This window comes from Hyla sarda, chromosome 11 (genome assembly GCF_029499605.1).
Source record: "Hyla sarda isolate aHylSar1 chromosome 11, aHylSar1.hap1, whole genome shotgun sequence".
NCBI lineage: Eukaryota > Metazoa > Chordata > Amphibia > Anura > Hylidae > Hyla > Hyla sarda.
Window position 1 is genome coordinate 76,248,600 of NC_079199.1, and position 61,997 is coordinate 76,310,596.

General features: G+C 43.2%; 1 protein-coding gene, 3 non-coding genes and 3 pseudogenes across 4 annotated transcripts; all 7 read left to right on the forward strand.

Moving 5' to 3' along the window:
• Positions 1-17,301: 17,301 nt before the first annotated feature.
• Positions 17,302-17,486, forward strand: LOC130296164 (U2 spliceosomal RNA). Its single transcript, XR_008849151.1, has one exon. It is a non-coding gene; the product is annotated as a U2 spliceosomal RNA (small nuclear RNA).
• A 10,722-nt stretch (positions 17,487-28,208) lies between these two features.
• LOC130296138 (U2 spliceosomal RNA) lies at positions 28,209-28,394 on the forward strand. Its single transcript, XR_008849129.1, has one exon. It is a non-coding gene; the product is annotated as a U2 spliceosomal RNA (small nuclear RNA).
• A 6,880-nt stretch (positions 28,395-35,274) lies between these two features.
• LOC130296133 (U2 spliceosomal RNA) lies at positions 35,275-35,477 on the forward strand (annotated as a pseudogene).
• Positions 35,478-37,066: 1,589 nt separating this feature from the next.
• LOC130295449 (zinc finger CCHC domain-containing protein 3-like) lies at positions 37,067-39,044 on the forward strand. Its single transcript, XM_056546232.1, has 2 exons — positions 37,067-37,251; positions 37,691-39,044. The coding sequence occupies exon 2, from the start codon at positions 37,707-37,709 to the stop codon at positions 38,826-38,828; it is 1,122 nt and encodes a 373-aa protein (XP_056402207.1). The 5' UTR covers positions 37,067-37,251; positions 37,691-37,706; the 3' UTR covers positions 38,829-39,044.
• A 118-nt stretch (positions 39,045-39,162) lies between these two features.
• On the forward strand, positions 39,163-39,322 carry LOC130296036 (U2 spliceosomal RNA; annotated as a pseudogene).
• Positions 39,323-44,167: 4,845 nt separating this feature from the next.
• Positions 44,168-44,359, forward strand: LOC130296143 (U2 spliceosomal RNA). Its single transcript, XR_008849134.1, has one exon. It is a non-coding gene; the product is annotated as a U2 spliceosomal RNA (small nuclear RNA).
• Positions 44,360-51,498: 7,139 nt separating this feature from the next.
• On the forward strand, positions 51,499-51,674 carry LOC130296083 (U2 spliceosomal RNA; annotated as a pseudogene).
• The last annotated feature ends 10,323 nt before the right edge of the window (positions 51,675-61,997 follow it).

Genomic DNA, 61,997 nt, shown 5'->3' on the forward strand with positions numbered 1-61,997 from the left:
GATTCCTTGAAAAAGGGCCACTGTATGCTACTGGGGGACTTTAATATGACTATGTGGCCTAGTGTAGACTCCACTTCAGCCACCTCTCAAAAAGAGCCCACTGGATTTTTTAACTGTGTTTCCCAAAATGATCTCTATGATGTGTGGCGTATCTTCCATCCTACAGAGCGAGACTTCACCTTATTCTCACATGTACACAAGACTTATACTCGTATAGACTATGCCCTTGTCTCGCGCTCTTTACTCCCCTTGGTGTCTGAGGCTCAAATTATGCCTATAGAATGGTCGGACCATTCCCCCATTAGTGTGACTATTAGAGAGGCTTTCGTTTCCCGACCGACTTATGTGTGGAGGCTCAATCCTCTGATCCTACATGACCCTGAATACTCTGAGGCCACCAGATTAGCTGTGGATGCTTACTTTAGAATTAATGACACAGGGGATGTTTCTGACCCCACACTCTGGTGTGCGTTTAAAGCGACCATTAGAGGTCACTTTATTAGTCAAACTGCACATGATCGGAAGGTTCGCCAGACTAAGACATTAGAACTACAGCAACAGCTAGCAGACTTGCACAGGCGCAATAAGGCCTCTCATTCTCCAGAGGTGGCTGAAGAAATCTCACTGATTAGTGCTAGACTACACTCCCTTTCCCTGCACAATTATGAGATGGCGCTGCTTAGGTTTAAGATGACATGGTACTGGCAGGGTAATAGATCCAGTTCCTTGCTGGCTAAACAACTCAAAAAACGCCAGGATAAGGGGAGAATTCCGTTTCTTACTAAGGGTGATGGATCTAGAGTTGCAGATCCGGAGGGAATTGCTAATTGCTTTGCGGAGTTCTATAGTAAACTATACAACCTTAGGGACAACACTGATACTGCACAGCCTGACCGTACTGCTATTTCTACCTTTTTGTCCTCTGTGTCTCTTCCCTCTCTGTCTCAGGAACAGGCCTCTGCCTTGTGTTCTCCTTTTACTACTGATGAGATCCTTGATTGCATCCGCTCTCTCAGGTCCTCGAAGTCACCTGGTCCTGACGGCATCACTAATGAATTCTATAAGAGATTCGGCCCATCGGTGGCCACTTTCTTAGCCAGAGCCTTCAATGATATTGTAGAAAGCGGTTCACCTCCTGAGGAGATGCTGGAAGCTCTGGTTGTTACCATACCTAAACCAGGTAAACCGCTGGATATTACTGCAAATTATAGGCCAATATCTCTTCTGAATAGTGATGTCAAATTGTACGCCCTGGCTCTTGCCTCTAGGTTGAATAGAGTGTTGCCGGAACTAATACACAAGGACCAGGTCGGCTTCGTCAGGGGTCGACAGACGGTGGATGGTACGAGACGTTTCCTCGATATTATCACTGCAGCTCACTCTGGTCGGACGCCTTCCCTGCTCCTTTCCCTGGATGCGGAGAAGGCTTTCGATCGGGTACATTGGGAGTATCTGAGATGTGTGCTGCGCAAATTTGGCTTTCCCCCACTCTTAGAGTCAGCGATAATGGCTTTATATACTTGCCCGTCTGCCAGAATTTATACCATGGGCACTCTTTCTGATAGATTTTCCCTTAGCAATGGAACTAGGCAGGGGTGCCCCCTGTCCCCTCTCATTTTCACTTTAGTTATGGAGCCGTTTGCGCAGGCTATTCGAGCCTCCCCTGACATAGGGGGTGTTCGGATAGGGAATACAGACCATAGAATCGGCTTATTTGCTGATGACGTGGTTATCTGCCTCTACAGTCCCCGAAGTTCCTTGGGCCCGGTGATGGAAATCATACATGCCTTTGGCTTGGTTAGCTACTATAAAATTAACCCTACTAAATCATGTATTCTACCGTTACATATCCCCCCTGATGTGCAAGGATGGCTGCAATCTAGATTTCCCTTTAAATGGGTAGATGACCAGATTCCCTATTTGGGCATTGTCCTAACCGCATTGCCTGAAAAGACGATTGCTACTAATTTTGCTGTTCTGAAATCCCAACTAACTAAAGAACTTGATAACTACTCTTTGCTTCCGGTGTCCTGGGCTGGCCGTATTGCTGCTGCTAAGATGATGTTGCTTCCTAAGATCCTATATTTCTTTAGATGCCTGCCAGTGATCATACCTGCTTACTATCTTTCACAGATACAAAAACTGCTCATGAGATTCATCTGGGCGGGGAAGCATTCAAGGGTGAGTGCACATTTATTATACCGTCCGGTCCACAGGGGAGGTATGGGTGTTCCCAACCTTAAATTGTACTATCATGCAGTGCTACTTGACCAGATTAAAAAATGGTGGTGGCAAATTGAGTCCCCACTGTGGGTAGACATGGAGGCTGCTATCCTCAATGTCTCCACTCTTCACAACTTTCTCTGGGCACTACGCTTTAACCCCACTTTTGCTCTTTCCTCTATCTTTTCTACTATTGCGGCTGCTGTCAGGCTGTGGGGTAAATCGACACATGTCCGGAACCTGTGCCCTCCTAGAGTGAAAGATATTCCACTGACCGCTATAGGAGATTATCTCTCAGATATAGATTTCAGGCCCTGGACTGCTGCGGGTATTGTCAATGTAGCAATGATTAGTAATGTGAATGGCCTGCTGCCCTTCTCCAATATTGTACAATTGTTTTCGGTTCCGCAAAGGGACTTCTATAAGTACCTCAGGCTTAGACATTTTCTTCAGTCTCTCGCCTGGGATGATTCATTGCCTTGCACTATATATGAGAAACATTTTATGAATGATCAATCCTTTGTGAGAGGCATTTCCCTGCCCTATGTGGCGTTGACTGAAGTGGAGGGTAGTGATGCATGTACGTTTACGTCCAGGTGGGAGGAGGACTTGGCACAGAGTTTTTCGTCCGAGCAGTGGAGCTTTGTGTTCGATTTACATAAGAAACATTCTAAATGTATTAGTCATTTTGAAGCCTCTAGGAAGCTTTTATACCGTTGGTACTATACACCCGTGCGCCTGGCTAAAATATACCCCAACACTTCCCCAGTCTGTTGGCGCTGTAATACTGAACAGGGTACTCTTCTCCATGTTTGGTGGACTTGTTCCCTTATTAGGCCTCTCTGGTCTGAAATTAAAAGACTGCTGGACGAATTAATTGACTGCCCCTTCCCATGGGGACCAGAGAGTGCGCTTCTGTTCTTGTCCCTGGAAGTGGTGCCCCCATCCTTTATGACTCTAATATACCATATATTAACGGTAGTGCGGACCTCTATTGCTCGGAATTGGAGGTCAGCTGTTGTGCCGAGTCTTCCTGCCATTATGACAGAGGTCCATCGTAACTTTGTATTGGAGGGCTTGATAGCGAAAAGATGTGGAGCTTCTGATAGCCGTATTGCCATGTTTCCCAAATGGGCTGAAAGCTCAGGGACGGCTTTTCGAGACGTGGACTAACTACGTTCGAATTATGCTTTGTATTGTGATGCATGTATTAGGATTATGATTGTATTGGAGATGTCTTATCTCTTATTACATGCTTTGATGAGGACCCTGCTGTTGTTGTTACTTTATGTTCGCTCCTATGTTGGGAGCTAGTTTGTAACATTTTGAAAAATCAATAAAGAAAGTTTAAAAAAAAAAACACATTTCTTCAGACAGGCCTACAGTAGTCTCTAATTGGCCTCAACATATCCTCAACATATCCCCACACCTCTTGTTTGAATAGTTATTGTGTAATTTTATGTCTGATACTTGTCTTTGTTTGTACCCCATAATTGTAAGCGCTGTGGAATCTGTATGCGCTATATAAATAAATAAAATAAATAAATAAATCTATAACATAGTGATTTTTTGTCTATTTAAATCCAAGGGCCTATTGTGGTCTATGGCGATATTGTGGTAAACTTGTAAGAAAGCTGAACAGCAGTGTCCTGTTAGTAATGTGTATGGGAGACCCTGGTGTGGGTTCAATTCCTCTGTTGATATAGAGGGAGATTTATCAAAACTTGTCCAGAGGAAAAGTTTCTGAGTTGCCCATTGCAACCAATCAGATTGCTTCTTTCATTTTTCAGAGGCCTTTTAAAAAATGAAAGAAGCAATCCAATTGGTTGCTATGGGCAACTGCACAACTCTTCCTCTACACTGGTTTTGATGAATCTCCCCCATAGAGTTCTGTGATTATACTCATATTAGTTTGAACTTTTGTGAACTAGGTCAATTGAATACAACACATTACCTTCTTTTTCAATTAACCTAGTTGCCCATTTATGGTATCCAATCAACCTAGTTTCCACGGTTCAAAGTATCAATTGACCTATATCTGTCAAACCTAATTAAAGAATAATCACACAACTTGAGCTGAACCCAGTAATTGAACCCACACCAGGGTCTCCCATACATATTACTACCAGTACCCTGCTGTTTAGTTTCCTACTTCATTTGACACAGGATCTCCATAGACCACAATGGGCCATTGAATTCAATGGGCAAAAAATCTCAATGTTATAGATCTAGCCCATTCATTCCTATACACCAACAATAGACCATGGAGGCTGACTTCATACTCAGCCTCCAATGGTATTCTGACTCACCAAAATGATAATGTTTAATGGGTTAATTTATTCCTAAATTTCTGTACTTTCCTATTTTGTCTGTAGCTTGATGCATTGGACAAACATTTTAGCAGGAACTGGTGGGTTTGGATAAAACAGTCCCCCATAGGGCTACTGTAAGTGGTCCCCAAAATTTTTTGTGACACCCCTATGTCCATTTAATATATTGTTCAAGAGGATTACATTTTTTTATTGTATACAATTTTTTATCTTTTTGTATTCATTTTTAGAAACGAAAAGCTCTTCTGGAAAGACTAAGAAAAAAGGCAGAACTACATGGCGAGCTACATGAGCACTCTTTCCAAAACGATCCAGAGTGGCCAAGCATTAATGACATCCCAGGTGACATAGTTACATAGTTACATAGTTACATAGTTAGTACGGTCGAAAAAAGACATATGTCCATCAAGTTCAACCAGGGAATTAAGGGGTAGGGGTGTGGCGCGATATTGGGGAAGGGATGGGATTTTATATTTCTTCATAAGCATTAATGTTATTTTGTTCCAGGAATGTATCTAATCCTGTTTTAAAGCTCTTAATTGTTCCTGCTGTGACCAGTTCCTGAGGTAGACCGTTCCATAAATTCACAGTCCTCACGGTAAAGAAGGCGTGTCGCCCCTTGAGACTAAACTTTTTCTTCTCCAGATGGAGGGAGTGCCCCCTCGTCCTTTGGGGGGTTTAACCTGGAACAGTTTTTCTCCATATTTTTTGTATGGGCCATTAATATACTTATATACGTTTATCATATCCCCCCTTAAACGTCTCTTCTCAAGACTAAACAATTGTAACTCCTTTAATCGCTCCTCATAGCTAAGATGATCCATGCCCCATATTAGTTTCGTCGCGCGTCTCTGCACCCTTTCCAACTCCGCAGTGTCCCTTTTATGGACAGGTGCCCAAAACTGAACAGCATATTCCAGGTGAGGCCGTACCAATGCTTTATAAAGGGGGAGTATTATGTCCCTGTCCCTTGAGTCCATGCCTCTTTTGATACATGACAATATCCTGCCGGCTTTGGAAGCAGCAGCCTGACATTGCATGCTATTCTGTAGTCTGTGATCTACAAGTACACCCAGATCCTTCTCTACCAGTGACTCTGCCAGTTTAATCCCCCCTAAGACATACGACGCATGCAGGTTATTAGTACCCAGATGCATAACTTTACATTTATCCACATTGAACCACATTGAACTATAATGATCCAAGAATTGGGAATACACATTGGTGCAAGTGCCAAAATTGCAAAATTATGCCAACAAGAGATGAGAGCATCTGCTGCCAGGAGGAGGATATTCTTAATCCCCACTTTGATAAAGGACTAACTTGTATTCTACAACACGAGGAGTTAGTCAACTTGAGATTTAAAGAAAAAAGTTCAGTGGATGGATAAGTGCCAAAGAATTGTTAAAAAATCGCAATAGGTAATAATATTGTATTGTATATACATTTTTATATCTTTTTTAGAAACATTTTTTTTTAATGTTTTTAAATATTACACTCTTTTTTTGACCTTTTCATAAAACTTGAAAAATTAAAAATGTGCATATCAGCATTTCTCTGTGTTTACATGAACATAATTGCAGTTGCTATTACAATTCATTTTATTTTTTATTTATTTTTTTGTGTGCAAATAATTTACCAATCTCAAAGTACATTTACACAAACTTTAGCGTATACGGCTGGGGGAGATAAAACCGGGGGATCACGTATCCCTGCAATATGCAACCATATGTTAATTCCTTTCTATGAGCCGACCGGAGTGAAATGCCGATTATGGTTGGCTCATTTTTGCCCTGTATGCGCTTTTTCCACAGACCTAAAGCCATAGTCGACCATGGTTTTACTTCACCTTTTTAGGTACGGTTGAAAGTGCATACGGGACAAAAATGAGCCAACCTCACTGAGGATCACTCCGGTCGGCTCATTGAAATGATTTACCATACGGCAGGGATACGGTAGCACATGGTTTTAGCTCCACCACAGCCTTATGAACTCATGTAAGTGTAACAACATGATGTAGGTCTTTATAAGTCTTCCCCCACGATTGTGAAATTTGAATCTAAATCCACATATCTGTAAATTATTCATAATTTTTACACTATTTTAATCTTATTTTATTTGTAGGGTTATTCGCAAGTCCGCTTATAGATCCTACTCTTGTTTTGCGCATGGAATCCTTGGGCCTAAACGACGAAAGCCAATACCATCATGTGTCGTCAATTTTATTAGGTCTGAATTTCCAGATCCTGACGGGCAATATATTGGATTCCACTGGCCTGATGAATACCCAGCAAGTGACATGGCTGCTGATGTTTGATTCACTATGACACTTACTTTCTGCACTTTTCATGTTACTACAGTTTTACATTGCACTTTTTTTTATGTTTATTTATCTTGTTATTTATATTATATTAATTAGTTATTTAAATTTTTATGGTGGTTATTTTATTTTGTCTATTTTAATCTGTCTACACCAGTCATTTCTCAAACGTGGTCCCTCGGCACACTGCTATTCCATTTGACACTTCCCATTGTTGGAGTTTATTTTTCCGTTAATTTTTTTATTTTTTTATTTCCAGCCCTGGCATGCTCGCTGATGACTGATGGCGCAGGGTGGAAGGGAAGCTTGCGTGCGAACTGCGCACAGTGTCCCACTCCCCCTTGCGGCCCAGTGAGGCAAAAATGGAGCCATGGTGAAGAAGCTGTAATACCTGCGGTGCCACCGTCACTGCGGTGTCACCCAGGTCCACCCTCTACCCACCCCAACTGTCAACCCCCCCGTCCACACCCGTGTCACCATGTTCATCCTCCTGTCCTCACTGTAACACATGTTCCCCCTCCCCATCAATCATGTCTACCCCCTATTCACATCTGTCACCCATGTACACTCCTCTACACCCCTGTTACCCAATTACACTCCTCTGTTACCCATGTACACTCCTCTACACCCCTCTATAAACCATGTACACTCCTCTACACCCCTCTATAAACCATGTACACTCCTCTACACCCCTCTATAAACCATGTACACTCCTCTACACCCCTCTGTCACCCATGTACACTCCTCTACACCCCTGTTACCCAATTACACTCCTCTGTTACCCATGTACACTCATCTACACCCCTCTATAAACCATATACACTCCTCTACACCCCTCTGTCACCCATGTACACCCCTCTGTTACCCATGTACACTCATCTACACCCCTCTGTTGCCCACGTAAAATAATTGCGGATCCTAATGTGTTTGTTTTGCATGTTTAACAGTGAAGAATTGTGTGTGGAATAAATAGTCAAGATGGCAACAATTCAAAGTAGAGAAGATATTATTTGTCAGTTGCTATATAAAGCAGAAATTTAAAATACATACCAACTGAAAAATAGATAATCCATACTCCTTGTAGCTCGGCCAGCTGCAGCACCTGGCGTATGAGATAACCCCCGGTTTTCTATAAAATTTTACCTTGTTTAAAGGTAGTCTTATATGGCATATAAAAAAAATATTAATTCCTTAGAAACTGAATATTTTTGATTTACGTTTTTTTTTTAACAATTGATGATTAAAATTTATTTTCTGTAATGAAAACATTTCACAAAAACAAGTAGTAATAATATTTTTTAATAAACAACACTATAATAATAAACCATTAATAAAAAAAAGTATTTTTTACTCATGAAAATATACATGAATATGCATGTTAAACAATATAGCACATAAACAAGTATATAGCACATAACAAACAAGTAAAAAATTAAAATCTTGAGTGGTGTTTTTCAACCATTGATTGTTTGTCTGGTTTTTCAATTGGTGCTATATTAGAAGGCATTGTTGACCGGCGAGAGGTCCAGTCTATGGAAATGTTTCCATCGGCAAGTCCCATTACATCCTGCATGATTTTCGAGACAAATTCCTGAGTGGTTGGCTCATACACTGATCGTACAAACCACTCTTTCCGGGCTTTTGAATAGGCAAGATTGTACCTCGGTGTGCCTAAAGGTCCACTAGTTTCAGTCTCTCTTGTAACAACTGCTTGCACTCTATTCACATTATAATTATGGTCAAGAGCAGCAAGCTGTGTTCGAGCATACACCCCGTCTGTACTAAAATGAAGTCTTTTAGGCCTGTATTTTGTTAGTGAACCATGAAACACTTCCAGATCTCCAGTGTGACAAAAGTTGCTAAGATGTCTAAGGTCTTTTTGTAGTCTTGTATCCATGACAATTTTTCAAAGTTCAACATAACAGGCACTTTGTTTTTTTAACCATTTTCGGGTGGACTGAATGTCCTCAGGGAGTTGGTCATGATGACAAGATGATTCCTGACCATTATCATCCTTCCAAAAATGAACATTGGTGACATGGTACAAGACAGAGTTCCATCTGTTTACAAGTTCATCTGGATTGCATTCACAAGTATTAGAACTCCACCATAAATGATTTTTAATTGGTCCTATCCATTCTGCTAAATCTTGGCAGTTTTTTTTTTTTTGCTGACGGCAAGTAGCTTTTTTCCAATAGATTTAGCTAAGTGCCAGACATCAAACTGGTGACCAATTGTTTTATATTCCTCACGCAGCATTTTTCTGATGGATACGTGCCGGTCAGTGCAAATGATGTCTATGTCCACTTTATTTTGCAGTAGAAATTCCATGGCATTCTTGCACGCAATTTTTTCAAGGGCAACAGAGGATAAACCAATATTTGTTGAATGTTGAAATTCTATATTTTGTTAGTTTCTACATCCATCAATGTGTATATACAATATTTTGCACTGTGCCCAGGTGAATCACATTGTCCATCTCCAGCAACACATACTGCATGTTGTGATATTTTTTCCATTTCTAATTTTTGATTAATTGTCCAAGAATTTTCAATTGCAGGAAATATATATATTTTTTGGATACGGTAGTAAGTAGCCTGGCTAATTCCCAAAATATTAAATATTTTTAGGAACTGTTGGATTTGGATGTAAGTGTTTCCACTAGTAATGATAGCAGTAGCTAACTGTAAATTTCCAATTGGTTTCTTTCCCAATCGGGGCTGGCTCTGCCATATGCGTTTTAAATGTTTGGCCTCGCATTCAGCAAAGACTGAAATATATGATCCCTTTGTTTTTTTATACACTCTTAGTATTTTTTTGTTGCAGGGTGGATTAGAGGTACAAGGCATCTTGTATAGTAATGTGTCCAAACAGCTTTCATAAACTATGAATTTTCTTTCTTCATGATGTGGTACATTTACATTTACAAATTTTTCACTCAGCACATGCTGACTGTCCTCTTCTTCGTAGTCTTCATCATCTGAATGAACTGAGTCTCCCTCATCATTACTTGAACTACTTTCATTTGTTGAGACTGGAGTTGTGATTGTTGATAAACTTTTATCTACTTCTAAAACAGATATAGGGGCATGCAGAGTAGATTCCTCCACAATAACAGTGACTTCAGGGTCTTCAGTAGGTTGTATAGGTGAAATTGTCAATTCGGATAAAAGCGTGGCAGGTAGTAGTTCGTGTCTAGCTCTACAACTTTCTTGAAACTCAGGTACACTGTTAAGAGTTGCTGATCCAGTTGGTCCTATATTTTTTTTCGGAGTCGAAAATATTACACTGGCACCTTGCAATGGCTCCGAAGGCAGGTTTCCAAATACCAAGCTTTGTCTTGATTTTTTTTTTCTCAAGTTTTTTTTTTAACCAGTCTTCTGCATTGTATTTTTATAGAGAAAGTTGTAGGTTTTACTTGTATACACTGATTTCCGGTTCCCCAATTCCTGTCAAATATAGTTGCTGCTTCCTTTTTCGTTATCTCTGAGGCTTGTGGCTCCGTTTCAGTTGGGTTAACATGAGGTACAATATTTCGGCAGGTTGGGCACATTTCCCCTGGCTTTAAACCATTGGTTGAAGCTACGTCTTCATCCAATCTTTTCCTCTTTTGAGGATTCAGGATTTCAGCCTCAACTGCCTCGGCAGCTTGAACTTGTATATCCCGTGTAGGAACGGCAAAGGGGGTGAGCCTCTGTTTTCCTGTATTTGGATTAAAGGTATAGTCAGTAGTTTTAAAATGGGCTGAGCAGAGCCGATAATTGTTCGTTTTAGAGAGATGAATGTGGTCAACCAGTTCATCAATTTTGGGAAACTCTTGATCTGTAGCCAATAGCCATGCCATGATACGATCCCTCTCTCTTGGGAAGGAATGCATGATGATATTATGGTCGCCTTTTACGCTCCTTGACTTGCAACCGTTGACAATGCAGCCCGGCATTTTCTAAAGAAGAAAATTGAATAATGGATTTTAAAATAAATACTAAATATGTCTATATAAAAAAATTAAAATTACATTATGTTTCTATTTTCTAGGAGAACATTTGAAAAATAATATTTATTGAAAAAGCACCATTCAAATAATAAATACAAGATTAATATGTTAGTTCACTAGTACAGTAATGTAACTCCTTCCAAAATTTTACAAAGCTTTCTAACTAATGTAAATTTTTTTACTTGGCCTGTACTTATTACTGTTTATCCAAAATATGGTTACTCCGGTTGTTGCAAAACTTCCTTGGCTGTCATGTATGTGTACCCTCTGTATGTCTGAGATTGCTGGGAGTTTTACTTTTGCAACAGCTTGTGGCACACTGATTGTGAAACACTGCTTTAGTGTGTCCTGTTTTAACTCAAATATTTTTACAAGATGAACACAAATCTTTTCAAATTATTATCGTTTGAGTTGAATCATGGCTTGTGTTTCTTTTGAGCCTTTGTGATAGTGCGGGAGCATTACATTATCGAACTGAGGCATAAGATAGTATCCACTATAATCTAAGAATGGTGCAGAATCACGTGGAATAAAATAGTGTCCATTAGTGGAAGATGTTCCCTATTGTGAATAGAGGCTAAAAAAATCTTTATAAATTATAGAGTAGTGTCATGTACTAAATGAAGATTGTAATTAACTATAAAACCCTTAAATACAGTAGAATATCTGAGAGCCTTTTAGTAATCTACTAAAACCACCCCCCCATATGATTTTAACCACTGTGCCATATTATTTCACCTTGATCCGCCACTATGTCTACTTCTAATTTTCACCCTACTATTTCATTGCCCCTTTATTACCTCTGTGTGGCATGAAGAGGAAATACATTTATGTATCTAAAGGTTGTTGGGTTGCCCAAAGCAATCAATCATATAGCTTTTTTGATGAAAGAAGCGATCTGAACGGTTGCCATGGGACACTCTTCAGCTTCACATCAGGACAAGTTGTTCTAAAATCACCCACACTATATTTATGTATTACATAACTTTATGTAAAATTTTTATGCAAACCTAAAAAGTGGCTCTGATAAGTAGTAGACAATAAAGCAAAAGAAAAGAGCTGTTGATGAGTCTTCTGAAAAAAATCAAAAAAGGATAATGTCACATTGACACACAGAACTAAACATCATTTTATTACTTAGATTTTTGATCTATGTTGCCCAGCTTTTAAAAAATTTAACACATAGACACCATAGGTGAACTAAGCCTAAATAGACAAAATTTATAACACAACAAATGACAACTTATCACAAGTTAACCCTACTAATCGCTTTTGAAAATGGGGATGTGGCTTCCATAAATGTGTGTAGCCTAGGACTGCACACACCAATACCAAAATATTATACACATAGTAGTGCACGCAATTACGAAGCCATTACCGTCTCACTTGAGAACTGAGAGCACGCTCCACTGATCACAACATCACCGCTGTCCAGCCAAATCGTGGCATTGGTCCCTGAACCTAGTCCAATAACACCACCATCTGCATTTTCCAGCAAGAGGCACATACTGGCAAACCTTCATTCCGCTTGAAACTTGGTTAATATTGTAACAGCACTGCAAGGGTAAAAGAGTTCCACAGCGGAGGACTCAAGTAAAGCAGTGCGCCCCTGAATAACTCAGTACTCACCCCCACCCCACTAAATATCACTCATACAGCAGGGCTGTGACGACAGGGTATATTGGGCAGAAAATAGAGGGACTCCAGCACAGCTACTAAACTCATTTTAACGTTTTATTTAGACTACATTGGCACAGTGACGTCCGTGCCAGCTACATGTAATGCTAAGACATTGATTATAACAAAAAAATTTTTTTATGTACATTTAGTTTATATTACATAATACAATTATGTATGTATTATTAAATGCCAACCTGTATAGCTGTTCTGTAGAGTAGTCGACAATAAACACAAATAAGATAGCTGTAGATGAGTCTTCTGAAAAATGAAAAGGAAAATGTCAATTTGACATACAGACCAATACATCATTTTCCTAATTATGGTTTTGATCTATGTATCACAACTTGTTCCAAATTGAATGCATAGACACCTTATGGTGAACATTAGAGATGAGCGAACTTACAGTAAATTCGATTCGTCACAAACTTCTCGGCTCGGCAGTTGATGACTTTTCCTGCGTAAATTAGTTCAGCCTTCAGGTGCTCCGGTGGGCTGGAAAAGGTGGATACAGTCCTAGGAAAGAGTCTCCTAGGACTGTATCCACCTTTTCCAGACCACTGGAGCACCTGAAAGCTGAACTAATTTATGCAGGAAAAGTCATCAACTGCCGAGCCGAGAAGTTTGTGACGAATCGAATTTACTGTAAGTTCGCTCATCTCTAGTGAACATAGGTTAAAGCATAAATATTGACACAATTGACGCCACAACAGATGACCACTTATTATAAGTAGTATAGCATCTGGTGTCCATTTTTTCAAGACAGTGGACAGGGTAACGAATAAAGATGTGTTACCCTGTCAGGTGCCCTCTCAGATGTCCAACCATCCTGCCTCAAAATTGATGTCCTGCAAAGTTTCCCTCTGGCGTGATTTGCGGGTAAAATCATGCAAGAACTGATACCAATCTTTTCTTTTTGACAGTTCACATTCATCAATCTAAATTTAACCTCCTGAGCGGTATTCCCGAGCGTGACTCGGTGTTAATTTTCCCTGCCAGAATCGGTAACGCTCGGGGTAGAATTACAGAGTTCCTGGCCGGGCTGCACGATATATCGCAAAAGCAATGCGATATAGCGATGCGGCCCCCTGGGAAAACTTGCGATTATCTGCTCTGGTTGGCTCGCGTTGCGGGGGTCGGCCAGAGCAGGTAAAGAAAAATACTAAAAGTCAGTGTTTCCCTACCAGGGGGCCTCCAGCTGTTGCAAAACTACAACTCTCAGCATGCCCGAACAGCCAAAGGCTGTCCGGGCATGCTGGGAGTAGTAGTTTCACAACAGCTGGAGGTACCCTGTCAGAAAAACACTGAGCTAAATGTAAAAGGAAAAAGTAGTAAAATAAAAAAACCTTTTGCTCACCTAGTCCCGGTCCCTGAAGATGTTGTTCCCCTCCGTGCGCTCTGGTCCCTGCTCTATTCATCTTACAGGACCTTTCACTTTTCAGCCAATCACAGGCCGCAGTGGTGTAAAGCCTGTGATTGGCTGAAGGGGAAAGGGCTTGTTCTGCAGCAAATACACTAGGTTTGAAAACTGCCCGGCAAGCCCAGTGTATCCTGCTGCAGAACAAGGTGACAAGGGGGGGATAGGAAGAATGTGACAAAGGGGGGAATGTGACAGAGGGGGGGATGTGACAAGGGGGGGGGGGGGAATGTGACATGAAGGGGGGGGGGGGGAAACGTGACAGGGGGAATGTGACAAGGGGGGGGGGGGGAATGTGACAAGAGGGGGGAATGTGACAGGAGAGGGGGAATGTGACAAGGGGGGGGAATGTGACAAGAGGGGGGAATGTGACAGGGGAGGGGGAATGTGACATGAAGGGGGGGATGTGACAAGGGGGGTTTGACAGGGGGAGGGGAATGTAACATGAAGGGGGAGAATGTGACAAGGGGGGGGGAATGTGACAAGTGGGGGAATGTGACAGGGGGGGAATGTGACAGGGGGGGATGTGACAAGGGGGGGAATGTGACAAGGGGGGAATGTGACAAGGGGGGAAGAATGTGACGGGGGGATGTGACAAGGGAGAGGGGGAATGTGACAAGGGAGGGGGAATGTGATGGGGGAGATGTGAAATGGGCGGGGGGAAGATGTGAGATTCAGTGCAAAAAATTGTACCGCTTTTGGTACAAATTTCCAGAAAGAATCATACCACCAGGGAGGTTAATGCCAGATGGGTGGACATGATGGAGGGCTTATGACAGGGTAACACAACTTTCTGCTTTCACCTGTCCGTTGGCAAGAAACAATGGACGCATGAGTCAATACAATTTATGCCAAGTTTTCATAAGTTATTCAATCAGTTGTGTCAATATTTAGGGTGAGACCACCTATGCAGGATACCTGATATATGTGAACCACACCATATAGCGCCACCTCTACCCTGTTAATATGTATTTTGAATACCATGTTACACAATTAAATTATTATGTTTTATTTTCAGATTCATTAATTGTGAGGAATACAATTTTGCATTCTGTTGCCTATGTAGCTGGCTCTCCTTTATTTTGGTATAAAAACAATAAAATGGAGGGGAGTGCTTATTTCTCTAAAATTTTATAATTTTTTTTTAATTAATTTATATTATACGGTTTAGTAATGGAACCAATCATATAGATGTAGTCCATTACAAACGCAGGGATTAGCGTTTGTGCCAAAAAATAAATAACCAGGAAGCGGTAACCTCCAATTATTACCAAGTTCACAATCTAAAACGAGGTACCGGGAAGAGCCGGTACCAACAGGCCCAGAGCGTCCAAAATGGTGATCCTGGGCCTAGTTGTTAACAGGCTGGTGTTTTTTAGTCTGGGGAGGGCCAGTAACAATGGTCCTCGTCCACTCTGGTAATGTCAGGCTCTTGCTGTTTGTTTGCTATCTGGCAGAGACTGAAAAAATGGTGACACACACGTTGTTTGTCAAAAATAATTACCAAGATGGGAAAAAAAAAAAAAAACGTGTGCAGTTCACCATATTTTCATTCTCAGCCAGATACCAACCAAACAGCAACAGCCTGACGTTACCAGGGTGGGTGAGGACCATTGTTACTGGCCCTCCCCAGCCTAAATACTGCCAGCCTGTTACCACCTAGGCCCAGGAGCGCCATTTTTGATTCTCCAGCCCTGTTGATACCGGCTCTTCCTAGCACCCCTGTGGCGGTGGGTAACAGGGTAATAATGGGGGGGGGGGGGGGATAGCGCTAGCTGGTTTTGGCGCTAAAGCTAAGCCCTGACTTAGTAATGGATTCTGTCTACAAGACAGTTTCCACTACTAAGCCTTATAATGTAAATTTATTACACAAAAATAAAAAATTACAACACGTTTTATAAAAATTTTATTGAAAGAAGCACTACCACACAAGCTGTCAAAATATTTTTTTGAATTTACAACAAAATAAACGTAGTCCATCAGACAGAGTTGTAGCCCTTCACACGTATCTGAAATAAAAACTAAAAAAAAAGTTACTACATGCATGGCACTCACCCCTGTGGAGAACGTTTTTTTAATGTGGATGCTCCAACTTTTGATAAAAAACAACCCCCATTTCCTGTGTGGGAATGATGGGAGTTGTAATTTAAAAAACATGTTGAGCCTAAAGATTTGCAACAGCAGAAGGCAACCCTTATCATGGGAGTTGTTGTTTAGAAACAGTTATTCATGTGTCTACTAAAATTACTGATGATGAATATAATGAAGTATATGTTTATTGGTCTCAAGAATGTTTTTATCATGTCAGTAAGCAATACATACACACACACATATATATATCTCTATGTATATATATATATATATATGGGTATATATATATGGGTGTGTATGTGTTAGCACACTTTTTAAGGATAGTTACTGGTCATATTTTATCCGTTTTAATACAGGTTTTTTTATGAGGAGGAATAGGTGGTTTAAAACTGTTTTAAGCTGTCCTTATGCTTTTAATCTTCCCCAACAATACAAGATTTTAGAGAAAATTTTCAACCTGTACAACTTTAACGGAAAAAGTATGAATGAAATAACTAATAGCAAAAAACTGTTAAAATATATTAAAGAAAGTGGTTTTATTGCCCATGTGAATAATTTTAATGGAGAGAAATGCAGGAAAATATGGAAAATGGCAAATATGATTTATATTTTTAATTCACAGAAAGATCTGGCCTGGAGCTGCATACACGAGTGTCTTCCATGCCGGGCATTCCAGCACCGAAGAAGGATGGCCAACACTGCAGTATGCCCGAGGGAGGGCTGCCAGGAACCCGAGACCGTGTACCACCTTTTCTGGACTTGTTTTTATGCAAAAAGGATATGGACTAAAATACTCCCTCTGGTGAAGAAGATAACAGAAATAAAGGACTTAAACTCTGCAGCTGTTTTTTATGGATGTCTGGAATGCCCAATACGGACTCAAGAGATAATGGCATGGAAGATCATAAACTGTGTTAAAGCAGCTCTATGGAATGCCAGAAACATTTTACTTTTTAAACATGAGATTTTATCTGTGAATGATGTGTTAGCTCTTTGTTTTAGTGATATGTACCAGTACTTTTTATTAGACAAGAAATATTATCCTTTATTAGCTAGAAAATTGTATTTTTATGAATGGAACGCCCTTTTGTAAAGCCACCAAGTGCCCATTTTAAGTGTATTATGATTGTATTTATGTGAACTTTTATTGTTATATGTGATTTTATTATCAAAATTTGTTTTTATTGAAAAAATTATATTTAAAAATCGTAATGCACTTTGTAAAATTTTATGAATTCTAAATAAAAAGATACCCCTCAGGGGTAGCCAAGTAAAAAAAAATCTGTTCTTATCAGTTTAATATCTGATACATCCCCTATCTGGGGACCATATATTAAATGGATTTTTGAGAACGGGGGCCGATTTCGAAGCTTGCTTCCGTCGCCCTATGCATTGACCCGATATGGAAGTATCTTCGGGTACAGTGCACCACCCCCTTACAGGGTTAAAAAGAAAGATTCCTACTTTCATTGCTACCTGCTTGCTGGCTAGCCAGCTAGCCAGCCCTGTGGGCCTTGCTGCTGCTGCAGCCAAAAAACAAAAGGTGTTGCTGCTGCTGCTTCTGCTTCTGCTTGTGTCTGGCCGCTGTTGGAGCGTCCAGGCACAGGACTTCTGCTGCTGCTGACTAAATGGCCTCCTTAATTGGATCATCTGAGCAGCCAGCACACCTGTGCAGGTAGGTAGGGCATGACATGATAGGCAGCTGCCTTATAGCGGGTGGGTGCTGAATGTTCCTAATTGACAAAATAAGATTAATGCTTATGAAGAAATATAAAATCTCATCCCTTCCCCAATATCGCGCCACACCCCTACCCCTTAATTCCCTGGTTGAACTTGATGGACATATGTCTTTTTTCGACCGTACTAGCTATGTAACTATGTAACTATGTAACATAACACTGGGGGTCTCCTGGCTGTTCACACAGGTGTGTCATTGCTGTACATTGACCATGCATTGCTTCTGTGGTATTGCAAAGGCAAAGACAAATGCTTCCAGCCATCCATTGCACTAATGGATTGGTCATCAGCTGGCTGTTTATGTCCCGCATCAATATAGACCAAAGTACAGAGGGTTAGGCTATGCTATTGTGCACCTACCTAATGCATCAGAAGGTGCGAGGCCCTTGCTAAATTCTGTGCACAGACTTTGAGATCTATGCTTTAGACTGTATCTAAACCTGCTCCAACATGGACTGACATTCTGGCCTACTTTCAGCCGATGCGACTTGTCTGTCGCTGAACAGTCGCTTTTTATGTATTCAGCACCTATGTATAATGTTGTAAAAATGCTCTAGAAGCTAAAGTCGCAGAAATGTCACACATATTTGGCCTGCAACTTTCTGTGCGACAAATTCAGACAGGAAAAATCAGTATAAATCCTCAGAAAATTATCCCCCAGTGTCTCCATCTGCTGGCGGTATTGAATAAGCATTGCTGCACTGATAGGGTATGCATTAGATGAAAAAAAAGAAGAAAAAGAAGAATAATACGCCCAGAAAAGAGGCGAAAAGGAGAAAAACGTAAAAAAACGTGAAAAAAAAGTAAGAGGAAGAGAAGGGAAAAAAAGGTGGAAATGGGTTTAAAAGTGATTTCGGCGGAGAAATATATATATATATATATATATATATATATATATATACGCGCACACACACACATATATATATAAACGTATTCTCCGTTGAGATATTGCAGCCGCTGCTGTGTCCAGGCCCAGGAGCTTTAGCACTGTGCTGTGATGTCACTCAATACCACTGACATCACTAGGTGTAAACAACATCTCACCTTAGCTGTGTATGTGACTATGGAGCTGGTTGGTGATGTCGTCTATTATGGCCTTCATAGAAGCAACAGGAGATTGTTGCATCCATCTAGAACCCTTAGAACTACAGTGCTATGATGTCACTCACTTCCACAGGCCTTGCAGAGTGTAAACAACAACAACCCAGCTTTGTTGTGTATGTAACCATAGGGATTGTGATGTCGCCTAGAACCTTCACAGCAGCGACAGCTTTATGAGGAGCATCAGCACTGCTCTGCCTGAGCAGAACCATCACCGCCATAGGTTGTCAAATAACCCGGATTTAACCCACACAAGTAAGTCCAATAGGGTGCAGGCATGTCCTCTATGCTTACAGCTTCCCGTGGGTGTTGGTTTGATACCGTTTGGGGACAGCCAAGGAGGCATCTGCAGGCAACAAAGGTAGGTGTGTGCTTGTGTGTGTGTTTCCTATGCAGATCCTAAGCCCAGTGTCACATGCAAGTAGGAGGAGTAAGAAGGGTTCCTGGCAAATCCGGGTTATGGATTGCATTTAAAAAGGCCCCGTGGGAGTGCAATGGGCCCCTGTCTTGCTGCTTAGCAATAATGGTATGGGTTTAGGTTCTGCTGTGTGTACTGGTGGTTGACTGCCCCCCAGCCCAGAGTGTGCATGGGAAATTGTCTGGCAGCCTCCCTGACAGCAAGCAATGATAGTGCCCATGAAGGGGACCTTGTTGGGCCCGCCCCTTTCACGGTCATCGCTTCTCGGCCTTTTGGCTAAGATCGGGGTTTATTGCCTCGGTCGGCGCTGAGGGTGCGAGTGAACTGCGCCGCGACTAGCTGCGTAGGTGATCAAGACTGTGGTACTCGTTACCGACAGATTTGGAAAGATGGCTGGATCCAACATGTCTGCAGTGGAGAAGACCGTACGCATCAAGGTGCTAACCACGGATCGTCTAAGAAACAGCATTGAATACATCGGCCATACCATTGTGGAGCGACTGGCAGGATTTTCCTTGAGCGACCTCTTTTGTGTCCAGGAGAACAAGCGCCAAGGTATTTATGACGTGTCCTTCTTATATGATGCTGACTGCCAGAACTTTTATGAGTGCTTAAAACGGAACAGTGGAAGTGAGGTTTTGCGGGATGTGTCCTTTTATCCCCTTTTTGAAATGGGGACAAAGACTTTGTTTATCCACATGTACAATCCGTTTGTTGATGTCTCTATGATTAAGAACTTCTTGAGCATCTATTGTGAGTCTATTGCTGGTGGTACTAAGCAGACAAGCAGCATTGGTGTATTTAATGGCACGTATAAGTTCTTTGTGAAGTTGCGGCTTGATGGAGATTGCATTGGAGGCGTTAAGCACCCTCCGGCGAACTTTACCATTGCTGGTTTCAGAGGTTATCTCTATTACTACGGACAGCCATCTTTCTGTAGAAATTGTCTATTGTTTGGACATGTGAAGGAGGCCTGCCCTGGCAGTAAGAAATGCAGGAACTGTAAGCAACCGGGGCATGAGGCGGGTGCATGTCCACACCCGAGGACCTGTGACCTATGTGGGGAAGCTGGCCATGTGTACAAGAACTGTCCAGTGTTGAAGAGGAGGGAGGAGGAGAGGAGAATGGAAGAGGAAATGGTGGAGAGGAGGAGGGCAGCTGCAGCTGCGGCTGCAGTGGTTCCTGCAAGAGAGAGCGTTATTATTGGAGAGGTACAGAGTCCTGTGGTGGTAGAGGAGCAAGTGAAGGTGGTGGAGGAGCAAGTGGTGGTGGAGGAGGAGCAAATGGCGGTGCAAGTGGAAGAAGGGGAGATTGAGGATGCTCCCAGTCCCCCGGCTGAGGAGTCGCCGCAAATTGAAGAGTGGTCTTCTTCTGAGGGTGAAGACCGTGAGGAGAGACATAGAGAGAGAGAGGATGACTTTGATCTTTTTCGTCCCCCCAAGAAGACGGCCAGGAAGCTTTCTGGTGGACAGATGGAGTCGACGCTGGTGGCTACGGACAATCGGTATCAACCGCTATCTGAGAGCGACATGGATGCGTGCTCTGCGGGAGAAGCTTCTCCCACACCGCTGAGGAAAGCTACCTAAATAACTTTCTTCTTTTCTGTCAAATTCTTCCTTAGGGTTGTTAAGATGGTGGTATGTCTTTTTTAGTCGGTTCTATAAACGTTAGAGTCTTTAGAAGTAAAGTCAGAAGGACAGTAATTTTGGAGGACTTGGCAGGGAAAAAAGCGGACATTATTTGTTTGCAGGAATGTGGGCTAAATGATATTCCGGGGAAGGGAGAATGGGCTTATGGTCCTGCTGTTTGGTCGGTGTCTGGGCATAATAGGAATGATGGGGTAGGGGTGCTTTTTAAGAGCTTTAAGTTTGAAGTTTGTAGTTATGTGGTAATAGAGGAGGGGAGGTGTATCATGGTGGAGGTTAAGGTGCAGGGGGTTAAATTTAGGTTGATAAATGTGTATGCGCCGGTAAGGAGGGAGGAGCGGGTGGGGTTGTTGGAGGTAATTAAGAGGTTTCTGCCGGGTAAAATACCTTTGGTGTGGCTGGGGGATTTCAACTGTGAAATTGAGGGGAATGTGGATGTATCTGGGAATATTCTTAACCCCTTCAGGACGGAGCCCATTTTGGCCTTAAGGACCGAAGCGTTTTTTGCACATCTGACCACTGTCACTTTAAACATTAATAACTCTGGGATGCTTTTAGTTATCATTCTGATTCCGAGATTGTTTTTTCGTGACATATTCTACTTTAACATAGTGGTAAATTTTTGTCGATACTTGCATCCTTTCTTGGTGAAAAATCCGTAAATTTGATGAAAAATTTGAAAATTTAGCATTTTTCTAACTTTGAAGCTCTCTGCTTGTAAGGAAAATGGATATTACGAATACATTTTTTTTTGGTTCACATATACAATATGTCTACTTTATCTTTGCATCATAAAATTGACGTGTTTTTACTTTTGGAAGACACCAGAGGGCTTCAACGGTCAGCAGCAATTTTCCGATTTTTCACAAAATTTTCAAACTCAGTATTTTTCAGGGACCAGTTCAGGTTTGAAGTGGATTTGAAGGGTCTTCATATTAGAAATACCCCATAAATGACCCCATTATAAAAACTACACCCCCCAAAGTATTCAAAATGACATTCAGTCAGCGTTTTAACCCTTTAGGTGTTTCACACGAATAGCAGCAAAGTGAAGGAGAAAATTCACAATCTTCATTTTTTACACTCACATGTTCTTGTAGACCCAATTTTTGAATTTTTACAAGGGGTAAAAGGACAAAATTTTTACTTATTTTTGTAGCCCAATTTCTCTCGAGTAAGCACATACCTCATATGTCTATGTAAAGTGTTCGGCGGGCGCAGTAGAGGGCTCAGAAGGGAAGGAGCGACAAGGGGATTTTGGAGAGTACGTTTTTCTGAAATGGTTTTTGGGGGGCATGTTACCTTTAGGAAGCCCTTATGGTGCCAGAACAGCAAAAAATACCCACATGGCATACCATTTTGGAAACTAGACCCCTCGGGGAATGTAACATGGGATAAAGTGAACCTTAATACCCCACAGGTGTTTCACGACTTTTGCAAATGTAAAAAAAAAAAAAAAAAAATTTTACCTAAAATGCTTGTTTTCCCAAAAAATTTTTATTTTTAAAAAGGGTAATAGCAGAAAATACCCCTAAAAATTTGAAGCCCAATTTCTCCCGATTCAGAAAACACCCCATATGGGGGTGAAAAGTGCTCTGCTGGCGCACTACAGGTCTCAGAAGAGAAGGAGTCACATTTGGCTTTTTGAACGCTAATTTTTCTCTGGGGGCATGCCGCATTTAGGAAGCCCCTATGGTGCCAGGACAGCAAAAAAAAAAACACATGGCATACCATTTTGGAAACTAGACCCCTCGGGGAACGTAACAAGGGGTTAAGTGAACCTTTATACCCCACAGGTGTTTCACGACTTTTGCATATGTAAAAAAAAAAATTTTTTTTTTACCTAAAATGCTTGTTTTCCCAAAAATTTAACATTTTTAAAAAGGGTAAAAGCAGAAAATACCCCCCCAAATTTGTAACACAATTTCTCCCGAGTACGGCGATACCCCATATGTGACCCTAAACTGTTGCCTTGAAATACGACAGGGCTCCAAAGTGAGAGCGCCATGCGCATTTGAGGCCTAAATTAGGGATTGCATAGGGGTGGACATAGGGGTATTCTACGCCAGTGATTCCCAAACAGGGTGCCTCCAGCTGTTGCAAAACTCCCAGCATGCCTGGACAGTCAACGGCTGTCCGACAATACTGGGAGTTGTTTTGCAACAGCTGGAGGCTCCGTTCTGGAAACAGTGGCGTACCAGACGTTTTTCATTTTTATTGGGGAGGGGAGGGGGGCTGTATAGGGGTATGTGTATATGTAGTGTTTTTTACTTTTTATTTTATTTTTTGTGTTAGTGTAGTGTAGTGTTTTTAGGGTACAGTCACACGGGCGGGGGGTTCACAGTAGTTTCTCGCTGGCAATTTGAGCTGCAGCAGAAAGTTTGCGGCAGCTCAAATTTGCAGCCAGATACTTACTGTAATTCTCCGCCCATGTGAGTGTACCCTGTACATTCACATTGGGGGGGGCATCCAGCTGTTGCATAACTACAACTCCCAGCATGCCCGTTGGCTGTCGGTGACTGCTGAGAGTTGCAGTTTTGCAACAACTGTAGACACACTGGTTATGTATCACTGAGTTTGTGACCTAACTCAGTGTTTCACAACCAGTGTGCCTCCAGCTGTTGCAAAACTACAACTCCCAGCATGTACGGTGCATGGTGTACGGTGACTGCTGGGAGTTGTAGTTTGCAACAGCTGGAGGCACACCGGTCGTGAAACACTGAGTTAGGTAAAAAAAAACTCTGAGTTTCACAACCAGTGTGCCTTCAGCTGTTGCAAAACTACAACTCTCAGCAGTCACCGACAGCCAACGGGCATGCTGGGAGTTGTAGTTATGCAACCAGCAGATGCACCACTACAACTCCCAGCATGCACTTTAGCTGTTTGTGCAAGCTGGGAGTTGTAGTTATACAACAGCTGAAGGTACACTTTTCCATAGAAAGAATGTGCCTCCAGCTGTTGCAAAACCATAAGTCCCAGCATGCCCATAAGGGCATGCTGGGAGTTGTGGTGGTCTGCCTCCTGCTGTTGCATAACTACAGCTCCCAGCATGCCCTTTTTGCATGCTGGGAGCTGTTGCTAAGCAACAGCAGGAGGCTGTCACTCACCTCCAACGATCCTCGCCGCACAGGTCAGTCCCTCGTCGTCTCCGCCGCCGCAGCTGCTCCTGGGGCCCCGATCCCAACAGGGGCGCCGGGGATCGGGGTCCCCAGCACCCGGGGTGCACATCCCGCACGCGCTCACGTCCTCCGGAAGAGGGGCGGAGCGGGTGCGGGAGTGACACCCGCAGCAGGCGCCCTGATTGGTCGGCCGGTAATCCGGCCGACGAATCAGGGCGATCGTGAGGTGGCACCAGTGCCACCTCACCCCTGCAGGCTCTGGCTGTTCGGGGCCGTCAGAGACGGCCCCGAACAGCCAGTAATTCCGGGTCATCGGGTCACTGGAGACCCGATTGACCCGGAATCGCCGCAGATCGCTGGACTGAATTGTCCAGCGATCTGCGGCGATCGCCGACATGGGGGGGCATAATGACCCCCCTGGGCGATATGCCGGGATGCCTGCTGAACGATTTCAGCAGGCATCCGGCTCCGGTCCCCAACCGGCTAGCGGTGGGGGCCGGAATTCCCACGGGCGTATGGATACGCCCTCGGTCCTTAAGGACTCGGGATTCAGGGCGTATCCATACGCCCTATGTCCTGAAGAGGTTAAAAGTATGGTGTGTGACTTTAAGTTAAAGGATGTGGCTGAAGCGTGTGGAGTGTGTCCTTTGTTAGATACATATTATTCTGATAGTGGAAGTCATAGTTCCAGACTTGATATGTGTTTTGTGTCTAAGGGTGTGTTATGTAAGAATTATATGCAAGAAAAAGTAGGATATTCAGATCATGAGTATGTGTGTTGTGAGTTAGTATTGGATGCAGATTGTGTGAGTGGGAGGGGTGTATGGAAATTAAATGTTAAATTGTTGGAAGTGGAAGGAGTGTATGATAGATATGTTAATAAGTATAGGGGTTGGTGTAAGAAAAAGAATGATTTTCCTGATATATTGTGTTGGTGGGAATGGGTTAAGGGTCAAACAAAAGTTTTCTTTAAAAGAGAGGGATATAAGCGGAATGCTGGGAGGAAGAAGAAGTATGAATGGTTGAATAAAAGATTGGTGTTTCTCAATAAGTTAAAGAAGTATGGCTGGAGTGTGGGTGAGCAGATTGAGGTTGTGAAGAGTGATCTAAAAAATTGGTTGAATGAGAAAGGTAAAGAGTTAATGTATCAAGTTAATGTCCGGGCAGTATATCTGCACACATTCACTTATTTATTTATTTTTATGTCTCACTGTGTCACTTTTTGCGTGTTGTGTGTTCACAGGATTTGTCAGGATGCGGTAGCCCTTCTGGGTGTCCCTCCTGGCGGTCTAGGGGAGGTGTGTGTGGCCATTAGGTTCCGCACCTCCCTGCAAACACCCCGGGTACTCCTGCTTGGCAGGGTACCTACCGTAATCGGCTCTGCGGGCAGATACCTTGGCTAACGCCAAGGGGGATGCCGGGAGCATTTGTGGTCCCCTAGTAGCTTCGGCGAAAAGGGACATCGAACCTGGAACCTCGCAGGTACCTTTTGGTCCGGAGGCGAAGGGTAAGGTTTGTTGGGGGGCCTCTCTCCTATCGGAGAAGGGCTAGCGATAGACCGCATCCTTTGTGCACGTTTTTTTAGTGTAACACGTTTGCACTTTTTCTTGCACTTTGGGTGAATCGAAAGCACGTTCCTCGGCTTTAGATAAAAAAAATAAAAAAATCAAGCAAAACTTGATAAGTTAGAGAAAGATGAGAAATATTCGAGATATTTCTTTAAAAAAGTTATTGGGAAGAGAGAGGATATGGTAAGAGTGTATGATGATGATGGCTGTCTGGTTAAAGGTAAAGCTGTGTTGGGAGTGGTTAAAAATTTTTATGAAGACTTGTATGCGGTAAAAGATTGTGAAGAGGACTTGCAGGATGAAGTGTTGAGAGTGCTTGATAAGAGGGTGGATGGTAGTGAATATGGGACTCTGATGAGAGAGATTGGAGAGGAGGAAGTGAAGAGGACTGTGGATAGTATGTCAAGAAATAAAACGCCTGGAGAGGATGGGTTGCCTGTTGAATTTCATGCTTGGATTTGGGATGTTGTGAAGGATGATTTGGTGGAAGTGTATAGGTATATGTGGAGGAATGAGAGAATGGTGGAAAGTATGAAGAGTGGAGTGGTTGTGTTGATTTATAAGAAAGGTGATGTGAATGATGTGAGGAATTGGAGGCCGATAACTTTGTTGAATGTAGATTATAAGGTGTTTGCTAAAATAATTACAAATAGGATGAGAGATGTGGTTGAGCAGGTGATTGGAGAAGAACAAGTGTGTGGAGTGCCTGGGAGAAGAATAAATGAAAATTTGTGTTTGTTGAGAGATTTGTTATGGGATAGTATGAGTAGGAAACAGGAGGTTAGAGTGATGTCGATAGATTTTGAAAAGGCGTTTGATCGTCTGTCACATAGGTTTTTGTTTAGAGTATTAGTGAGAATGGGATTCCCGGGTGATTTTGTAAATGTTGTAAGGATGCTGTATGATGGAGTATATAGTAAGGTTTTGATAAATGGTTGGATGTCTGAGAAGGTGAAAGTATGTTCTGGTGTAAGGCAGGGTTGTCCGTTGTCCCCTATGGCTTTTATATGTGCTATGGAGCCATTATTAGAGATGTTGCGGCGGGATAAGTGTGTTAGAGGGTTAAAAATTCCAGGGAGTGGTGGGAGAGAAGTCAAAGTTTTGGCCTACATGGATGATGTGTGTATTTTGGGAGAGTCTGTGGCTGTTATGAGAAGGGCAAAGTTACTAGTTGGATTGTTTTGTGGAGCGTCTGGGTTTAAGGTGAATTGGGACAAAAGTGAGTATAAATGTTTTGGTAGTATGCAAGGAAGTGAGGATGTGGGTATGAAGAATATTGAAGGTGGTATTCAGGTTTTAGGTGTTAAAATGGATGAAAGATTGGATGGGAGAGAAAGTTGGGATGATGTAGAGAAGAGAGTGTCCAAAAAATTGAGTCTTTGGAGGTTGAGAGATTTGTCTATGGTTGGGAAAGTGCTGGTTGTGAAAAGTGTAATATTGCCTATTTTATTGTATGTGGCAATAGTGTTTCCGCCAAGTTATATGGTTTTAAGGAAGTTAAAAAGAATTTTGTTTGTGTTTTTTTGGGGTACAAAAGTGGAAAGAGTGAGGAGAGAAGTTGTGATGAAGGATGGTAGTAAGGGTGGAATGGGATTTCCAAATCTAGATGTGTATTTGGGGGTGAATGTGGTGTTTGCGGTTAGAAGGATGATGAGAGGAGAAAAGAATTTTGCATGTATGTTGAGATATTTAGGTGGGCGTGTGTTATGCAAATTAGGTTGGCTGGAGAGAGATTTGAGAGTGCCTTATGCGTTTGTGTGCCCGAGTTGGTATTTGTATGTGGAAAAGTTTTTGGAGAGTTATAGGTTGATTGGTGTGAGAAAGGAGTTGTTTGAAAGTAAGAAGAATGTGTTTGGGTATGTCGCCGCAAGTGAGGTGGAGTGTCCGATTAATATGGTAAGAGGCCAGGATGTGTCTAAGGTGTGGAAGAGTTTAATGACAGATGGAATATCAAATAGACAGAGAGAGATAGGATGGCAGTGTTTGCATGGAGCCCTACCAGTAAGAGAGTTCCAAAGGAATAGAGGTATTGGAAGGAGTGAAATATGTCCGAGGGAAGATTGTAGTGGGGTTGAAAGTGTGATGCATGTGATTTGGAATTGTGACATGGCTCAGAATGTATGGAGAGGGATAGGTCCGTTGTATAAGGAGTTGACTGGGATAAATAGGTTGTCATATGAGGTTGTGATGTTTGGTCTTAGTATGATTGGAAGAAAGAATGAAAGGGTGTTGTTTGTGTTGTTGGCGATTGTGAAGGAAGTCTTGTGGGATGTTAGAAATTTATATGTGTTTAAGAGAAAAGATGTGACTGTGGAAGGAAGTTTAAGAATGATTCTGGATAGGTTGTACACCGTTTATTTACGTGATAAAAAGAAATTAGGTGAAATAGATGCAGAGGGGATATGGAAATTTTTGAAGTGGAGACATGTTGTAAGGGTGTAATGGTGATGGTATTTGAATTTGTTTTGAATTTGCTTTGAACAAATAAAGAATTACCTAATGATGAGTTAGACTTTACCATGAGTCAAAAATGACGCGTTATCTAAGTGGTGTTTAGTCTAAACCTGAAGGTTTATAAAAAAAAAAAATAAAAAAAAAAATCTGTTCTTATCAGTTTAATATCTGATACGTCCCCTATCTGGGGACCATATATTAAATGGATTTTTGAGAACGGGGGCCGATTTCGAAGCTTGCTTCCGTCGCCCTATGCATTGACCCGATATGGCAGTATCTTCGGGTACAGTGCACCACCCCCTTACAGGGTTAAAAAGAAAGATTCCTACTTTCATTGCTACCTGCTTGCTGGCTAGCCAGCTAGCCAGCCCTGTGGGCCTTGCTGCTGCTGCAGCCAAAAAACAAAAGGTGGTGCTGCTGCTGCTGCTTCTGCTTCTGCTTGTGTCTGGCCGCTGTTGGAGCGTCCAGGCACAGGACTTCTGCTGCTGCTGACTAAATGGCCTCCTTAATTGGATCATCTGAGCAGCCAGCACACCTGTGCAGGTAGGTAGGGCATGACATGATAGGCAGCTGCCTTATAGCGGGTGGGTGCTGAATGTTCCTAATTGACAAAATAAGATTAATGCTTATGAAGAAATATAAAATCTCATCCCTTCCCCAATATCGCGCCACACCCCTACCCCTTAATTCCCTGGTTGAACTTGATGGACATATGTCTTTTTTCGACCGTACTAACTATGTAACTATGTAACTATGTAACATAACATGGGGGGTCTCCTGGCTGTTCACACAGGTGTGTCATTGCAGTACATTGACCATGCATTGCTTCTGTGGTATTGCAAAGGCAAAGACAAATGCTTCCAGCCATCCATTGCACTAATGGATTGGTCATCAGCTGGCTGTCTATGTCCCGCATCAATATAGACCAAAGTACAGAGGGTTAGGCTATGCTATTGTGCACCTACCTAATGCATCAGAAGGTGCGAGGCCCTTGCTAAATTCTGTGCACAGACTTTGAGATCTATGCTTTAGACTGTATCTAAACCTGCTCCAACATGGACTGACATTCTGGCCTACTTTCAGCCGATGCGACTTGTCTGTCGCTGAACAGTCGCTTTTTATGTATTCAGCACCTATGTATAATGTTGTAAAAATGCTCTAGAAGCTAAAGTCGCAGAAATGTCACACATATTTGGCCTGCAACTTTCTGTGCGTCAAATTCAGACAGGAAAAATCAGTATAAATCCTCAGAAAATTATCCCCAGTGTCTCCATCTGCTGGCGGTATTGAATAAGCATTGCTGCACTGATAGGGTATGCATTAGACGAAAAAAAAGAAGAAAAAGAAGAAGAATACGCCCAGAAAAGAGGCGAAAAGGAGAAAAACGTAAAAAAACGTGAAAAAAAAGTAAGAGGAAGAGAAGGGAAAAAAAGGTGGAAATGGGTTTAAAAGTGATTTCGGCGGAGAAATATATATATATATATATATATATATATATATATATACGCGCACACACACACATATATATATAAACGTATTCTCCGTTGAGATATTGCAGCCGCTGCTGTGTCCAGGCCCAGGAGCTTTAGCACTGTGCTGTGATGTCACTCAATACCACTGACATCACTAGGTGTAAACAACATCTCACCTTAGCTGTGTATGTGACTATGGAGCTGGTTGGTGATGTCGTCTATTATGGCCTTCATAGAAGCAACAGGAGATTGTTGCATCCATCTAGAACCCTTAGAACTACAGTGCTATGATGTCACTCACTTCCACAGGCCTTGCAGAGTGTAAACAACAACAACCCAGCTTTGTTGTGTATGTAACCATAGGGATTCTGATGTCGCCTAGAACCTTCACAGCAGCGACAGCTTTATGAGGAGCATCAGCACTGCTCTGCCTGAGCAGAACCATCACCGCCATAGGTTGTCAAATAACCCGGATTTAACCCACACAAGTAAGTCCAATAGGGTGCAGGCATGTCCTCTATGCTTACAGCTTCCCGTGGGTGTTGGTTTGATACCGTTTGGGGACAGCCAAGGAGGCATCTGCAGGCAACAAAGGTAGGTGTGTGCTTGTGTGTGTGTTTCCTATGCAGATCCTAAGCCCAGTGTCACATGCAAGTAGGAGGAGTAAGAAGGGTTCCTGGCAAATCCGGGTTATGGATTGCATTTAAAAAGGCCCCGTGGGAGTGCAATGGGCCCCTGTCTTGCTGCTTAGCAATAATGGTATGGGTTTAGGTTCTGCTGTGTGTACTGGTGGTTGACTGCCCCCCAGCCCAGAGTGTGCATGGGAAATTGTCTGGCAGCCTCCCTGACAGCAAGCAGTGATAGTGCCCATGAAGGGGACCTTGTTGGGCCCGCCCCTTTCACGGTTATCGCTTCTCGGCCTTTTGGCTAAGATCAAGAGGTGCGAGGTGGATTGCAGGAGCTATCCCTTGCGGGGGCTACTGTGAATTGTGCGATAATGGCTTTCCAGAGCCGAATTAATTACCTGAAAGATGGAGAGACCAGGATAAAGAATGGATTTCGTGTGGATATCCTTGAAAGTGCATTGGACAAGTTCAGCTTGGAACATCTTGTGAAGAACATCTTCCTAAAGACCTTGCTGGTGAAAAAGCAGGATATTCTATGTCTGCAGCAGCATGGGAGAGCTTCATATGTCCTTGTGCTTGAATCTCACAGCGCCTGTCAGAATCTGCACTACCAATTAAAGTACAAGCTGAATTCACCTGAGCTGGATGGACTTACCTTCACTGTGTTATACACTGCAGGAGAGACAAACCTGGTGGTGTTCATGTACAATCCGTATGTGAATCTGGCTGACATTGGGCGCTTTCTCCAGAGATATTGCTCTGAGGTGAAAGGAGGAGAGAAAATCTTCAATACAGAGGATCTCTGGACTGGTAAATACAAGTTCCGTGTGAAGTTTAGAGCTGATCCTGATGGAATTGAGGGCATGCAACATCCGCCCTCCAGCTTTACAATTGGCAGAGACAGAGGCTACCTGTTTTATAACAACATGCCGGAATTTTGCAGAAAATGCAGGAGCTTTGGCCACAGACAGGATGCTTGCACTTCACCATCTGTGCAGTTCTGTGGTCGCTGCGGCAAAGCTGGACATACCTCAGGAGGTTGCACAGAGGAGGTGGTGTGCAATCTCTGCGGGCAACGTGGACATGTGTTCAAAGACTGTCTGTACAGGTCCAGAACTTGGGCGGAGGTCGCTGCATCATCTTGTGACCAGGCTGCTGCTGCTGCTGCTGCTATTGCTGCCACTGCTGCCACACCCGAGGCTGGATCCAAACCTGTGGACACTATTCAGACTGCGGATCCTGTTCCTGTTGCTGTTACTGTTGGGTCTGTTCAGACTGCAGTCTCTGCAGTTAAAAAGAAAGAGACTGTAAAACCTGCTGCTGTAAAGCCAGATGTTATCCAGCGGAAAGTTGGTGGCAGTGAACCCCGTGCTGTCCCTGCTGTCACCATGGGGGCGGTGGAGTCGGTGGTCGCTGTCACTGAGTCGGACTTTGCCGAGTCAGATATGGAGCAGGGATCATCTGTGGCTACACTTGCAAGAGACTGGTCAGAGGAAATGGAGGTTGAAGACTTGAAAAAAAAAGAGAAAGAAAGATCCTGTTGTCTCAGATGTGAACAGTGGCCAAACAAAACGGTTACTGGTTGCACCATCTCAAGTAATCCAGGAACTTACATCTCCTGAGTCTGAGGCAGCAACTCCTGAAAAGGGTTAAATGGCTACCATCAGCATTGCCTCGCTTAATGCGAGAGGAATAAAGAGTCCTGCAAGGAGGGCTGCTTTTTTTTCATTTTTGTCAACTTTGAATGCAAGAATTTTTCTAATTCAAGAATGTGGAATTTATCATCACATGAATTATGAATACCTGAGAACTGACTGGATATATGGCCCATCTATCTGGTCAGGTGACAACTCAAACAAGAACTCTGGAGTTGGAATACTTTTTAAGGGCCAGGACTTTAACATCATGTCCTTTGTGGAAATTGTGCCTGGGAGGGCATTGCTTGTGAATGTACAATATAATGGAGTGGAGTTGAGGATTATTAACATCTATGCCTCCCCTGTTAAAGAAGAAAGATCCTCCCTCCTAGAGATTGTGCAGTTGTATTTGCATGGAGCTACCTCTCTTGTCTTGGGAGGAGATTTTAACTGTGTGTTGCCTGATGAGAGGAGAGTCTCTGGGTCTGTGAGAAAAGACAAGACTGAAGTGCAGCTGAAGAATCTAATTCAGGACAACAGATTGCAAGATGCCTGGAGAAGTCAAAACCCATCTGACCCTGGTTACACCTGGGAAAGTAACATCTATAAATCCAGAATTGACTTTGTCCTTATTTCTGAAAATATAAAAATAAATAATGCTAAACTCACAGATAATGTCTTGTCTGACCACAAACTTCTCTCTGTGGAAATTTACTTACCTGATGTCATCAAAGGGAAAGGTGTTTGGAGACTGAACTCACAGCTCCTAGAAGATGAAATCATAAAGAGAGACTTTGTTATTTATTATAAAAAACTAAAAAATCTCCAACAGCGGTTTGCATCAATGCTGGACTGGTGGGAGCATGCAAAGGCCAAAATAAAAGAATATTTTATGCGTGCTGGTGTGAACAAAGCCAAGGAGAAGCAAAGGTGGTTTAAAAGGCTAAACACAAAACTGCAAACCTGTTACCAGCTGAGGAGCATTGGTGTGAATATGGATGATACAATTGTAAAGGTGAAAGAGGAGATAAAGAAAGCTGTGGAAGGAAAAGGTAAAGAAATTATTTATAATGCAAAAGTGGAACATATGGAAAAAAATGAGACTTGCTCACGCTTCTTTTTAAAGAAACTTGTTGAAAAGAAAGAATTAATAAAAAATCTTGATGGTGAGACTACTAAAGATGGACTTTTAAATAAAGCACACAGTTTTTATCATGATCTTTTTAGTGAAAAACACATTGACTCTGACTTTTTACCCGAAGTAATGGACTCTGTGCAATATTGTCTGAGTGATCAGGACAAAGATGTTTTGTGCAATAGTGTGAATATGGCTGAAGTGGAAAGTGCAGTAAAGAGTTTTTTAAAAGGGAAAACTCCTGGATCTGATGGATTACAAATAGAATTTTACCTGTCTTTTTGGGAAATTTTAAAGTCTGATTTTTATGCTGTTCTTAAAGAGGTTTTTAACTGTGAGAAGCTGCCTGAGTCCTGGAGGAGTGGTGTGGTGACTTTGTTGTACAAGAAAGGAGACAAGACAAAGCTAGAAAATTGGAGACCAATCACTCTACTCAATGTGGACTATAAAATTTTTGCAAAAATCTTGGTCAACCGCATGAAGCTAGTGATTGAGACGGTGATCCACCCTGACCAAGTATGTGGTGTCCCAGGGCGTGCAGTGTGGGAGCATCTCAATGTCATCAGAGATGCCATCTGGTACCAGCAGGAGCGCCAACAGAAGCTTGCAGTGTTATCTCTTGATTTTATGAAAGCATATGACAGAGTTTCCCACCAGCATTTATGGACTGTTTTAAAAAAGATGGGTTTTCCAGAGAGTTTTATCAAGCATGTTGCACTTTTATACAATGACTGCTTTAGCAAAATTTTAGTCAATGGGTTTTTATCTGAAGATGTTTTACTGAGTTCGGGCGTTAAGCAAGGATGCCCTTTGTCACCGCTGCTATTTATATGTGCAATAGAACCCCTACTGGCTATGCTGAGAAAGGACAAGGTGATCAGAGGGGTCCCCATACCAGGGGGTAATGGACAGTTTACGAAAACCCTTGCATATATGGATGATGTGACCATTTTATGTGACTCAGAAGTATCTGTCAGAAGAGCCTTGATGAAGACTGAATTTTTTTGCCAAGCATCTGCTTTTAAACTAAATATTGCTAAATGTGAATGTTTGGGGATTGGGAAGTGGTCAAATACAGACATCCCCCAACTAAAGATCCAGAGTGAGAAAATAAAGGTTTTAGGAGTGGTTTTTAATGCAAAAAATGATGGAGAGGAGAGTTGGAACATTATTAAAGAAAAGGTACAGAAAAAATTGACTTTTGGAAGCTTAGGAAACTATCAATTGAAGGGAAGCTTTTAATTATACGTTCCTTGCTTTTACCTGTTTTATTGTACCTTAACACAGTGTTTCCTCCATCAGAGACTGTTCTTAAAAACCTGCAAAAACAATTTTTTCATTTTATCTGGAGTTCAAGGATGGAAAAACTCAAGAGAGACATTATGTACAAGCTGCACAAAAATGGAGGTAAAAACGTTCCTAATCTTAAAAATTTTTTATACCTGAAGTTTTTTAGCATGTGTTTTAAGACTGTTTTATCCTCTAAACAATGGACATTTTATCTAAAGTATGCTGCTGGTGATATATTTAGAAAAAGAAAATGGATTCACCTACCTCAGACATCCCCTGTTTTAATCATACCTCCAAAGCACTATATGGTTTTAGAGAAAGTGATTCGTCTGTATAACTTGAAAGACATGGACATTGAGATTCTCAAGCATCCCAAAATAATAGAGATGGAGCTCAGGAGATCGGAGCAAACCTCTGGGATTTTAAACTTCTCTAAAACAAAATGTGACAGAGTGTGGAGGATGGTTAATGCACCGTATCTGGAGAATTGCAATAAAGATCTTGCATGGTCAATAGCACATGAGTGTGTACCTACCAGACACTTTCAGCACAGACGGGGATTGTGCAATACTTCAAGATGTCCAAGAGGAAGCTGTGGAGGAGAAGAGACAGTCTTACATGTGTTTTGGAACTGTTTTTATGCTCAAGAGGTGTGGAAAAGTGTGGCGAGTCTTTTAATGTTTCTTACCGGTCTAAAGACTTTTAATCATGAAGTTGTTTTATTCGGGAATTTTACGAGTCAAAATAAAGATACAGAGAGAGTGATATGGACTGTTGTGAATACCGTCAAGAATGCCTTATGGAAGTCTCGCAATATTTTGGTTTTCCAGAAAGACTTGATTAGTGAAAGTGACTGTTTTAAACTTGCACTGAGTGATCTTTTTGTCTACTATTTATTGGACAAAAAGAGACTGGGGGCCCAGAAAGCTAATTCACTTTGGCACTTTAGTCTTTGGAATGCAATAATGTGATATGTAATATGATGCATTTTGAATAGTAGTGAAAGTTTACTTGTATGTATTTCTTGTTTTTGCACTTTACTAATAAAAACGTAAAAAATAAAAAAAAATCTGTTCTTATCAGTTTAATATCTGATACGTCCCCTATCTGGGGACCATATATTAAATGGATTTTTGAGAACGGGGGCCGATTTCGAAGCTTGCTTCCGTCGCCCTATGCATTGACCCGATATGGCAGTATCTTCGGGTACAGTGCACCACCCCCTTACAGGGTTAAAAAGAAAGATTCCTACTTTCATTGCTACCTGCTTGCTGGCTAGCCAGCTAGCCAGCCCTGTGGGCCTTGCTGCTGCTGCAGCCAAAAAATAAAAGGTGGTGCTGCTGCTGCTGCTTCTGCTTCTGCTTGTGTCTGGCCGCTGTTGGAGCGTCCAGGCACAGGACTTCTGCTGCTGCTGACTAAATGGCCTCCTTAATTGGATCATCTGAGCAGCCAGCACACCTGTGCAGGTAGGTAGGGCATGACATGATAGGCAGCAGCCTTATAGCGGGTGGGTGCTGAATGTTCCTAATTGACAAAATAAGATTAATGCTTATGAAGAAATATAAAATCTCATCCCTTCCCCAATATCGCGCCACACCCCTACCCCTTAATTCCCTGGTTGAACTTGATGGACATATGTCTTTTTTCGACCGTACTAACTATGTAACTATGTAACTATGTAATATAACATGGGGGGGTCTCCTGGCTGTTCACACAGGTGTGTCATTGCTGTACATTGACCATGCATTGCTTCTGTGGTATTGCAAAGGCAAAGACAAATGCTTCCAGCCATCCATTGCACTAATGGATTGGTCATCAGCTGGCTGTCTATGTCCCGCATCAATATAGACCAAAGTACAGAGGGTTAGGCTATTCTATTGTGCACCTACCTAATGCATCAGAAGGTGCGAGGCCCTTGCTAAATTCTGTGCACAGACTTTGAGATCTATGCTTTAGACTGTATCTAAACCTGCTCCAACATGGACTGACATTCTGGCCTACTTTCAGCCGATGCGACTTGTCTGTCGCTGAACAGTCGCTTTTTATGTATTCAGCACCTATGTATAATGTTGTAAAAATGCTCTAGAAGCTAAAGTCGCAGAAATGTCACACATATTTGGCCTGCAACTTTCTGTGCGACAAATTCAGACAGGAAAAATCAGTGTAAATCCTCAGAAAATTATCCCCCAGTGTCTCCATCTGCTGGCGGTATTGAATAAGCATTGCTGCACTGATAGGGTATGCATTAGACGAAAAAAAAGAAGAAAAAGAAGAATAATACGCCCAGAAAAGAGGCGAAAAGGAGAAAAACTTAAAAAAAACGTGAAAAAAAAGTAAGAGGAAGAGAAGGGAAAAAAAGGTGGAAATGGGTTTAAAAGTGATTTAGGCGGAGAAATATATATATATATATATATATATATATATATATATACGCGCACACACACACATATATATATAAACGTATTCTCCGTTGAGATATTGCAGCCGCTGCTGTGTCCAGGCCCAGGAGCTTTAGCACTGTGCTGTGATGTCACTCAATACCACTGACATCACTAGGTGTAAACAACATCTCACCTTAGCTGTGTATGTGACTCTGGAGCTGGTTGGTGATGTCGTCTATTATGGCCTTCATAGAAGCAAGAGGAGATTGTTGCATCCATCCATCTAGAACCCTTAGAACTACAGTGCTATGATGTCACTCACTTCCACAGGCCTTGCAGAGTGTAAACAACAACAACCCAGCTTTGTTGTGTATGTAACCATGGGGATTGTGATGTCGCCTAGAACCTTCACAGCAGCGACAGCTTTATGAGGAGCATCAGCACTGCTCTGCCTGAGCAGAACCATCACCGCCATAGGTTGTCAAATAACCCGGATTTAACCCACACAAGTAAGTCCAATAGGGTGCAGGCATGTCCTCTATGCTTACAGCTTCCCGTGGGTGTTGGTTTGATACCGTTTGGGGACAGCCAAGGAGGCATCTGCAGGCAACAAAGGTAGGTGTGTGCTTGTGTGTGTGTTTCCTATGCAGATCCTAAGCCCAGTGTCACATGCAAGTAGGAGGAGTAAGAAGGGTTCCTGGCAAATCCGGGTTATGGATTGCATTTAAAAAGGCCCCGTGGGAGTGTAATGGGCCCCTGTCTTGCTGCTTAGCAATAATGGTATGGGTTTAGGTTCTGCTGTGTGTACTGGTGGTTGACTGCCCCCCAGCCCAGAGTGTGCATGGGAAATTGTCTGGCAGCCTCCCTGACAGCAAGCAGTGATAGTGCCCATGAAGGGGACCTTGTTGGGCCCGCCCCTTTCACGGTTATCGCTTCTCGGCCTTTTGGCTAAGATCAAGTGCAGTTTGCTCTGGTCTGGCCAGAGGGTGCGATCTCTGGGTTTACCCAGTTTGCCGGAGGAAGATTTTTTTTCACTGTGGTCCTGTACTGACAGATTATCATCTGGAAGAATGGCTGGAGTAAAGAATACTATCCGCATGGAGGTGGATCCTGCAAGTTCCAAGAACAACATGGTTTATCTGGTGAGAGACATCATTATGGAGAAGATTGGAGTGGACAAGGCTGAAATCTTCAGTGTTAATGAGTCTCCCCGCAGGGGCTCCTATGAGGTAACCTTTGTGGATGAGGGCAGGTGTTTGCATGTGTATGAATACTTAAGGAATCTCAGCAATGAGCCCTTGCTGGTTGGGGTGAAGATTACTCCACTGTTTGGTCTGCAGGAAAAAACTGTGATAGTGCATGTGCATAATCCTTACACAGATGTGGAAATTATTAAGAACTTTTTGCACAAGTACTGTGACTATGTGAAGGGTGGAGAGAAACAGACGAATGTACTGGGGATTTTTAACTGCAATTATAAGTTTGTGGTTAAATTAAAAGTAGACCCTACTTGTGTTGGGGGTTTTAAACACCCCCCTGCCAGTTTTTCCATTGCAGGTTATAGGGGGTACCTGTCCTATGCTGGTCAGCCTTCCTACTGCAGGAATTGTTTTTCCTTTGGACATTTAAAGGAGAACTGTGTGCAAGGACAAATGTGCAGGAACTGTAATACTGCTGGCCACCATGCTGGAAGTTGTCCTAAAGCCAGGAAATGTGACTTATGTCGGGAGGAAGGTCATGTTTATAAGGACTGCCCTGGGGTGAGAAGTCCTTTATTCAGTAGTGTGGTGAGAGAGGGGGAAATAGTGAGGAGATTGGCCCCTCTGAAGACCATTGCAGCTCCTCAGAAGCCCCCTGATGTTCAGGCTGCAGTCTCTGATGCCTTCAGACAGTTGGAGGAAGTTATTGAGGGAGTGCAGAGTCCTAGTCACTCTGTGGAGTCTGTTCACCCCTCTGACCCTGTTCACATTGAGCCATTTCCATCCTCAGGTGAGACTGATTTGTGTAACAGGGAGGGTGGTGGGAAACATAATGCAGAGGATGAAAATTATGATGGCTTTCAACTGGTGCATGGAGGGAAGTCTGCCAAGAAAAGAAGAGGTGAGAAGGGTGCGGACTCGCGCCCGGAAACCAGCAACTTTTATGAAGTCCTGGAGACGGATGTTATGGAGGCTACTGAGAGTGGTGAATAACTATGCTGGGACTTGATTTGCTAGTTAGTAGCAGGTGGCTGATGCACCTGTGTAGCTCATGCAGGGTTAAACCTTGTTCTTTGTAGCTTTAGGCTATGGGTTTTGTTGTATGTTCTCAAAATGTGAGAGTGTTTAAAAATAAGGCTAGGAGAGCTGCTATTTTAAGTTTTTTAGCTCAGGAAAATGCTGCAATTTTTTTGTTTGCAGGAGTGTGGTATTGATCTCACCATAAGTCAGGATGAATGGGTGTATGGTCGGTGTGTGTGGTCTGGGAGTGTTTTGAATAAGAATGATGGTGTGGGGATCTTGATTAAATCACCTGACATTGCTGTGGAAAGCTTCTCGGCCTTTTGGCTAAGATCAAGTGTAGTATCTGTTCTTATCAGTTTTCATGCTGGTGGGGATGGGTGCTGCATGGAGGATGCAGGTGTACCAGGGCTTTCCGGGGCTGGTTCTGAGGAATCAGCTCGACGGCTGCCCCGATGTGACCTGTTCCCTCCGGGTCTCGCCATGAGGCTGAGAGGGTCTAGAGCCGAGGTACTTTTGTGCCTCGGGGAGTGGTGACCCCGAGGTGCCGAAACTCACTGGGAGAATAGACTCACTGAGTTGAAGCACGGGCACCATAATCTCTTCACCTTGTGGCACTCACCTCTTGATTCCCGGCCTTCTGGCTAGGATCAGAGAAATTTTTATAGATCCGGCCGGATGTCCGGGCAGTATATCTGCACACATTCACTTATTTATTTCTTTTTTTTCTCACTGTGTCACTTTTTGCGTGTTGTGTGTTCACAGGATTGGTCAGGATGCGGTAGCCCTTCTGGGTGTCCCTCCTGGCGGTCTAGGGGAGGTGTGTGTGGCCATTAGGTTCCGCACCTCCCTGCAAACACCCCGGGTACTCCTGCTTTGGCAGGGTACCTACCGTAATCGGCTCTGCGGGCAGATACCTTGGCTAACGCCAAGGGGGATGCCGGGAGCATTTGTGGTCCCCTAGTAGCTTCGGCGAAAAGGGACATCGAACCTGGAACCTCGCAGGTACCTTTTGGTCCGGAGGCGAAGGGTAAGGTTTGTTGGGGGGCCTCTCTCCTATCGGAGAAGGGCTTGCGATAGACCGCATCCTTTGTGCACGTTTTTTTAGTGTAACACGTTTGCACTTTTTCTTGCACTTTGGGTGAATCGAAAGCACGTTCCTCGGCTTTAGATAAAAAAAAATTGCTGTGGAAAGCTATGTGGTAATTGAACCTGGCAGGTGTATTTCTGCTGTATTAAGTTATAAAAATATGAAATTTCGTTTGATTAATGTTTATGCTCCTGCATATAAAAATGAAAGAAAAAATTTGTTTGATAAGTTAAAGTTTTATGTTCAGGGCAAGATGCCTGTTATTTTAGTTGGAGATATGAATGTTGATTTAACAAAAAAAGCTTTTGATGTATCTGGTAGAAAATTATTTGAGTTAGTCTCTGATTTTAGGTTAAGGGATATCCAAGAGTTATGTAATATTAATCCTAATTTATGTACATATCATGCAGATAGAGGTAATTTTCACTCTAAGTTAGATTATTGTTTTTTGTCTGAGAGTTTGAATGCTTTAAGTTACAGACAGAGGTCTGTTTGTTATTCGGACCATGATTCCTTGCTGTGTGAGATTGATGTGGGTCAGAGTGCTGTGTATGGGAGAGGTTTGTGGAAAATGAATATTAAACATTTAGATAGTGTGGATGTGAGAGATCAGTATGAATGTATGTATAAGAAGTGGTGTGGAAAGAAAGGTGAGTTTGATAACATTATTTTGTGGTGGGAATGGGTTAACAAGAAAACAAAGTCCTTTTTTAAGTCCTTTGGATACAAAGTCGCTGCTCTTAAGAGGGAGCAATATGTGAAGTTGAATGCGCGTTTGTCCTATTTGTGTAGGTTGAGAGATTGTGGAGTGGATGTTCAGGATGATATTGTGAGCACTAAGAGGGAGATTAATAATTTTGTGTTGGAAAAGGGTAGGAGTATCATGTATAGGGCCAAGTTAGATAAATTGGAACATGATGAGAAATGTTCACGTTATTTTTTCAAAAAAGTTTTTTCTAAAAAACCTGTTATTGATATGATTGTGAGAGAGGATGGTAGGGAAGTGACTGGTGATGGTGTGAGTGAGGAAATTGCATGCTTTTATGAGGAGCTGTATGGAGAGAAGTGGAGAGATGAGAATTTGGAGAGTGAGGTATTGAGTGTGTTGGATGGGAAGCTTGGAGAAGCTGAGCAGGCTTTTGTTATGCGTAAGATTTCAAGTGAAGAAGTATGGGATGTAGTGCAGAAAATGTCAGCAAATAAGACTCCAGGGGAAGATGGTTTGCCTGTGGAATTTTATCGTTTTTTGTGGAATGTGGTGGGTAAGGATGTTGTTGCAGTGTGTCAGTTTATGTGGGAGAATATGGAAATTGCGGAGAGTATGCGTGGTGGTGTGGTAGTATTAATTCCAAAAAAAGGGAATTTAAAAAATTTAAAGAATTGGCGTCCAATTACGTTACTTAACTGCGATTATAAGATCTATGCAAAAATTATTGCTAATCGAATGAGGGATGTTGTTGAATGTGTGGTTGGTTATGATCAGTTTTGTGCTGTGCCTGGACGTCGTATACATGAGAGTTTGTGTCTGTTGAGAGATTGTTTGTGGGATTGTAAGAGTAGAAAACAAAATGCTTATTTGTTGTCACTTGATTTTGAAAAGGCGTATGATAGGTTGTCTCATAATTTTTTGTTCAGGGTATTGTTGCGAATGGGGTTTCCGAGTGATTTTGTGTGGAGAGTTAGGAGTTTGTATGATAGAATATATAGTAGGATGCTCGTTAATGGATGTGTGGGGAGAAGAGTGAATGTTTTTTCAGGAGTAAGGCAGGGGTGCCCGCTCTCGCCAGTAGCGTTTATATGCGCGATTGAGCCTCTGTTATGTCTGATTAGGAGGGATAAGATAGTGAGAGGTGTTCATATTCCTGGTAGCAATGGTAGGGAATTTAAAGTGAATGCTTATATGGATGATGTATGTGTCCTGTGTGATTCTGAGTGTGCTGTGAGGAGAGTGAGGCTTTTGGTTTCAATTTTCTGTGGTGCGTCTGCTTTTAAAGTGAATTGGTTAAAGAGCGAATGTAAATGCTTTGGTGAAGGTGGGTTAAGTAGTGATGTTGGGGTGAATGTAGTGGAGGGGGCTATTAAAGTATTGGGGATTAAGTTTAGTAAGGACTTGGATGGAAAGGAGAGTTGGGATGATGCAAAAAAGAAGGTAGAGATGCGTTTGAATTTTTGGAGTATGAGAAGTCTTTCTTTTATTGGAAAAATTGTGGTTATTAAAAGTGTTGTTTTACCAATTTTTCTGTATGTTGCTATGATTTTTCCTCCGCAGTATATGTGTTTAAGGAGTCTGAATCGGGTTTTGTTTGTCTTTTTCTGGGGGTCTAAAGTAGAAAGATTAAGGAGAGAAGTGGTGATTAAAAATTGGCGGAAGGGTGGGATGAGTTTTCCAAATCTGGAGGTTTATTTTGGAGTGAATATTTTAGTTTTCATACTGGTCATTATTGAAGGAGATAAGAAGATGTCTTGTATGACTAAGTTTCTTGCTGGAAGACTGTTTGTTAGGCTGAAGTGGTGTAAGAGGGATCTGAGTAGGCCTGTTGCTTTTGAGGTTCCTAAGTGGTATGAGTGGGTTGTGAGGTTTTTGGAGAAATTTGAGTTGATAGAAGAAGAGATGAGTGTGTTGAAGAATAAACGTTTGGTGATGAGAATGATTGAGAGTAAAGAGGTTGTATGTAATATTAATTCTGTGAGGGGAGCGGATGTGGAGAAAGTTTGGAAGAAAGTAAGGATGGATGGTATGTCTAATAAGCAAAAGGAGATTGTGTGGCAAAGTCTACATGGTGTGTTGCCTGTGAGAGAGTTTCAGAAAGCAAGGGGTTTGGTGAGATGTGATGTGTGTCCTAGAGTGGGTTGTAATGGTTTTGAAAGTGTTATTCATCTCTTTTGGAATTGTAAGTATGCTCGTGAGGTTGTTAGAAGGCTTGGTCCTTTATGCAAGGAATTGACAGGTATGGAGTTTTTGTCTTTTGAGATGATGATGTTTGGGCTTTGTGTAAGTGGAGGTCAGAATGTAAGAGTGTTGTGGTTATTGTTGTCGTGTATTAAGGAAGTCTTGTGGGATGTGAGGAATGTTTATGTGTTTTTGAGGAAAGAAGTGAGTGTTAATAATAGTGTGCGAATGGTGTTAGGCAAACTGTATTTGTGTTATTTGTGGGATTCTAAGAGGGGTGGGATTGATGCGGAAGGCATTTGGAAATCGAAAAAATGGATTCATCTTGTTGATTTATCTTGATTGTTTTTTTTTGTCTGTTTGATTGATAAATAAAGTTTCCCAATGATGAGAGGGTTGTGTGTTACAGAAAGTTTGTAATGCCAGTTTGAAAGTATTGCTTGGAGTACTTTCATCCCCTACCTGAGGGATTTAAAAAAAAAAAAAAAATCTGTTCTTATCAGTTTTTCATGCCGGTGTACCGTAACGCCGGTATGGGGCTGGTGGGGATGGGTGCTGCATGGAGGATGCAGGTGTACCAGGGCTTTCCGGGGCTGGTTCTGAGGAATCAGCTCGACGGCTGCCTCGATGTGACCTGTTCCCTCCGGGTCTCGCCATGAGGCTGAGAGGGTCTAGAGCCGAGGTACTTTTGTGCCTCGGGGAGTGGTGACCCCGAGGTGCCGAAACTCACTGGGAGAATAGACTCACTGAGTTGAAGCACGGGCACCATAATCTCTTCACCTTGTGGCACTCACCTCTTGATTCCCGGCCTTCTGGCTAGGATCAGAGAAATTTTTATAGATCCGGCCGGATGTCCGGGCAGTATATCTGCACACATTCACTTATTTATTTCTTTTTTGTTTCACTGTGTCACTTTTTGCGTGTTGTGTGTTCACAGGATTTGTCAGGATGCGGTAGCCCTTCTGGGTGTCCCCCCTGGCGGTCTAGGGGAGGTGTGTGTGGCCATTAGGTTCCGCACCTCCCTGCAAACACCCCGGGTACTCCTGCTTTGGCAGGGTACCTACCGTAATCGGCTCTGCGGGCAGATACCTTGGCTAACGCCAAGGGGGATGCCGGGAGCATTTGAGGTCCCCTAGTAGCTTCGGCGAAAAGGGACATCGAACCTGGAACCTCGCAGGTACCTTTTGGTCCGGAGGCGAAGGGTAAGGTTTGTTGGGGGGCCTCTCTCCTATCGGAGAAGGGCTTGCGATAGACCGCATCCTTTGTGCACGTTTTTTTAGTGTAACACGTTTGCACTTTTTCTTGCACTTTGGGTGAATCGAAAGCACGTTCCTCGGCTTTAGATAAAAAAAAAAAAAAAAAAAAAAAAAATCTGTTCTTATCAGTTTAATATCTGATACGTCCCCTATCTGGGGACCATATATTAAATGGATTTTTGAGAACGGGGGCCGATTTCGAAGCTTGCTTCCGTCGCCCTATGCATTGACCCGATATGGCAGTATCTTCGGGTACAGTGCACCACCCCCTTACAGGGTTAAAAAGAAAGATTCCTACTTTCATTGCTACCTGCTTGCTGGCTAGCCAGCTAGCCAGCCCTGTGGGCCTTGCTGCTGCTGCAGCCAAAAAACAAAAGGTGGTGCTGCTGCTGCTGCTGCTTCTGCTTCTGCTTGTGTCTGGCCGCTGTTGGAGCGTCCAGGCACAGGACTTCTGCTGCTGCTGACTAAATGGCCTCCTTAATTGGATCATCTGAGCAGCCAGCACACCTGTGCAGGTAGGGCATGACATGATAGGCAGCTGCCTTATAGCGGGTGGGTGCTGAATGTTCCTAATTGACAAAATAAGATTAATGCTTATGAAGAAATATAAAATCTCATCCCTTCCCCAATATCGCGCCACACCCCTACCCCTTAATTCCCTGGTTGAACTTGATGGACATATGTCTTTTTTCGACCGTACTAACTATGTAACTATGTAACATAACATGGGGGGGGGTCTCCTGGCTGTTCACACAGGTGTGTCATTGCTGTACATTGACCATGCATTGCTTCTGTGGTATTGCAAAGGCAAAGACAAATGCTTCCAGCCATCCATTGCACTAATGGATTGGTCATCAGCTGGCTGTCTATGTCCCGCATCAATATAGACCAAAGTACAGAGGGTTAGGCTATGCTATTGTGCACCTACCTGATGCATCAGAAGGTGCGAGGCCCTTGCTAAATTCTGTGCACAGACTTTGAGATCTATGCTTTAGACTGTATCTAAACCTGCTCCAACATGGACTGACATTCTGGCCTGCTTTCAGCCGATGCGACTTGTCTGTCGCTGAACAGTCGCTTTTTATGTATTCAGCACCTATGTATAATGTTGTAAAAATGCTCTAGAAGCTAAAGTCGCAGAAATGTCACACATATTTGGCCTGCAACTTTCTGTGCGACAAATTCAGACAGGAAAAATCAGTATAAATCCTTAGAAAATTATCCCCCAGTGTCTCCATCTGCTGGCGGTATTGAATAAGCATTGCTGCACTGATGGGGTATGCATTAGACGAAAAAAAAGAAGAAAAAGAAGAATAATACGCCCAGAAAAGAGGCGAAAAGGAGAAAAACGTAAAAAAACTTGAAAAAAAAGTAAGAGGAAGAGAAGGGAAAAAAAGGTGGAAATGGGTTTAAAAGTGATTTCGGCGGAGAAATATATATATATCCAATTGGTATAGGTCACAGCAAAAAGTATGCAGACTCCCAGTTTCAAAAAGGCTGTGGTCTTTATATAGGTCATCAGCAATGCAACGTTTCGGCTATAGTGTAGCCTTTATCAAGCATACAAGGCTACACTATAGCCGAAACGTTGCATTGCTGATGACCTATATAAAGACCACAGCCTTTTTGAAACTGGGAGTCTGCATACTTTTTGCTGTGACCTATACCAATTGGATGTTCTGTATCTGGACTGGTTATCCGGATGGTCACGGGCATAAGAGCAGGGACTAGTGCTGTCTTCCTCCTTGGACGTATATATATATATATATATATATATATATATATATATATATATATATATATATATATATATATATATACGCGCACACACACACATATATATAAACGTATTCTCGTTGAGATATTGCAGCCGCTGCTGTGTCCAGGCCCAGGAGCCTTAGCACTGTGCTGTGATGTCACTCAATACCACTGACATCACTAGGTGTAAACAACATCTCACCTTTGCTGTGTATGTGACTATGGAGCTGGTTGGTGATGTCGTCTATTATGGCCTTCATAGAAGCAACAGGAGATTGTTGCATCCATCTAGAACCCTCAGAACTACAGTGCTATGATGTCACTCACTTCCACAGGCCTTGCAGAGTGTAAACAACAACAACCCAGCTTTGTTGTGTATGTAACCATAGGGATTGTGATGTCGCCTAGAACCTTCACAGCAGCGACAGCTTTATGAGGAGCATCAGCACTGCTCTGCCTGAGCAGAACCATCACCGCCATAGGTTGTCAAATAACCCGGATTTAACCCACACAGGTAAGTCCAATAGGGTGCAGGCATGTCCTCTATGCTTACAGCTTCCCGTGGGTGTTGGTTTGATACCGTTTGGGGACAGCCAAGGAGGCATCTGCAGGCAACAAAGGTAGGTGTGTGCTTGTGTGTGTGTTTCCTATGCAGATCCTAAGCCCAGTGTCACATGCAAGTAGGAGGAGTAAGAAGGGTTCCTGGCAAATCCGGGTTATGGATTGCATTTAAAAAGGCCCCGTGGGAGTGCAATGGGCCCCTGTCTTGCTGCTTAGCAATAATGGTATGGGTTTAGGTTCTGCTGTGTGTACTGGTGGTTGACTGCCCCCCAGCCCAGAGTGTGCATGGGAAATTGTCTGGCAGCCTCCCTGACAGCAAGCAGTGATAGTGCCCATGAAGGGGACCTTGTTGGGCCCGCCCCTTTCACGGTTATCGCTTCTCGGCCTTTTGGCTAGATCAAGTGTCTGGTCAGGAGGATCCTGGGAGTTTGTCCTACCTTTTTCCAGGGGGGGCTGCTACGAGGAACCGAAAAGGCGATCGACAAGATGGGTGTTCGCATCCGTTACCTTACATCCGGTGAAACGCGGATTCGTTTTTCCTTTCGCTTTGATGTTGATGAAGACAAGCAAGAACTCGTCCAACTTTCTTATTTTGTGAAAGAAACTCTCTACAAGCTTCTTGGGGTGAAGAAAGAGAACATCGTCTGTCTCAGAGATCCTCGGAAGGGCAGCTTCATCCTAACTCTGGACTCTGCTTATGCATGCCAGAATCTTTTTGAGAAGCTGAAAAGCAATCAAAACCTTGCTGAGCTTGATGGGATCACGGTCACAGTGTTGTATACTGGAGGCGATATTCCTCTAGTTTTGTGTATGCACAATCCCTTTGTGACTGTGTCCCATATTGAACTCTTTTTGGGGAAATACTGCAGTTCTGTTAAGTATTCCCATAAGGTGATGAATTCAGAAGACCTATGGACGGGGAAACATAAGTTTTTTGTGAAAATGAAGGAGGATGCTACTGGCATTGGAGGGTTGTGTCATCCACCCTCCAACTTTTCTATCGGTCGGGATAAGGGCTATTTGTTTTATCCCGAGATGCCTACTTTTTGTAGGAAATGTAAGAAATTCGGACATACTATGGAAGTTTGCACGGACACTACAGTTCGCTGTGGTCGGTGCAATCAAGAAGGCCATGTTTCTAAGGACTGTGCTAAAATCGTCTGCAACATTTGTGGTGAAGAAGGCCATGCCTTTAAAGATTGCAGTCTCCGTTCCAGTGTAGCTAGATCGTGGGCTGACCGTGTAGCGGGGAGAGTGGGTGTAGTGCAAGCTGAAGTACCACCTGCGAAAGCACCCCAGCGGTCTGAGGCGCCTTCAGAAAAGCCGTCTGTAACTTCTGATGTTGTGTCAGAGCTTATGGACCTTTCTGCTGCTGTGCCTGAGACAGAGGGGAGACCTTCTGTGGAGGGTTCTGGTGGTGGAGGGTCACTAGTAAGCAGTGAAGCCATGGAGGTTGGCGTGAAGGAGATCAAGCGGAAGAAGGAACTCGGAGATGAGCCACAACTTGGCATCAAACGGCCTGTCAAAAAAAGCTCAGACGAATGTGAGGACAGTCAACATGCATGGAGGCCTTCTATAAGATCAGCGTCCGATCCAAAAAATATCAAAGAGTTCGAAAGCCCGGAGTCACCTGTGGGTTTCATATCGGACTCAAACTCCAGTAGCGAATAGCTTCCTTAAAGTGCTCCTCTCTTAATGTGAGAGGTCTAAAGAGCCCTACGAGAAGGGCTGCTTTGTTTCGTTTTTTAGAGACCTTGGACTCTTCTCTGTTCTTTTTACAAGAATGTGGAATTGAACATAGTCCAAATTATGAGGACCTTTGTCGTGGCTGGACTTTGGGACCATCGGTCTGGTCGGGTGACAATCTGAACAGATCTTCAGGTGTTGGGATCTTGTTTAGAGGTTCAGATGTACAAGTTTTGTCCTTCTTAGAAATTATACCTGGTAGAGCGCTATTAGTTAATATTAAGAACAATGGCTCGGAGATTAAGCTTTTTAACATCTATGCTTCTCCTGAAAAAAATGAGAGAGCCGACTTGATTAATGATATTCAGGCTTTTATCCCAGGTTCAACACCTATTTTAATGGCTGGATATTTTAATTGTTGTTTGAGTGGGGATCATCGTGAGAGTGGAAGTGTGCATGTCAGAGTGGATAAAACAGAGAAACAGATTAAGAGTATGACTGAGGATTTTAACTTTACTGATGTCTGGAGGAGAAAATACCCAGACGACCCTGGTTACACATGGGAAAATAATGTCTGCAAATCCAGGATTGATTTTATTTTTTTATCGGAAAGTTTTAATCTAGTTGATGTTTCTCTTTTATCGAATATTTTCTCTGATCATAAGTTATTATATGCACATGTCACTTTACCTGGCCTAGAGAAAGGCAGAGGCGTTTGGAAGCTCAACACTACTTTATTAGAGGACATGAAAACAAAAAATGATTTTATTGCTGCTTATAACAAATGGAGATTGCGTCAATCCCAATATAAAAATATTTTGGATTGGTGGGAGGATGTTAAAAAGTGGACTAAACAGTTTTTTATCCGTGTGGGCATCCAAAAGGCTAAGGAGAAAAAGTTATGGTTTAAAATGTTAAACACTAAAATCCAAACATATTATAAACTAAAGCAAGCCGGGCTTGAGATGGATGATGTTATTGCTCAGACAAAGAATGAAATAAAAAATGCCATTAGTCAAAAAGGAAAAGAAATTATTTTTAACAGCAAGGTGCAATGTCTGGAGAATGATGAAAAGTGTTCGAGATTCTTTTTTAAGAAGGTGATGGGAAAGAAAGAAATGATATCTGTAATAGAAGGGAAGATAACTAATGAAGAGATGTTGCGAGAAGCACAAGTATTTTATCAGGAGCTTTTTAATAAAAAAGATATTGATATTTCCTTTACTAATGATGTTTTAGATACCTTGGATTCAAAACTTGACAAAACTGACCAAGAGAGCCTTTGTGATGAAATCTTTTTACCTGAACTTTTAAGCACTTTTAAGAGTTTTTTAAATGGTAAAACACCTGGTTCGGATGGGTTGCCAGTTGAATTTTATCTGTGTTTTTGGTCCATTTTAAAAGATGATCTTTTAGGTATTTTTAACTGTGCTTTTAAATCTGAGATTTTACCTGCGTCCTGGAGAGATGGTGTTGTTACTCTGATTTTTAAAAAAGGAGACATCTCTAAATTAGAAAATTGGAGGCCTATTACCCTGCTAAATACAGACTATAAGGTTTTAGCAAAAATTTTAGCAAATAGGCTCAAGCAGGTAATTGCTAAGGTTATACACAGTGACCAAGTATGCGGAGTACCTGGAAGGAAAATAAGTGATCATCTAAACCTTGTAAAAGATGTTTTATGGTATCAGAAACAATGTGATCAGAAATTGGCAATTTTATCCTTGGATTTTCAAAAGGCTTATGACCGTGTTTCTCATGATTTTTTATGGTTGGTTTTAAAGAAAATGAATTTTCCTGATTTTATTGTTGGAAAAATTGCACTTTTATATAAAAACTGTTTTAGTCGTATTTTAATTAACGGTTTTTTATCCCAAGAGGTATTTTTACAGTCTGGGGTGAAACAGGGGTGCCCCCTATCACCCATTCTTTTCATATGTGCAATAGAACCTCTGTTGAATGTTTTGAGAAAAGATAAGCTCATTAGAGGAGTGCCAATCCCTGGAAGTGGAGGACAGAGCGTAAAGACGATAGCATACATGGATGATGTTAATATTCTATGTTCAGATGAACCAACCCTGAAACGTGCTATCAGACAGACAGAATTTTTTAGTGAGGGCTCTGGCTTCAAATTAAATAAAAATAAATGTGATTGCTTTGCAATAGGGAATTGGGGCAATACGGAGGTGAATGTGCAATATGATAAAATCAAAATCTTGGGTGTCATCTTTGACAATGAAAATAATGGAGAGGAAAGCTGGTCCATCGTCAAAGAGAAAGTGCAAAAGAAAATAAGTTTTTGGAAAATGAGGAAATTAACAATAGAAGGAAAAGTACTGATAATGAAAGCTTTGTTGCTACCTATCATGCTATATTTAAGCTTGGTTTTCCCACCGAGTGAACGCACCTTAAAGTTTTTAAACAAGATTTGCTTTCATTTTTTATGGGGGTCTAAAATGGATAAACTCAGGAGAGATGTAATGATGAAGACAAAGAAATTGGGGGGTAAGGATGTGCCTGATTTAAAAAGGTTTTTATATATTCACTTTTTTTCTATGTGTTTTAATGGCTTGCAAAGAAACTGTTATTGGTCTTATTTTTTAAAATATGCTGCAGGTCACATTTTTAGAAAAAGAAAGTGGATAACCTTACCTTTAACGTCCCCAATCTTATTTATTCCCCCAGCGCACTATGTGGTTTTAGAAAAGATTATTCGTATTTATGGCATTGCTAATTTTAGTCAAGAAATTTGTAGTAATGCACGAAAATTAGTTCCTGAAATCAGGAAGATAGAACAGATTTGCTTAATATCTAATTATTCCACTGAGAAATCTCTAAGAGTTTGGAGGATGGTGAATATGGGATTCTTATCTAATGACTTAAAAGATCTGGCCTGGCAGATAGCACATCAATGTTTGCCTACCAGAGAATTCCAACACAGAAGAGGATTGTGTCGTAGTGCAAAGTGCCCGAGAATGGGGTGTCCTAGTGAAGAAACAGTTTTACACATTTTTTGGAACTGTTTTTACGCCCAAGAGATATGGCATTTGATAGGACCCTTACTAAAATTCATTTCTGATCTTAATTTTTTAAATCATGAAGTTATTTTATATGGATTTTATAATGTTTTATCTGTGAAGAAGTCTCGGGTTTTGTGGATTAGTATAAATTGTATTAAAATTGCACTATGGAAGACGAGGAATATTCTTCTTTTTAAAAGAGACACTATTACCTCTAAAGATTGTGTTCGCCTAGCTCTTAGTGAGATGTATGTTTTCTATTTATTGGATAAAAAAAGATTAGGTCACAAAGTGGCTAAAAGTCTTTGGAATCTACATCTGTGGAATATGCTTTTAGCAGACTAAGTGTAATCTGGACTGCGTAAGGTCTTTTAGTCTAAGAATATTATATCTAAAAGTAAAAAATCTGTTCTTATCAGTTTAATATCTGATACGTCCCCTATCTGGGGACCATATATTAAATGGATTTTTGAGAACGGGGGCCGATTTCGAAGCTTGCTTCCGTCGCCCTATGCATTGACCCGATATGGCAGTATCTTCGGGTACAGTGCACCACCCCCTTACAGGGTTAAAAAGAAAGATTCCTACTTTCATTGCTACCTGCTTGCTGGCTAGCCAGCTAGCCAGCCCTGTGGGCCTTGCTGCTGCTGCAGCCAAAAAACAAAAGGTGGTGCTGCTGCTGCTGCTTCTGCTTCTGCTTGTGTCTGGCCGCTGTTGGAGCGTCCAGGCACAGGACTTCTGCTGCTGCTGACTAAATGGCCTCCTTAATTGGATCATCTGAGCAGCCAGCACACCTGTGCAGGTAGGGCATGACATGATAGGCAGCTGCCTTATAGCGGGTGGGTGCTGAATGTTCCTAATTGACAAAATAAGATTAATGCTTATGAAGAAATATAAAATCTAATCCCTTCCCCAATATCGCGCCACACCCCTACCCCTTAATTCCCTGGTTGAACTTGATGGACATATGTCTTTTTTCGACCGTACTAACTATGTAACTATGTAACATAACATGGGGAGGTCTCCTGGCTGTTCACACAGGTGTGTCATTGCTGTACATTGACCATGCATTGCTTCTGTGGTATTGCAAAGGCAAAGACAAATGCTTCCAGCCATCCATTGCACTAATGGATTGGTCATCAGCTGGCTGTCTATGTCCCGCATCAATATAGACCAAAGTACAGAGGGTTAGGCTATGCTATTGTGCACCTACCTAATGCATCAGAAGGTGCGAGGCCCTTGCTAAATTCTGTGCACAGACTTTGAGATCTATGCTTTAGACTGTATCTAAACCTGCTCCAACATGGACTGACATTCTGGCCTACTTTCAGCCGATGCGACTTGTCTGTCACTGAACAGTCGCTTTTTATGTATTCAGCACCTATGTATAATGTTGTAAAAATGCTCTAGAAGCTAAAGTCGCAGAAATGTCACACATATTTGGCCTGCAACTTTCTGTGCGACAAATTCAGACAGGAAAAATCAGTATAAATCCTCAGAAAATTATCCCCCAGTGTCTCCATCTGCTGGCGGTATTGAATAAGCATTGCTGCACTGATGGGGTATGCATTAGACGGAAAAAAAGAAGAAAAAGAAGAATAATACGCCCAGAAAAGAGGCGAAAACGAGAAAAACGTAAAAAAACGTGAAAAAAAAGTAAGAGGAAGAGAAGGGAAAAAAAGGTGGAAATGGGTTTAAAAGTGATTTCGGCGGAGAAATATATATATATATATATATATATATATATACGCGCACACACACACATATATATAAATGTATTCTCCGTTGAGATATTGCAGCCGCTGCTGTGTCCAGGCCCAGGAGACTTAGCACTGTGCTGTGATGTCACTCAATACCACTGACATCACTAGGTGTAAACAACATCTCACCTTTGCTGTGTATGTGACTATGGAGCTGTTTGGTGATGTCGTCTATTATGGCCTTCATAGAAGCAACAGGAGATTGTTGCATCCATCTAGAACCCTCAGAACTACAGTGCTATGATGTCACTCACTTCCACAGGCCTTGCAGAGTGTAAACAACAACAACCCAGCTTTGTTGTGTATGTAACCATAGGGATTGTGATGTCGCCTAGAACCTTCACAGCAGCGACAGCTTTATGAGGAGCATCAGCACTGCTCTGCCTGAGCAGAACCATCACCGCCATAGGTTGTCAAATAACCCGGATTTAACCCACACAGGTAAGTCCAATAGGGTGCAGGCATGTCCTCTATGCTTACAGCTTCCCGTGGGTGTTGGTTTGATACCGTTTGGGGACAGCCAAGGAGGCATCTGCAGGCAACAAAGGTAGGTGTGTGCTTGTGTGTGTGTTTCCTATGCAGATCCTAAGCCCAGTGTCACATGCAAGTAGGAGGAGTAAGAAGGGTTCCTGGCAAATCCGGGTTATGGATTGCATTTAAAAAGGCCCCGTGGGAGTGCAATGGGCCCCTGTCTTGCTGCTTAGCAATAATGGTATGGGTTTAGGTTCTGCTGTGTGTACTGGTGGTTGACTGCCCCCCAGCCCAGAGTGTGCATGGGAAATTGTCTGGCAGCCTCCCTGACAGCAAGCAGTGATAGTGCCCATGAAGGGGACCTTGTTGGGCCCGCCCCTTTCACGGTTATCGCTTCTCGGCCTTTTGGCTAAGATCACGTGTGGATTTCTGTGCGTGGTTTGGGTTGAAAGGAGTGGTGATCGGGGCCCTCTTTACGGGGGGCCCTGGATTGTTGCTGAGCTGCGATCGTGGGTTTTACCTGCAAAAATGAGCGAGAAGGCGCGTGGACTTGAGGACACGGTGCGGATCTACGTTCCTGGCGAGCACCGGGGGACGATCGGACTTGACCAAATCGTTTTGGAGATTCTTCGCAAGCTTGATTACCTACAGGTATGGAATGAATTGGCTATACAGGATTTTCCTAGACAAGGAATTTATGATATTACTTTTTGTGGTTCTGAGATTTGCCAGAGAGTCTATATGGATCTTGAAGAAATGAAAAGGAAAAGTGAGCCTGCTATAATGAAGAAGATTAAAGTGGAACCGTTATTTATGAATACAACAAAGGTAGTAATTGTCCACATGTATAATCCTAAGGTTTCTGATGAAATGGTTACAAACTTTTTGTTCCGGTATTGCGAGGAAGTGAAATTTATAGGAAGACTTAAGAACAAGTTTGGGTACTTTAATTGTAAGAGAAAGTTTATTGTAAAATTTAAAAAAGATGAAGGAATGCAAGATGGAAGGAAGAGCATACCACAGGTGTTTTCTATCGGAGGAGAGAGAGGTTTCTGCTTTTATGAAGGCCAGTTGCAATATTGTAGAAAGTGCCATGCCTATGGCCATGTGCAGGATTATTGCCCTGAGAAAGGAGAATGTTGCAGAAATTGTGGGAAAACTGGTCATGAAGCAAGTATCTGTACAGAGAAGAAGACATGTGATATCTGTGGAAGTGAGGAACATTTGGCAAGAGGCTGTGATATGTGGTATAAAAAGAAGAGAAGTTATGCTGATGCAGCTGGGAATAGAGGAGAACAAAGAGAAAAAGGGGGAGGGAGGTTTGTTCCTGGAGTTGGTGAGAGTGTGAGTGTGAGTGTTAATGTGGCACAGGTGGCTGAGGAAAGTTCTGTGATAGTGGAGCACATTAGCACTCAGGAGAGGTCAGGGGAGGAGGGTGTTTCCACTGCTGTGACTGGTGAGGAGACAGGTGTGGGAGGTGAATTTACCTTGGTGAAAAAGAAAAAAGCAAAAAAAGTGAAAGTGGTGGAGAAAATTGAGACAGTGTATGGTGATGTTCTTTCTAGTGAAGAGGCTATGGATGATATTGAATGTCCAAACCCAATTGTGGGGGAGGAGGAGGGAATGGAGGTTGTTGGGTCATCTCAGAGATCTCTAACACCTGGTCAGAGAGTTTCTCGCAGTAAGGAAGAAGAGGAGGAGGAAGATGAGGATGTGCAGGTTGTGAATAAAAGGTGTAAGACAGGGAGCTGGTCTGAGGATCAGGAAGCCCTTGTTCTTGGTAGTGATAATGAAATAGACAGGGACTCTAACATAGGGTCGCCTGATTGTTTTGCAAGTTTACATAGGAAAGTTGAAGGCCAAAATGTTAATTTCTAAGTTAAGATGGATTTTAAAGCATTTGGTTTTCTTTTCCTAGTTATTATGACTTTGGTTGTAACAACTATTAATGTAAGAAGTATTGAGTCTGAAATTAGGAGAGCTGCAATTTTTGATATTCTTGAGAATGTTAGAAGTGATGTGATATGTTTACAGGAGTGTGCAATAAAGTCAGCACCTTATGCAAATGAGTGGAAGTGTGGGCAGTCCTTCTGGTCCACATGTGCAGAAAACAAAAATGAAGGTGTGGGAATTTTATTGCGAAACAGGGACATTAAAGTTTTAAATTGCCAAATTTTAGTACCTGGTCGTTGTATGGTTTTAATTTTTGAGGTTTTGGGCCAGAGGATGAGAATTTTTAATGTGTATGCTCCAGCAGAAAAACAAGCACGTTTGTCTTTTTTAGAGTCCCTTAAGTTTTTTATCCCTGGTCGTGAAGATACTATTATTGTTGGCGATTTTAACTGCATTAGATCCGTCAATGATCGTGAGAGCTCTGCTGAGGTTAGAACTGATATTACTTCCAATGTTTTAAATCAAATTATTCAAGACTTGCATTTTACTGATGTTGGACTGATGGTTAGCACTGATGAAAGACATACGTACATATCAGATAGTGGCCGCTGTAAATCCCGGATCGATTACATCCTGGTCTCTGATGGGATTAAGGTGGTCCGGTGCAATCAAATGATGTCAACTTTCTCAGACCACAAGATGGTGTCGGCTGAGATAAGTGTCACAGAGTCCCTTCATTTTGGGAGGGGGCTCTGGAAATTAAATGTAAGTCTATTGGAAGATGAGGAAGTAATGGCTGGTTTTAATCATGTGTTTTTATCCTGTGTTTCTAAACAACCTGATTTTAGTAATGTCTTAGTGTGGTGGGAATGGGCTAAAGGAGAGTTTTCTAATTTCTTTAAGATGTTTTGCATAAAGAGAGCACAAGAGAAGAGGAGGAGTGATGAAAGGCTTGTATCCCGGTTAGAGACTCTCTATAAGTTTAAACGTGTTGGTGTGGAGGTGGAGGATGAGATTGTTAAGGTGAAGGGGGAGATGAAAAAAAGGTTGTTGGAAAAGGGAAGGAATATTGTATATAAGTCTAAAGTGCCCCATCCCGTCCCACCCCTGCCCCATCCCGTCCCACCCCTGCCCCTCCTGCCCCATCCCGCCCCACCCCTGCCCCCCGTACCCCACCCCGGCCCACCCCTGCCCCGTCCTCCCCTGCCCGGCCCACCCCTGCCCCGTCCTCCCCTGCCCGGCCCACCCCTGCCCCGTCCTCCCCTGCCCGGGCACTCTCTCCTGCCCCCCGCCCCACCCAGCCTCCTTTCTCTCCTGGCCCAGCAGCACCTAACCCCCCTCCAGCTGCTGGTGCCCGCCCTTCGGAGGACTTTCCTGTGCTTCCTCCCCCAGGTACCATACAGAGGAAGAGGAAAGGAAGGGACAACGTATCAGAAGAGTCCCACAAAAGAAAGATAATCGAGACCTGCGAAACCCCTCAAGCTTCAGATGAGGAGGAGGAGATGGAGCAGGTCTGCGAGAGCCCTGAGGCTTCAGAAGGAGAGGAGGTGATGGAGCAGGCCCAAGTGGAGCAGGTCCAAGCAGAGCCAGTCCAAGCTCAATCTATGGAGGAGCTGCTGCAGGACCCAGAGGTTAAGAAAATCCTGGACACTCCGTCCAACACGGTCTACGACGAGTTCTTGGAAGGGCGCTACGAGAAGCCACACGAGCCGACAGGCGCCAGAGAAGAGGACCCGTCCGACCAGACTGGTAACTAGTATCAGAACTAACCTCTCTTTTTTTTTTATTCCCATGGCTGATCTCAACATCTTCTGCATTAATGTGAGGAGTATTAGAGCTTGGTTTAGATTCCAGACTGTTCTTACATTCTTAGATTCCCAGAGGTGTGATGTTTACATGTTGCAGGAATGTGCTTTGTCTGCTTCTAGGTCTTACAACCATCTGGCCAGGCAGTGGCCTCACGGCCCTTCCTACTGGTCTGGTGGGGGCGACAATAGGTCTGCGGGGGTGGCCATCCTGATCAGGGGAGGTAACTTTGCACTTGATTCCGTCCGGGAGCTCGTCTGTGGCAGACTTCTTGTCGCAGACGGTTCCTGGGCGGGTGAGCCCGTGCGGCTCATCAACGTGTACGCCTCCCCTGAGAGGGATGTCCGACTGGAGGTTCTCCAGGCCCTGCGGGCTGAACTCGCCACCACTAGGGCAGTAGTGTTGGGTGGTGACTTCAACTGCCCCATTGAGGTGGACGGGCGCAGTTCTGGCACATCCGCCAACCTGGACGTGACGTCTAAACTGCTGATTGAGATGGTGACGGAGGCATCCTTGCAGGACGTTGTCGGGTCCATCGGGAACGGCTCCGTAAACTATACGTGGAGCCGCCCCGATGGCTCGCTCCGTTCTCGGATAGACTTCATCTTCACTTCGAGAGCAGTCAGAAAGGTGTCGTACTCTATGGTCCCCTGCTTCTTCTCTGACCACAGGGCCATTCGATTCCGGGGGACTCTGGGCCATGGATTCCCTCCTGGCCCAGGCTCCTGGAAGTTGAATTGTGCCCTGTTGGAGCAGAGGGAGGTCATGGAGGAACTTAGGGATGCGTACCTTGTATGGCGAAATGACAAATGTCTGTTCAAGTGCATCAGCGATTGGTGGGAATATGTTAAAGTCGAATTCCGTTGTTTCTTTCAGGCAAAAGGCAGACAACAGGCGTGTGCGAAGAAGTGGGACTTGAGGAAACTGCAGCGCGAGCTGCGGTCCCTGCAGGACCTGCTCCAGTGTGGCTGGGACGTCAGGGAGGAGCTGGAGGAGACCAAAAAGAGCTTGAAAAGGCACTTTGAGGAGGAATCCAAGCGAATCGTCTTTCGTTCCAAGGTGGAGAACCTGGAGAAGGGTGAGAAATGTAACTCTTTCTTTTTCAGGAAGCTCCATGCCGGCCACACGCCCCTGACTGAGCTACGAGATGAGACCGGACACATGAGGAGCGGCAAGGAGGAAGTGATGGGGGTCGTCCACGACTTCTACAGCAACCTCTACGCCCCCAAGTCATCCGACCCCGAAGCCGCCGAGAGGTTCCTGTCAGGTGTCACTAACGTTGTTGATCCCGCAGGTGCGGCGGCTATGGACGATCCCTTGACGGTGGGGGAGCTGCTCTCTGCCGCTAGATCCTTTAAGCCCGGCAGGACCCCGGGCAGTGACGGTCTCCCGGCCGAGCTCTACGTAGCGCTGGGTGACCTGATCTGTCCGGACCTGTTGGAGGTGTACGAGGAGATGGTGGTGGGGGGCAGAATGCCTCCGTCGTTGAGGGAAGGGATGATCACGATCTTGTATAAGCGGAAGGGGGAGAGATGTGACCTGAAAAACTGGCGTCCCATCTCTCTCCTGAACGTGGACTACAAGATCCTCGCCAAGGTGCTGGCCAACAGGCTGAAACCTGTCATGGGGCAGATCGTCCATCCGGACCAGACCTGCAGCATTCCTGGCCGCAGGATTGCCGACAGCCTTGCCCTTGTGAGAGACACGGTCCATTACATCCAGGACCGCGGGGGCCGCGCCGCCCTGGTCAGCTTAGATCAGGAGAAGGCGTTCGACCGTGTCTCCCACGCATTCATGGACAGGGTTTTGCGCAGGCTGGGTCTGGGGAAGATGTTTTGCTCTTTTGTTAACGTTATGTATTTTGACATTTACAGCACGGTGTTGGTGAACGGCTGGAAGACTGACCCCTTTCCTATTCTTTCAGGGGTTAGACAAGGCTGCCCTCTTTCACCTCTCCTTTTTGTTTGTGTTATAGAGCTCTTCGCTGAGACTATCCGGCAGAATGGAGAGATCAGAGGGATCACCGCACCAGGACCAGATCGCCACGAGGTCAAGTGCTCGCTCTACATGGACGACGTGACCGTCTTCTGCGCTGACCAGCGTTCGGTGACTGCACTCGTCCAGACCTGCGAGGACTTCGGCAGAGCTTCGGGGGCAAAAGTCAACTGCGGGAAGTCGGAGGCCATGCTCTTCGGGGAGTGGCACCTGGCTTCTTCCGCCCCCTTCCCCTTTACTATTAAGCCGGACTTCATTCAAATTCTTGGAGTCTGGTTCGGGAAGGAAGGAGCGGCCCTTAAGTCTTGGCAAGACCGACTAGGAAGGATAAACTCGAAGATCGGACTGTGGAGCTCCAGAAAGCTCACGATGGAAGGCAAGGCACTTGTCCTGCGGAGTGAAGTTTTGCCTGTGCTCCAATATACCGCACAGGCCTGGCCTCCCCATACCACCGTTTGCAAGGCCATCACCCGGACAGTGTTTGGCTTCGTCTGGGGCAAAATGGACAGAGTCAAGAGGACCGTGATGTACAAGGAACCCCGCAAGGGTGGGAAGGGAATACCCGACATCCCTGCTCTGCTGAGGGCCTCCTTTGCATGTGTCACGGTGCAGCGGACTCTTGTAGAAAAGACTGGCTCAGCGGGCAGGTCCATGTCTCGCTTGCTTCTCATGCCCCTCTGGAGACAGCTGGGCTGGGACAAGTGGGACAGCTCCATCCCTTACAACTGGAACACTCCCTGGTTCTATGGGGATGTTGTCCGGTTTGTGAGGGAGCACCAGCTGGAAGGACTGAAACCAGACCTATGGAAGCCAAAGACAATCCACAAGCTCATCCGAGCTAAGGACTCGACCGAGCTGGTTCCGGGACTCCCCGCAGCCACTGCAGAGACAGTTTGGAACAATGTGGCCTCAAAGCGGCTTACCAATGGACACAAGGACTTGTCGTGGATGGCCGTCATGGGAGGTCTCTCTCTCAGGTCATTCATGCATGCCCGCAACCTGTGCAAGACCCGGTACTGCCCCCGTTGCCCCTACGTGGAGGAAACATCTTTCCACGTGTTTTGGCAGTGCCCCTTTGCACAGGGTCTGTTGGACGCCCTAGAACAGGAACTCAGAGACTCAGTGCCCAGGAGCTGCCTATCGTACCATTCGGTGCTTTACGGCCTGTTCCCTGGGACCCACGACGTGGAGGCCATCCAGGAGGCCTGGCGCCTTATGAACTGTTTTAAGGACGCAGTGTGGCTTGCCAGGAACCGCCTCGTGATCAACAGGGAAAACATGTCCGTCCGGGACTGCCGCAGGTTCATCAAGAACCTGCTTAGAGACTATTCCATCTTGGACAGCTCGGCCGTTGATGAGGAAGAAGAGGAGTGAAGACCCCTCTCCTTCTCCCATGTCTCCCTGAAGATACAGCCCAACAGTTTGGCCCTGTGATCCGCCCCCTCCCTACCCCCACATAGTCGCCCACACCCCTACCCCGATCACAGATTGTATTATTTGGTTTTTGTTTGATCTCTTGTGCCTTTATATTGCAGGATTGAGCTGGATGTTAGAGTAGCATGGTGTGCGATGTATAGCTTAGGGAACCTTTGCTGTGTATTGTACTATCATGCTTTGTGTGACTGTAATTTATTGTACGACTTGTAATGACTGAACGAAAAATAAAGCTCTTTCAATCAAAAATAAGTCTAAAGTGCAGCACCTAGAAGAAAATGAGCAGTGTACACGGTATTTCTTTAAAAAATGTTTTAATGCTAAAGGTGTTTTTAAATCTGTTTTTACCCCTACGGGGGAAGTTTTTGGAGAGGAGATGGTGAAGGAGATTGGCAGATTTTATGAGACACTCTTTAGTAATAAGAGCAGAGCCAGTGAGACGGAGATGAATGATTATTGTAATATTTTGGAGAATAATGTTCCTGTTGAAAAAGTAGATTTTTTAATTGATGATGTTAGTGAAGGGGAGATCAAGCAGGCCCTGGATAAGATGGCCAAAGGGAAGACACCAGGCTGTGATGGTCTCCCCGCTGAGTTTTATTCCGCGTTCTGGAATATTTTAAGTAAAGAGTTTACACGGGTGGTGCAATATGTTTTTAACTCAGGTGTTTTAGCTGAATCTATGAAGAAAGGGGTCATAACATTAATTCATAAAAAAGGTGATGGCAGAGATCTTAAAAATTGGAGACCTATAACTTTATTAAATTGTGACTACAAGATAATTGCTAAGATTGTGGCTAATAGACTGAGTGATGTAGTGGACCACCTTGTGGGAGAATACCAAGTTTGTGCAGTACCGAAAAGAAAAATAACAGATAATTTATTGCTTTTAAGAGACTCTATTTATTACAGTAACTTTAACAAGAATGCACTGTTTGTTGAGTCCATAGATTTCGAAAAGGCTTATGATAAGGTTGCACATGATTTTATGTTCATTGCTTTGAAACACTTAGGTATTCCAGAAAAGTTATTATCTGTTATTATGAGTTTTTATCATGGGGTGACAAGTCAGATTTTAGTAAATGGGCATGTGGGGCCTGCTTTTAATGTCTTGTCTGGAGTCAGACAGGGATGCCCACTCTCCCCAATTCTGTTTATATGCGTTATAGAGGGCCTGTTGAAGAATGTGCAGAAAGATAAATGTGTGAGTGGTGTTTTTATTCCAGGTAGTGATGGTAGTAAGTTAAAGGTTTTAAGTTATATGGACGATGTGGTTTTTACTTGTACATCCCAAGCAGATCTCAACAGAGTAAATTTGCATGTGAGGATTTTTTGTTGTGTGGCTGGGATGAATGTGAACTGGGGGAAGTGCCAATTATGCAGTTTTGGGAACCAAGAGAATATAGTAGTGGATGGTGTTAAGGAAAAAGAAGACATTGAAGTGCTAGGAGTGATATTTGATAAAGACCTCAAAGGAAAGAAAAGTTATGAGACTTTGGACAGTAAAATTGAGAAGAAGCTA

Bases quoted from the DNA above. Each gene is read 5' to 3' on its own strand.
- LOC130295449 (XM_056546232.1), top strand. From the start codon at position 37,707: ATGGCTGGAGTAAAGAATACTATCCGCATGGAGGTGGATCCTGCAAGT.